Below are 72,089 nucleotides of genomic sequence, written 5' to 3'. Positions count from 1 at the left end.
GTCTGGGCTCACATGTAGGTCAGACCAAGTTGGGAATTAATAAAACAGATGGGTTTTCAAGACAAGTGACAATATTTAGATGGTTGCCATTAATAGACAAGTTTTTAAGTCAAGATTATATATTGAATGAAAATTTCATCACCTGCTGTCATGGGATTTGATCCCACATTCCCAGAACATTAACCTGAGCCTCTGGATTATTAATCTAGTGACATCACCACTATGCTATTGCTTCCTTAGCTCTCATTTGCAAAGTTCATTTTGGTCCAGTGACATGAAAGTTCAGTGATATATTTCTAAGTCAGGATGGTGAGTGGTTTGGAGGGGAACTTGCAGATGGTGGTGCTCCAATGTGTCTGCTGCCCTTGCCCTCCTAGATGGATGTGGTAATGAGTTTGAATGGTGCTGTCTAAGAACCCTTGGTGAATTTCTGCAGCGTATCTTGAAGATGATACACACTGCTGCCACTGGCCATCTTTAGTGGAGTTTGTGGATGTGTGCCAGTCAAGGAAGCTGTTTTTTCCAGGGTGTTGCCAAACATCTTGAGTGTTGCTGGAACTGTACTTATCCAGGCAAGTGAGGCGTGTTCTATCATGTGCCGTGCAGATAGAGGACATGTTTTGGGGAATCATCATGATATGCTCACTGCATGTTTCCGAGCATCTGACTTGGTCTTGTAGTCACAATATTTATGTGGCTGGTCCAGTTAGTTTCTGATCAAGTGTAACTGCCAGAATGTTGATATTGAGGGTTCTGTGATGATAATGCCATTGAATGATGAAGGGAGATGGTTAAATTCTCTTTTGTTGTGGATGGTCATTGCCTGGCACCTTGCCACTAGCCAGCATGTCTGGATATTGTTCAGAACTTACTGCATTTGGACATGGACTGCTTCAGTATCTGAGAAGTCATGAATAGTACAGAACATTGTGCGCTCATCGGCGAACATCCCCTTATGATGGAAAGAAGGTCATTGATGAAGCAGCTGAAGATGGTTGGGCTGAGCACACTACCCTGAGGAACTCCTGCAGGTGCCCTGGAGCTGAGATGACTGACCTCCAACAATCACACCCATCTTCTGCTGTACCAGGTATGGAGCCACCCAGCTGATAATTTTCCCTTTTTGCTGGTGCTCTTTGATGCCATTCTCAATCAAGTATGACCTTGATGCTAAGGACTGTCACTCACACTTCACCTCTGGAATTCAGCTCTTTTGTCCATATTTGAACCAAGGCTGTAATGAGGTCAGGAGCTGAGTGGCCCTGGCAGAACCCAAACTGAGTGTCACGAGCAGATTATTGCTGAGCAGGTGCTGTTTGATAGCACCGTTGATGACACCTTCCATCACTTTAATGATGACTTTGTTGTTATGTTTTGAGCTTGGAGATGATAAGTTTGGAAACCTATAGGTAGTTAATTTTGGATAGCTCCACAAATAATAGAAGGTGTGATTCCACAAATGGTGTTTTGTCTTGGTAGGTTCATTCAAAATATTGTCAATCAGTTAGAAACTTTCTGGACGCTTAAGGTAGTGTCTGCAGAATTTGGAAAAACCCACATTACACTTGACAGCCATCTTAGCCTTTTCTATGTCAATTTTTAAAAGAAGAGGCAGTTCCAGGAAATAGTGAATAGAGTCCATATTTAAAGTTATGAACATGCCATGAGTTTACGGGACATGACGTTGGGACTGCATAAATATCTTGCTTGTGAAATGAATTCTGAATCAAAACTGCGCAGCTGCTGATAGCTCAATGTAAAGATAGAGACATATGAAAGCTAATGCTTATGTGGTAACATAATGACTCAAACCAAATATGTGCTGGGCAGGCTTGGATCTATTTTTTCAATGTTCTAGACCACGGAGGTAAGAGGTCCTCTGCACATTGTGTGATATGGAATGAGTTTATGAAATGTTGCTATCTGCTATTTCCATCTAAAGTCTAAATGCCATTTTTTGTAAACGGTCAGCAATTTGCGTTAATAGTACACTTTGCACTTTAGCCTTCCCGAATGAATTGACTGAGGCTTGGAATTGAAATTTGGAAAACCTTAACAGACTAATGGGCTATAGAAATACCGATGGACAGCAGGAGAAGCATTAGTATTAGAAAATCTCTGAGTGACTTCACCAACGATGCATGTAAAAGGTGGGGTAAAAGGGCTTGTAACTTGTAGCCGAAAGAGCATAAAACACTAACCTTATATAGGGCCCCGAGAGATTACCTGGAGAATGGAAAAGGTCAGAATATTGAAACAGAAGGCACCTGAAAAGAAACGCAACATGTTCACATTCCAGAGATAGTAAGAACTGCTGATGCTGGAGTCAGAGATAACACAGTGTGGAGCTAGAGGAACACAGCAGGCCAGGCAGCATCAGAGGAGCAGGAAAATTGATGTTTCGGGTCCCGATCCGAAACGTCAGCTTTCCTGCTCCTCTGATGCTGCCTGGTCTGCTGTGTTCCTCTAGCTCCGCACTGTGTCATCTTCACATTCGAACTGGATATTCTGAAAGGCAACAAGGATATTGGCTGGAGCTGATGCTCAGGCCTGATAGGAAGATGACTGTTAACTATATAATGCCATGGAATCATAGTGGGGTTTTCAGAATTTTTAAAGATTGCATGAGAATGCCGGGGTTTCAGAGCCTCACTAGGTGTAAAGAGGCATTGAGTTAGCAGGAGATCAATGCTGTTTTGAGACATCAGCCATTGTGACAACCAGTGTGGCTTAGTCAGAAGGATAAAACAATATCAGCATTGTCATGGCAGTCAGGAATAGAAAAAGAATTGCCAGCACTAAAAGTGCATAAAATCAGAGCTCCATAAGGGAATGGGCATTTGTGTGGCAGGGAGGAATAATTGGTGGAACAAACGTTCCAGGGAACTGAGTGTAGCTACTTGTGAGGGACAACGCTCACTTGAGTTTCAGGCCTTCTAGTAAGGAGAAGCATAACAGACAGGGAAAGAGGAGCAGATAGAGGCAGCAAAGGACAGTAGCAGCATCAGGACCAACAAGAGTCTGACCACAGGAGTAAAGAGGCAGAAGGAGGGCACAGAGGAATGCAAAACTAGCCTCCTGTACACAGAGGAGGTTACCCATCAGAGAAGGTTCATCGCACTAGTGTTGAAGCACCAGTGGTAAGCATGGCTGTACCTCTCTAGGGTGTTGTTCACAGACCTCTATGCCATGATAGAGGAAGAGTTGAGTGCCATTGGAAGAGTTTGCCACCCCATCAGAAAACATAAAGTAGGAATAAATGGGTCATTTCCACGTTGATAGGCTATGACTAGTGGGATACTGTAAGGATCAATGTTTGGCTCCCAGCAGAGTATATCAATGATTTGGATATGGGATAAAGTTTAATACATCCAAGCTTGCTGATGACATAAGACTAGGTAGAAATATAAATTGTGAGGTGGATACAAAGAAGGTTCAAGAAGTTATAGACAGTCTAAGTGAGCAGGCATGTACATAGCAGATGGGGATATAATGTGGAAAAGTATGAAGTTATCCACTGGTACAAAAAATAGAAGTATTTCTTAAATGGTAAGAAATTGGAAAAAATTGGTGTCAAAAGGCCCTGTTCACGAGCCGCAGAAAGCTAATACGCAGCTGCAACAATCAATCAGGAAGGCAAATGGTATGTTGGCCTTCATTGCAAAACAAAGATTGATTGAGGATTCAAGATGTCTTGCTAAAATTGCATGGAGCCTTGGAGAGACCACACCTGAAATATCATGTACAATTTTGGTTTCCTTACCTAAGGAAGAATATACTTATGTTAGAGGGAGTTCAACAAAAGCTTCAGACTGATTCCTGGGAAGGCAGAGTTGGCCTGTGAGGAGAGATTGAGATGACTGAACCTATATTTTCTGGAGTTTAGAGAGACGAGTGGTGATCTCATTGAAACCTACAGTATTTTTAGAGGTGTGACAGGATAGACGCAGAAATGATGCTGCCCTTGGCTGTGTATCTGAAATCAGGGAATACAGCTTCAGAATAAGAGCTGAACCAGTTACAGCTGCAATGAGGAGGGATTTATTCACTCAAAGAATGGTGGATTTTTGAAATTCTGTCTTCCAGATGGCTGTAAAGCTTCAGTCATTAAGTATGTTCAATACAGTGTGCACTAGATTTCTAGAAATTATAGACATTTGGGAATGTGGGGATAATGTAGGAAAACGATATTTTAGGTGAAGATCAGCCCTGATCTAGTTGAGTGGTGGGGAAGGCTTCAGGGTCCCAGTGGCCTGCCTCTGCTCCTATTTCCTATATACCAATGCCAATGGTGCTGAAGGTCACTTAGCTCTGAATTTCTACAGTTCAGGATCTTTCCAAGTATCCAGTGGAGATGCAACTGTAATCTCCCAGTGATGTTTATTGCTGCATCAGGTTGGTAAACAGCATGTACAATGAGTTTTGATAACCTACAATTAAAATGTGCAACAATCTCTTCCACAATCCTTTATTTCAGAACAATCCATTTCCCATTTCAGTACACAATCAAAACCACAGAAAGAGACGCAGTCTTAACTGTGTTGTCACCTGTCAACTCAGTGCCTAAGTTTCCTACAAATCCTTGTTGGAATTCCTTTTATCCAACTTCCACCCAGATACAGCACCAACACAGTCCTAATTAAGGACAAAAACAAAGTTGCTGGAAAAGTTCAGCATGTCTGGCAGCATCTGTGAAGAAAAAAACAGAGTTAATGTTTTGGGTCCGGTGACTTCTGAGGAAGGGTCACCAGACCCAAAATGTTAACTCTGTTTTTTCCTTCGCAGATGCTGCCAGAACTGCTGAGCTTTTCCGGCAACTTTGTTTTTGTTCCTGATTTACAGCATCCGCAATTCTTTTGGTTATTGCAGTCTTAACTAAACCCTTTGTGACTGCAATGAAAACAGAAATTACTGGAAATATTTAAACAGCAGATCAGGCAGCATATATGGAAAAAAGCTGAGATGATGTAAAACAAAGAACTGCGGGTGCTGGAAATCAGGATCAAAATCAGAAATTGCTGGTGAAACTCAACAGGACTGGCAACATCCATGGGAAGAAAGTAAAGATAATGTTTCGGGTCCAGTGATGGTCTCATGAAGAGCTGAGTTAATGTTTCAGGTTGTTGACCTTTCAGCAGAAGTGCAAAACAATTAGAAAGGTTTTACACTTTTGAGCAAGGTTTCAGATTTCCAGAATCTGCAGTATTTTGCTTTCCTTTTGGACTGTGTTTTTGGTGCCTTATTCCTCTCTGGTACAACGCAAGTTAAAGCTGCCTTCAGAAGACAGTTACAGATTACCATTGCAATTTAATTGTGTTCACTCCAACATTAAGCTATCTTTTTCTAACATCCTGACTTAGAACTATATCACCATTCCTTCATTGCCACTGGGTCAAAACCCTGGAACTCCCTCTCTAACAGCACTGTGGATGACCCGACACAACAAGGACTTGCAGCCATTCGAGAAGGCAGCTTGCCACCACTTCCTGCAGGGCATTAGGAAAGAGCAAAAAATGTCCAGTGAAGCCCACATCCCATTAATGAATTCATAAAAGAATATGTTGACAGACCAATTGTAATGCAAATATACAAATACATACTTTCAATATTTCTGGATTTGTGAAAAGTTATAAGGATAGATATTAAAATCCATGTTATCACACTATTTATAACTTAATAGGTAAAAAAGAAATTCTTTTGCAGATTTGTTGAAACTGGTCATAAAAGAAAATTATGTCAACTATGTGAAGATATATACGAGCATAATTTTATCATTTCTTTCATTAAAGTACAAGTTATACAGAGGAAACCATGGAAAACATTTTCAGGTTTTACTTGTCATGCGTTTACTACAGTCAGCTGGCAAAAATAAATCTTCTTTTTGTTTTTGGTATTTACCTTCATTATCAAGGAGCTTTGAACTTTAGACACCAATATAAATTCACCATGAGAGTATGTCCATTGAGCTGAGTGTAGATCAGACAGCCAAGGTGAGAGGTTGTTGCTTATGTGTATTTTTTTGTTAGACCCTTGTGTCCCCCATTTCAAGTTTCAACTAATATAAAAGAATATTGATTGTAACAGAAACTATGGCTGCTTGACTCTGGTTTACACTTTTTATGTGCAAGATAACATTACTAAGATTTGATATTTTGCTTATGTACTGGGAAATAGTATTTGACATAAATGGTAGCAGGAACATTTAAGCTTAGAGAAATGGTAGCATTGTGGTAACTAAGTAATCAGGGGTCTAGCTGGAAATTTGAGTTCAAATTTCCCTATGGTAACATGGAATTTAAATTCAATTAATTAAATAAATCTAGAATAAAAGGTTAGTATCGGTAACAATAACTGGGTAACTTTTGTGAAAGTGAAACTGGTTCACCATAGTTTTCGGGAAATAAATCTGCTCTCCCAAACCAGTCTGGCTATGTATCACTCCACATTCACAGCAATGAGGTTCACTCTTGACTGACATCTGAAATGGCCTAATTGTACAAAAATGTCTAACAAGAATAAAGTTGGATGGACTAACCAATGTTGAGTAAGGTACCTGACTTAGTTAACCAGGCAAAGTTATATTCCCTAGCTTGGCTTGAGGCAAAATTGGGTAAACTCTCTCACAGAGTAGAATCATAGGGCCATAGAGGTATACAGCACGGAAACAGACCTTTTGGTCCAACCCATCCATGCCAGCCAGATACCCTAAATTAATCTAGTCCCATTTGTCAGCATTTGGCCTATATCCCTCTAAACCCTTCCTATTCACTTTCCCATCCAAATGCCTTTTATATGTTCTAATTGTACCAGCCACCACCGTGTCCTATGGCAGTTCATTCCACACAAGCACCACCCTCTGCTTGAAAACGTTGCCCCTTTGGTTCCGTTTGAATCTTTCCCCTCTCACCTTAAACCTATGCTCTGTGGTTTTGGACTCCCCCACCCTGAGGAAAAGAACTTGACTACTTATCACATCCATGCCCCTCATGATTTTATAAACTTCTTTAAGGTCACCCTTCAGCTTCTGACACTCCAAGGAAAATAGCCCCGACCTATTCAGCCTCTCCCTACAGCTCATACCCTCCAACACTGGCAACATCCTTTTAAATCTTTTCTGAACCCGTTAAAGTTGCATAACAACTTTTCTTTTGCAGAGAGACTAGAACTGAGCACAGTATTTCAAAAGTGGTTTAACCAATGTCCTGTACAGCTGCACCATGACCTCCCAACTCCTATACTCAATGCCCTGACCAATAAAGGCAAGCATACCCAACTGTGACCTAGTCATGCTCATCACATCATGTCTTACAGCTGATTTCCCAGATTAGTCCATCACCATCTGTGAATATGTCCTGTTCTATCAACAAGACTAGAGGTAGTGGCATCATTAGGAGGGACTTGTCCCAGGACTCCTCAACATTGACTCTTGATCTCATGAAGTCTGATATCATCAGATCAAACATGAAACTTGCTGATTATCACCTACATCCCAGCCTGACCTGATAAATCCATATTGAACACCACTTGAAACAATTACTGAAGGTAGATAGTAAGGTCAAAGAATGGACTCTGGATAGGAGACTACAATACCTATCTGACAGAGTAGCTCAGTAGTACCACTACTGGCCAAGTACTGCAGGATAGATCTGCCAGACTGGAAATGCAGCAGTTGCTAAGAAACCAATATGAAGGGAAAAAAAACTATGAGATCTCTTTCTCACCACACTATGTTTGTTAATGCCTCAACGAATATAGGAAAGCTGAAATGACTGCAGAACAGTCCTATCTTCACACTGAGATTAATTTATATCACAGCATATTATACTAATACTAAATGGTCTAGAATAGGAACTGATCTAGTAGCTCAAAATCCAGCATCCATAAAGTGCTGTGAGTCATCAACAGCACCAGAATTATATTCCATCACAAACTGTATTGTCACAATCTGGCCAATCCATTACCCTACCATTACTGTAAAACCAGGCTACAAATCCTGGTTGAATGAATTGTTAGATGACCACACTTAGTACAGCATGAGACATACCAAAAAATGAATTTTCAATTTGGTCAAGCAAACTCTGGTGGACCTCATGTAACCAGGGGCTAAGGTCTCAGAATAAAGGGCAAATGATTCAGGATTAAAATGAGCAGGAATTTCTTCACTCAGAGGTATTGAATCTTTGGAATTCTCTACATAAAGGACAATTGGAAGCTCAATCATCAAAATTTATTGCTAAGGGAATGGAATATAAAAAGAAGGGATGTTTTGCTACAGTTGTACAAGACTTGATGGCACCTATTCTGGAGTACTGTGTACAATCTTGGATCATCCTATTTACAAAAGGATTAATTGCATTAATTTCTGGAATGAAAGAGTTATTTTCTGAGAAAATAATTTTCAACACGCTGAGCCAGTGTCCATTGAAGTTTAGAAGAACAAGGGGTGATATACTGCCATATGTATGATACTGAGGCAACTCGACAGAATGAATTCTTAAAAGATGTTTCCCCATGTAGGAACATTCAGAACTAGAGGACACAGTTTAACAATAAGTGATCTCCAATTTAAGACGGCCTTGAGGAGAATTTCTATCTCTCAGAGGGTCATGAGTCCTTGAAACTCTCTTCACCAAAGAGACGGTGGAGGCAGAGTCAGTGAACACTTCTAAGGCAGAGGTAAATAGATGTTGACCAACAAGGGCATCAAAGGGTATCAGGAGTGGGCAGGAAAATTGAATTAAGGCCACACTTTGATCAGCCATGATCTTATTGAATGGCTTATTGAATGCAGACTCGAGGGACCAAGTAGCTTATTCCTCCCTATCTAACAATATTGTTAGTGTCCGTTTTGTAGATATGATGGCAGACCATCACTCTTAATCAGGGCAATTAGGAATGTGTAGTAAGAAGTGCCTTTGACAGTTATGCTATAAGGCCATAAGACCACGAGAAAGAGGAACAGGAGTAAGCTGTTGAACCCTTCGAGCCTACTACTCCATTCAATAGAATCATGTCTGATCCAACACTCCTCATGCCTACTTTCCTGCCCTATCCCCTTTCTCTACACATAGAACAGTGCCAGCTCAATCATCGAAGTTTATTGCTAAGGGAATGGAATTTAAAAATTGGGATGTTTTGATACAATTGTACAAAACATTGATGCCACCACCATACCTTTATTCCCTGAATGATCAAGAATACATCAATTTCAGCCTTAAAAATACACAGGGCTCTGGACCCACGGCTCTCTGTGAGAAGGTGTTTCAAAGCCTTACAGCTCACCTCATCAGTCTTAAATTGGTGTCCCTTAATTCTGAGATTATGCCTCCTGGTTCCAGGCTCTCCCGTGAAGGGAAACATCCTATCAACACTTACCCTGTTAAGCCCCTGAAGAATCCCCTCACCTTTCATTCTTCTAAACTCCAGTGAGTAGAGGCCCAAACTGTTTAACCTTTGCCCAAAAGACAATCCCTCCATACCAGGGATCATCCAAGTGAACCGTCTCTGAACCTATATCCCATAAAGCAATAATTTTAAAAAATGAATCTTAATTTATAATTCAGTGATTGATTTAAATACTTATGATTCTAATTTTGCAGTGTTGTTTTTCTTACTGAATGCTATCCAACTGCTGTTATGGTATAGCACCAGACCCAACGTTGAAGTAAAAATTGCTAGGGAACGTCTCACGCTGTATCTATTAAAGACAAGTTTAAAATCAGATGCGCTGGAAGATGAAAACATAACATTTATCAGACCTGTGGGATCCAGCATGTTGTCAGTGATTGGTCTGCACTGCAGCTTTGTTTGAAGGTTATGTGATGCCTTTGTCATAAAAAGTCAGAAATACTGACATACAATATCCTCCATGGGTTTTGACTGAATGGCAAAGATAAGCACAAAGGAAAGATATATGAGACATTGAGTTCAGCTCCCTAGCTTTTTGACTTTTATACGTTCAGACTTGTAATCCAATTCCTGAATTTCCTACACTTTCTGTTTGTTCCAAGTTATGTGTTAACGTTGCCATTGTCGGAACATATTCCTCTTACAGATTTTGGAAGAAAAGAATAAAAGTGCAATCTCTATTGTTTAACACATTGGAATTTACTGTAGCTAATGGGAGAGAAATGCGAAAGTTTTGCAATTTGTGATTATCCCAAATAAGAATGGCAAATTGTGCTTCTATTTTCTAAATGTCTGTCTTTGCCTGCAGCAGAGGTCATAACTACACATAGACTGGAATTTTGCAAGAACCCTCAGTGGTTGCAAATATCGAACCAGAATTGTGCATCGATGGCGCTCCCATTCCAACCTCCCATTTGCAGAGCAATCTTAACAAATGGAAAGAAGGAGGAGCCGCAGATAACTCTGCATCTAGAAACAGGACTTGAGGTCGCGATTGTGTTATCACCTGATGAGGAACTAAATCTTGGTAGAATGTTTAAAGGGCAGCCAGCACCTGAACTCTGAATAAATATAACCAGCAGGATCCCACAGTTAGATCAGCCTCTTTCAGCCTGATGTTAGCCTGCTGAGACTGAGGAAACCTTATCTTGCCTTCATCAGTTGGAGCATTGAGTACAAGAGTTGGAACGACATGTTAAGGCTATACAAGACGTTGGTAAGAGCACATTTGGAGTACTGCATATAAATCTGATCACCCTGCTATAGGAAGGATTTTTATTAAACTGGGAAGCGTGCAAAAAATGATTGACAAGGATGTTACTGAAACTGGGAGTTTTGAGTTATAAGGAGGAGCTGGATAGGCTGGGATCTTTTTCCCTAGAGCGTAGGAGGCTGAAGGTTGACCTTATAGAGGTTTATAAAATCATGAGGGGCATGGATAGGGTGAATAGCCAAGGTCTCTTCCCCAGGGAAGGGGAGTCCAAAACTAGAGGGCACAGGTTTAACATGAGAGAGGAAATATTTAAAAGGGACCTGAGGGGTAACTTTTTCACACAGATGGTGGTGTGTATATTGAATGAGCTGCCAGAGGAAGTGGTTGAGGCAGGTACCAATAAAACATTTAAAAGATATTTGGACAGGTATATGGATGGTATATGGATTTAGAAATGCAGGTAAATGGGACTAGTTCAGTTTAGGAAACCTAATTGGCATTGATGAGTTGGGCAGAAGGGCCCATTTCTGCATTGTACAACTGTATGAATCTATCTACCTCAGACCAGCAGTTGCCAATGATACAGCCAATCAGGGCACTCACTATTTGGTGGAACCCACTTAAATGCATGGGAGAAGCTAGAACTCAGGGAGATCCATGGTTCAATGCCACTCCAGCACATTTTCCTCAAGGATATTTTGGGAAGTTAGGGTGTCCCCTTCCTCAGGGTTACTCCATTCTGACGGTGAGGCTGACGTTCAGTTTGAGAAGGGTAAGGCCTCTTAAGAATGATCAGGGAGCATCAACCAAGCAACTGGGGTGGTTGTGCTTTATGTTTAGCAGACATCTGTCTGAGCTGCAGCCAATGTTGTGGGCTCCTGCCTGGAGGTTTGAGTGGTCCTGATCATTCTGTTTACACATTCAGATGAAAGAGAGAACCAGAGGCTGTCATCTCAGGAGGGGTAGGCGGTTGTAGCTTGTCCATTCTCAGGAGTGGGACCTCATCATGTGCAATGTCAGATCTTTGACCACATCCTACACTCGATTAGGTACAGTCTCTTCAATGGATACATGCTCTGATGTGGATTTAGGGTCCTAACCTGGTGAAAGCACCACACAGATGCCTGACCAGTTGTTGGAAGTTGTGACAACTGAGCCCAGGGACAGTTGGGGAACCATGGGAACCCAGGCCCCAGCTGAACAGAATCCTGGGTCTAACATGATGTCTGTGAAGTTGCAGATGCCTAAAGTTCATCCTGAGGTGTGTGAAGATTTAATAGAATCTCCTGAGGCAATCTGTGTCCTGGCTAGGACAGAGGAGGTTTCTACCTGGATCAGGAGTGCTGCCACCTCCCTCTGGTATGCGGATGTGACATCCTCCATTGAGAAATTCACAATACCCCTGAAAAGCCATATCCAGGAGGAGAGTAAATGGATGCTTGAGGTGGGAACAGACCCATATACATTGCCTTGTCCCTGAGCTCCAAACAGCAGTTGAAGTGTAAGAGTGGAAACCAGGCATATGGAATAACCACTGAATTTCCATCCTTCTCCAGTCACTGGGGAGGTGCAAGTATGTACGTAAGTTTGGGTAGTGAACTAGACTACTTTCAGACCAGTTTCCTTTTATATTTGCTGTCGCAGTCAAGGAAATTATTTTGAGACTAATGTTTCAAAGGCAAAGCTACTTCATAATTAACATTCTATAATCAATCAAAGATCTTGACTAGAGTTACACTAATCACCAGTCAGAAATTGATAATTAAATAAGTCAACAGCCTTAATTTGTTATATTTGAAGATTTAATAATTAGTAGATCTGTTAAAAATCTGGTTTATACTTAAAACTCTTCAAATCTGTTTTAATTCTGACACTGCAGTTTCTGTAAGAAAGTATACACTCTCTGATAAGGCAGTTAACAGCAAGTCCTTCATGGTCTTTATCAACCTTATTTGAAACTGACCAATGAATAGAAATATTGTGGTGGATCAAATAGGAAAGATGCAATGAACAGTCTCATTATATCCCAATCTGAGACAATTTGCGGAAATGGCTGAATTCCACCAAATTCGTAATAAAATTGACCAATCATTGAGTACAACCAGCTATTTCAATTGAGGTCATAGCTATTGAGGAGTTAAAAATCCCAGTCGCTGGAAGGCCTGTTGTTAACCATAAGTAGTAGAGACAAGATAGTGATTAGAATTGCTGTCAAGGAAGAAATACCAAGGGCTACATTTCTTCAGCCTGATCAGTTAACAGAAATCATAAAAGTCTGTTCTTTATGATAAGCAAATCTTTTTCTTTCTGTATTGATAAGAATATTCCTTTTAAATAAACTGCTTTTAATTTACTATCTTGAAAGTTCAATCTTACTTATGGCTGAAAAGTATCAACAAAAAAAATTAATTGTAGTTTTTTCAAACATTAGTGATTTCAGTTATTGCATTATTTACAATTTATCAAAATATTAGATGTGCATTCTGGATTTATGATTAATGGGGCTTACTACCATTATGAAACCCCTACATATTCAACTAAACTGTCTTTTAATAAACCTACAACATTTGTTTCAAGTGAGCCTTGCAAGAAAGGAAGAGATGCTGACATCTGCTTTTGGCGGCACCTCTCAGAGTGCTCTGAGTGTGGACAGGTTCCTCACCATCTGTGCCAGTGCCACAGCACGTCAAATAGCTGTAACAATAGAGGTTGTTCCTGACCCGGCTTAACAGCCCCTCAGCATACTGGGGCCCTCCAGCCCTGTGGTAAACAGAGGACGGCCATGCCATCATGCCAGGCCATTGTCAGCAACCAGTTGCTGTCACAGCTTGCCGCGAAGGGAGACCAACACGTAGGATCAGGTATAAGAGGACACATTGGGTGCACTTGGGCTTCACAAATGTTTACTTATTGACGTATGCTGTGATTATTGCAATAACCATCTCCATGAAATGTTATAGGTGAACCAGCAATGCCAATTATTGACCCAGGTGCTAACGGGGGTTGGTCATGGCTTCTGTGGTCTTAGTTTGCTTATTATGAAAACACCGAGTACTAGGGAATGAGAGAATCTGGGTGTCCAGCAGAAGTGAGTGACCTTTGTGCAGGTGAAGTCACAAGGGGAAGAATAAACTTAAAAGTGAAAGTGAGGCCTGAGCCTAGCTGGCATCTAGATCTTTGTTGCTTGTGAAATATTCTGTACAGACGCTTTAACTAGATTATTACTTGGAAAACACATTCACCCAGGTGCTCTCACTGTGTGAGACAAAAAAATGATTGTGGTTCAAACTTAGTTTTATTAAAACACTTGCAAGTTAAAGAAATAACTCTTACACAACAACTTAAGTTAATATCAATAAATGTGGAACTGGAAAAGCTCAGCTGGTCATACAGCATCCGAGGAGCAGCAAAGTCAATGTTTTGGGCTGACACAGTGCCTTTCATACTTACAATGCCCACCATTTAAAAGGGTAATTACAGCAGGTACATAAGAACAAAAATACCCTCAAGTTTCCAATAAGTTATGCACCACTGTGAGTTGGCCATGCATCAGCATGCTTTCATTATGACTGTGTCAAGATCCTAGAACTCCACATAATGGCTCTTTAGGAGTACCTTCACCACTGCAAGAGGAAGAAAGCTTGCCATCATCTCAAATTCACTTCAAAAGACATTGATGATCAGATTGGAAACTGCAGTGCTAGGACTGCAAGATGACTTTGATAGGTATTCTAAGGATGGATCTTGAATTATTGACAAGTGGACAATGAAAAAATCTTGTTGACACTCAATGGAATTACACCTCAGGAATGGCCACTTGGAGAAATCAGGCAACATCGTGATGACCCTGCACATAAGGAATAGTCTTAATCCCATGAATTTGTATATTTCCAGATTCCTTTATGCAACTTATTGTCATCTCTTTAGATAACCTACTCTTAATAGTTGATATGGGGCTGAATAATTCCTGGGAAAACACAACCTGTGTCATCTGTGGCTAACATACTGCACACCTGGCCCATATGTGACTTCTTTTCACATCAGGGTCAAGTCAAAATGCAGTGTGTGTGATGTGCTGGAGTACTTGAGGAGTGTCATGTGGAGGCAGAACAGGTGGAAGGTCCACTTTGATTCTCCAATATTGTACCTAGCTCACAGGCCCCCTAAATCTCACCACTCACATACCTCCTCCCACCCAACTCCATGCCTTTCCATTTCCCCCTTCAATCACCCGTATCACTTCATGATACCTCTATCCCCCATGTACATTTCATAGCCACTCACAGTGTAGGTATTATCATGGATAACAGCATATACGTTGACATAGCATATGTGTTTGGGTTCTTGGCCCGTGGGCTGCTTCAATCCCCAGACCTGCCGCATCCTTCTTTTATATATATTTTTCTACCATCATGTTCAGCTTACCTTATTTTGATGGATTTGGGTGACGAAGGAGGCTTTGAGAGGCTGCTGCAGCAGAAAATGCAGAGTGGATCCAGCTGTTCCTTGTGGCTGCATCCTGGTGGGTCCTTCAACTCGGTTGCTTCGGCAGCAGCTTTGAAGATGGCCCAGGCCCAGGATTCCAATGACTGGCCTGGAACTCCTTTTCAGTTGCTTCAGCAGTGGCCTGGAACTCCTTAGGTGGAAGCCTGGGACTCCTTTTGGCAACTTCAGTGGCAGTTTTTGTTGGCGTCGGTCTGGGTCTCCCTGTGGCGGTTTCAGTTAGTCTGTGGCTCCATGCAGCTTTTTCATTTGCATTGTGGTGGGTCTGGCATGGGATTCCAAACGTGAGGAGCGGGAGTGGGGGTGGAGGGGGTGGTCAGGTCCTTGAGCCCAGAGCCGTGAAATGGATTTTGTCTTAAATTCTCTTTTTCTAAAATTTCTTTCTTCTTTTATTGTACTATTGTGGAAGGACTATTATTCTGAATATTTTATTTCTTTATTTTTCTAACTTATTACTGTGATGTTGTACTTTTGAAGGTCTGTAAGGCTGCACTTTGTATTTCTTTATTTTTCTATTTTGCTCCTTAAGAATTTGTACTCAATAATCTGTACCTAGGTACCTTTGTACCTAAAATGGCGCTGTAAGTGGCAACTTGTAAACATTTCACTGCACTTGTGAATGCATGTGACAATAAAGCTAGTTCTAAATTTTAAATTCTAAGTTCTAATTCTAAGATGGGTCCAGCCTCAATTTTTCACCCAACAAATGGGCATTTTACTTACCAGTACCTATAACTGACTGCAAAGAAACAAGCAGAAGGTATGGATTGCATTGTAACAATGCAGAAGGGTTTAAGATAAGTTCACCAAGAATCAACCCTGCATGGTGAATGAAAATGATGTTGATCCTGCGTCTCCATGGCAATTGTTCACTGTTATAGTCAGTGAATAACTCGCCATCATTTTTGGTGGGACTTTTTCAGTATTCAAATATATCTTCATTACGATGACCCAAACAAAGTCAATGCACTATCAATGAGGGAAAATATACATCTCACAATCAAATAAAAAAAACCTTTATATCATTGATAATGACAAATGCATTCTGCCTTGTGAAAAATAATCTCATAATCCTATTGTCATTTGTCAAAAAATTAGTAATGGAGTGTTTTGCTATTACAATCCATTAAAATTGTCACTTAATCTCAGTTGAACAGAGAATGGAACACCTACTGTGTTAAAACCCATTAACAATTGAAATTCAGCCAAGCATTCAGAATGATTATACCTGTCCAAACAATATATTACTCTCCGGGAATGAAAGAATAGAATGTGTTCATTTCCGTATTAATACAGAGTGAATCAATCTAAGGGAGCAGTTGGTTAGCTTTTTTTAAAATCAAAGTGCCAAAACCTTTTTAACCAACCAGAATCACTCGACTTGCAGTAGAAAAAGTAACAACGCAGGCTGACAGGATACTTTCTAACATTTTTTCACTGCTTTATGATGATTTGTTTATTGTTCACCTGGTCAATGCAATGGCCAACTTACATTTAAATGACAGATGACTATGATAAGCTAGCACACAATACTGCAGATGCTGGAAATTTAAAACAAAAGAAAAGGAAGTGCTGGAAATATTTGGAACATTAAATCTCGTTCTTTCTCCAATGATGCTGCTAGACTTCTTGGGTATTTCTAACACTTTCTGTTTTTATCCTTATGATGAATCACAGAATTAAAAACACATCTATATTACAATACAACACCTAACAGTGATATTTTAAGGTGTGAAAACACATTACATTTGCTTTTCCTTAGTAGGTTTTCCATTTTTTTTGCAAACTATCCAGCAGGGCAAGCTTTTAATGAGCTTCCAAAACTGTGCAACACTAGGTGAAAATGGTTTGAGGGAGGAAATCAAATACTTGTCTCCCCATAACATGGTAATCTGACCTCACTGGTGTGCATGTGTATTTGGCACATTAGGCATTCACCACTCTCAAAGAGGACAGAGGAAATGGCACAGAGTCAGGAATGTGGAGGAAAATCAGATTTCCTGCAAAAAAGAGTGACCATTTGTTCAGAGCAATGTTCCTCCTCAACGAGACAAAGGTTTAATCCATGGTTTGTGCTTCAATCACCAAATGAACAATGAATTCATTCCATAATCTCACAATTTTATCTTTCTGTCTAAATCTTTAAAACATACCTTTCTAACTATGTCTTTTATACTGGACCCCCTCAAACACTGCAATCAATCTGTTTCTAACTAATTTTTGCCATTTATTCATAATTGGGCAACATAGTGGCTCAGTGGTTAGCACCACTGCTTCACAGTGCCAGATACCTGTGTTTGATTCTGCCCTCAGGCGACTGCCTGTGTGGAGTTTATATGTCCTCCTTGTGTCTATGTGGGTTTCTACTGGGTGCTCTGGTTTCCTCCAACAGTCCAAAGGTGTGCAAATTAGATCGATTGGCCATACTGAAATTGCCCCTAGTGTTCAGGGATGGTGTAGGCTGGGTGGGAATAGACATGGGAAATGTGGGGTTTTGGGATATGATGGGGAGTGGTGGTTTGGGGTCTGGATGGGATGCTCTTTGGAGGGTCGGTATGGGCCGAATGCCCTCCTTCTGCATTGTAGAGTTTCTATAATTTTAAACTCCTTTATCAGATCTCCCTTCGATTGTTTCTGTTGAATAAAAATGCAAACTTCCTCTTTAATTCTTTCTGTTTGAACTACCTTGTATCAATCATCAATCTAGTGAATATGTGCTGCACTCTTTCTATTGCATCAACATTTTTCACTCTAATAATTGCACTTAATATTCTACTGTAGTCTAATAAAAGTTTGTCTGGATTCACCATTTTACTTCAACTTTTACATTCTATGCTATTTATCATAAGACACAGTATTTTGTTAGCATTTTTTAAATGGACCAAGGGGCTGTAGGAACCGTGTTTTGAATGTCTTGTCAATGTGAATCAGCAAGTTGCTCTTCACTTCTATATAAACCATTTAAATATAACATCATACTTACTGATATTGAATTCCATCTGTCACACGTTTTTTGCTAACCCATGATCTTATCAATATTCCCTTGCACTTATTATCCCCTTCCCTTATTCTTTAATTCTCAGAATTACTCACTATTCGGAGACTTCATCCAAATTATTCATGTTGTGGTGAATGGCTATCAGCTCCAAACTGGCTATCATCTCAAAATGAAGCACACCATCACAAAATTCCAACAATTCTGATAAATACCCTTAACTTCTTCTTTATATTAACCAGTTCTTAATCCAAGTTGCTACCCTCCCCAATTGCATTAGCCTTAATCTTTTCCTGTAGTCTCCTTTGTTTAAAGTCTGCTGAAAATCCGTTGCACACTATATCCACTCCAAATGTCCATCCATTTTATCCACCACATGTTCAGTTCTGTCAATCATGCCTTTCTCTTTTAAAATCCTTGTTTCCTGCTTCTGATTGTTTTGTAAACATCAGATATTTAAGAAATTAGTGTTTAATCAAATATTTAATACATTCCCCATCGCAAATGTAAAAAATATAAGAAATAGTAGTAGGAGTAGGCCAATCAACCATTGCAGTCTATTGAGCCATTCAATCAGAGCATGGCTGGATTTTTAGGTATTCTAGCCCATGCTACTACAAATCCCATCATTCTTTTAGTATCTAGAAGAATAAGTATCTAGATTAGCAGATCTTTAATCTCTAAATTACATATCGGCTATTCATGTACATCCACTGCTCCCAACATTAGAGAATTCCAAAGTTTCACTGCTCTTTGAGTGAAGAAATGTTTCCTAATTTCAGTCTTGGATGACCAGTTCCTTATTTTGAGACTGCTCCCCTTAGCTCTAGAGTCCCCAGGCCAGGGGAAGCCTCCTCTCATCATACCTGTCGTAACCTTGAGATATTTTTTACGTTCTAATTAGACTGGCTCGCAATTTTCTAAACTGTCTGAAGTAAAGGCTGGTTCACCTCAATCGCTACTCATTTGTCTAATCAGTCTAATGAGTCTAATGAGTCTAATAATTTCTGAAGAAGGGTCCCGAACTGAAATGTCAACTTTCCTGCTCCTCTGATGCTGCCTGGCGTGATGTGTTCCTCCAGCTCCACACTGTATTATCTCTGACTCCAGCATCCGCAGTTGTTACTATCTCAGTTTAATGAGCCATTGATTTCATTCCTTCTAAAAGCAAAGGTATCATTCTTCGGTAGAGAGAGAAGATCTGTGCATGGTCATAAGGTCATAGAGACCTACAGCACAGAACAAAGCCCTTTGGTCCATCACAATCAATAGCAAAATCTTGGTAATCTAGATGTGATCTCACGAAGGCATTGTAACAGTCTTTAGTAGTCTTACATTTCAACTCCTATGGTAGAGCACGGCAAGCCATTTGCTTTTCCATTTTATTGCTGTACGTGCATGGACAACTGGGCACTTCTGAATTACCTAACTAAATCCTCTTGTGACATTTTTACATGTTTCTTCTAGCTTATTTGCTCAATTCACATGGTATTAACTGCAAACTTTGTAATCAAATATTTTATCTAACTCATTGCCATGAATAATTGAAACCCCAAACATTTATTCATGCAGTATTTATCGACTGCCAACTTGGAAATAGCCTATTCATGCCTACCCAATGTTTTCAGTCCATTGAGCAATATTTACTCCATACTAATAGATTACCCCAAATGCCAGGAGTCCTAAAGTCCCTAGTAATAGGCTTTAGCAATTTATCTGTTACTGAAGTCAAACGAACCAGCCAATAGTTCTGTTTTATCTCACCCTCCTTTCTTGACTACTGGCTGATGTTCACTAATGTTCAATACCCAGGGACTATTCTAGAGTCTAGGAAATTCTGGAAAATAGATCTCATGTTCCATTATCTCTGTACCCACCTTTTGGAAAATCCCAGGGTGCTGACCATCAGTTTTATGGAATTTGTTAGCTTTTAGACCCACTAATTTGTCCAAAACTATTGCTTTACTAATAAAAATATGCTTATGCTTGCTTTTTCAAGATTTCCCCATTACTTCTAAAATATTTTTGTTTCTTTCACAATAGAGATAATACAAACCATTCATTTATTGTCTCTGCAATTTCTTTATTTCCTGTTATATGTCCTCATGTCTTCGATCTAAGGTTTGCAAAGCTTACTTTTAACAATGCAAAAGTAAAATAATGTGGCTTCAGAAAGTCTGAAGTAAAGCATAAACACGTTGGAACCACTTAGCATGTCAAGCAGCTACTGCGGAGAGAGAAACAGAGTTAGAGTAGTATGATGGCTCAGTAGTTAGCACTGCAGCCTCACAGTGCTAGGGACCTAGGTTTGATTTCACCCTTGGGTGACTGCCTGTGTGGAGTTTGCACATTCTTCCTGTGCCTGTGTGGGTTTCCTCTGGGTGCTGTGGTTTCTACCCACAGTCCAAAGATGTGCAGCTTAGGTGGATTGGCCATGCTAAATTGCCCATAATGTTCAGGAATATGCAGACTAGGTGGATTAGCCATGGGAAATGTGGAGTTACAGGGATAGGATGGGGGCTGTAGGTCTGGGTGGGATGCTCTTTGGAGGATTGGTGTGGACTTGATGGGCTGAATGGCCTATTTTTGCGCTGTAGGAATTCTATAATTAAAGTCTTGGGCTGTTAGCCTTTCATTGGTTCTAGATTCTAGCAAGGCACTCTTAAACTCAATATAAAATCCCTCACATTAAGATCGCTGCTCCACAAGAACTCTTTTCATAGAATCTTAAAGTCGTTACGATACAAGCAGAAACCATTTTACCATGATTATGTGCAAGAATATTTCTGTAATCCTTTCCTTAGAAGTACTTCAAATTCACACCATTTTTAATTTAAAGTCTACTTATCATAAGCAATGAATGTTCTCACCTTTAAAAGGCAAACATTTTGTAGAAAATCTTGTAACAAAATATACAGCAATTGTGGGGAAACCCAGAGTTATTGGCTTCTTCTCCCCCTAATTGGTGATGTGATTCCTAATTCTAGACTACACAACCCAACTGATCATACTACAGGGAACAAAATCTTGCAATAAAGCCTTGATATTGCAAATCAACCCAGACTGGATAAGTTTGTCATAGTAATGGACCAAGCAACTTACGTGAAGCCCCAGGAGTATTGTAGGAGGAATGCCCTGTTTATGGAGAGACTTATTCTTTGCACAGGGAGATTTAACACAGCCCTGGCATTCATAGCTTGCATCAGCGAAAGATTTGCAGATGCTGGTTTTAAGGATACCATATTGAATTCAGACTTGTTATGTCAGATGCTGTTGATGGTGTTGTTAGCAAGGCTAACATTACAATGGAGTGTTTGAACTCACAAGTTCGTGACTCATTGCCAAATGACGTGCAAGACCTGAGTTGCAATTAAAGCAGTTGACCTTCAGACTTCCTTTCCGAATGATTATATCAGTGATATCTTCAAGTCTGAGCAATGCTGGACACTCAAGCTTGCCACAAAAACTTGGTTCCTAATGGTATAAGCAGTATGACTTCTCAATTTTTCAGCAGTTACATCAATATGGAAGGAGCATTGCTGTTTCTTTTCATCAGAGTACCCAGAGTAGTATCAGCTAGGATTTTCATCTTTTCAAATGTTTCTATGGTTATTAGCATTGGATTATGTCAACAACGTCAGGAACCTTGCAGCATGTTGGCTTGAGATGTGCGAATTCAAATAAAATCACCCTGACATCATTGTGAGAGTTACAAACAGGAGAGCTTGCTGCTCAGTGACAACAAGACTATAGCTTCTTTCAGACTGTTGGTGACAACATTATTGAACAGAAGGCCAACCGTGATTCCAAGATAAAGGAAGTTTTGACGGGATTTGAACTCAATAGGAAGTTTTACAAAGAAGGACATTGTCACATCATGAAAGGGCTACTGTAAGCAGAAATTGTCAAGGGATGTCTGGTCACAGCCCAGCAACAATATCATGCATTGACTCAGACAAAGTACAAAAGAAGGATGGTGAAAAGAATGTGAAGAATGCCATGGACACCATTCAAGATATGGTCATTCCTTTAGATCCTCCAGAGACAGATCAGTTGTGTTTTATTACAACAGGCCCAGTTGCACCAGCAACTGTAGTCAGAGACCTTACAGAGACCAAGGAAGAGGGGGAGGAAGCACATATGACTCTTTGTCAGAGACAATTAACATTCCAGGATGTCAGCTGTTATGATTCTGTCAAGAAGATGAAGATGAAAAGTTTCAAGTACACAAATAAGTGAATGGTAATCAAAGTAAATGGTAGGGAGATAGCTCTGAAAACTGATTGAAATTTAGTGCCAGGCTATTATTGTTGCAACAGGGAGACAAGTAATTAGGATGGCAAATGGAATTTTGTTCTTCATTGCTAAAGGGATTGAGATTAAAAGCAGAGAGGTTATGTTGCAGCTGTACAAGGTGCTGGTGAGGCCACACCTGGAGTACTGTGTGCAGTTTTGGTCTCCTTACTTGAGAAAGGATGTATTGGCACTGGAGGGGGTGCAAAGGAGGTTCACTAGGTTGATTCCGGAGTTGAGGGGGTTGGCTTATGAGGAGAGACTGAGTAGATTGGGATTATATTCATTGGAATTCAGAAGATTGAGGGGGGATCTTATAGAAACATATAAAATTATGAAGGGAATAGATAAGATAGAAGTAGAGAGGATGTTTCCACTGGCAGGTGAAGCTAGGACAAGAGGGCATAGCCTCAAGATTAGAGGGAGCAGATTTAGGACTGAATTGAGAAGGAATTTCTTCACCCAGAGGGTTTTAATCTATGGAATTCCTTGCCCAGTGAAGTAGTTGACGCTACTTCAGTAAACGTTTTTAAAAAAAAGGTAGATTTTTTTTGAACAATAAAGGAATTAAGGGATATGGTGAGAACGCGGGTAAGTGGATCTGAGTCCACGAAAAGATCAGCCATGATCTTATTGAATGGCAGAGCAGGCTAGAAGGGCCGGACGGCCTACTCCTGCTCCTAGTTCTTATGTTCTTATGGTCTTATGACTCATACATTAAGGATATTACTTTTCCCCTGAGTTAATCATGATGGATCCCCCATCCACACAAAGAAAAACTTTTACACATTCTTGAGGGGATCAGTCAACCCACCTCTTTCCACTGATGTGATTGCAAGAGGTATAACATGGTTATGGGATGCTGTAGAATTGATTCATGTTGTGAAATCTCAATCAGCATGTGGACAGTTTACTGATGTCCTTCTGAGACAAGGGACGGTTGGTAAGTTAAGTGTGCGCTACTGTTTTCCAATAGAAGACTTGCAGAAATAAACTGTGGAAGTGGATGGAATGCGAATCAGCTAAACTTTCTCTCCTGACTAGAAAATTCCAAAACAGTGTGCAAACTTTCCACCTTGTGTGACGTTAAGGGAAAATCCACTCTGAAAAATGGTTCGGATCTTCAAGAAAGCTGATTGATGAAATAGCACACAAGCAAGTGAATGTGAAATAAAAACAGAAAGAGCTGGACAAAATCTGTGGAGAGGGAAAAACTGAGTCAATGTTTTGAGTCAAGCATGGCCCTTTTTTGGAACTGAAAGAAGCTAGAAAATAAGGGTTTTTATGTTGTAGATAGAGGGGGAGTGAGTGGGACAATTTTACGTGTACTTCCTTCAATCTGGGCTACTCTATTCACTGATCACAATGCCATCCAGTTTATATTTGCAAGACCAAATGTTTTGCATAGTCACTCTGACATCCCACAGACAGCGACTGGTGTGCCGACATGGATTGTAGTACTGAATTCTGGCTCTAGTTCCACAACATCAGAGGTCTATGCAGAAGAAACAAAATTAGAAAAAACACTGCTCCCATATTAATGTTTTTAGCTACAGGGTTTCATGGAGGCTCAATGTATGTAGAAAGAACAGCATCTCAATTTTTGCTTAGGCATTTTGCCGCCTGTACAATTCAGAACTGATTTCCACAACTTCAGAGTATGCAGTCCCTTTTACTTATATTCCCCATCCTCCCTGGCTGTCTTGCTTGTCTTGCGTTGGCTTTGTGCTAAGCAGACCGGACCCATTTTCTCCTTTTTAGAGCTAACATTTACACCTATTTTATATATCTATCACTCTTTACCACCATAATTACTGCCTTTGACTTTTGCTCTGAGCACCCTCACAATCTGTCCCATTGCCAACGAACCAAGTGTACATTCATCAGCATTTTCCTATATGTCACCCCATTAAAATCCTCATTTGTATCTTCTATAGCAAATATAGCTTTGAACTCACTCACTGGTATGCTGCTTGTACATGAGTTATCCTTTCCCCGACCTGCTGCAGGCCACTCATCCCTGGTGACTCACCATGTGCTGATTCTCACTCTTTGCTAAATAAAAATTGAAAGAACAGCGGATACTATAAATCAGAAACAAAACAGAAGTTACTGGAAAAGCTCAGCAGGTCTTGCAGCATCTGTGAAGAGAAATCAGAGTTAATGTTTTCAGTCTGATGACCCTTCTGAGAACTCATGAGGAAGGAACTCATGAGTTCCGAGGAAAGGTCACCAGACCTGAAACATTAACTCTGATGACTCTTCAGAGATGCTGCCAGACCTGCTGTGCTTTTCCAGCAACTTCTGGTTTTGTTTCTCACTCTTTACTAGCCTTTAACATAAGTGCGGTGATGGGAACTGAGCTGGTGGTGTGACAGAATTGCCAGATCACGTGATGATAGTTCTTCATCAGCACAGTAGTGTTGCCCTCTCTGCTCTCCCTCAGGCTGTTGTGACTTGACGTGTCTTCTGTATCCTGAAACTTTTCAGTGACATCAGATTCTGTAAACTCTGTTGAGGTCATCATTTCACCCATATGTATCTGGAGAAGATGGTGTGCCTCTCTACTGTCCCCACTGGGTCAAATTTACTCCTTTTAATGTGCTCCTCAAGAGAGACATGGCACAATTTCAACACTTGCATTGTAATATGTTTGGTTAATGTGTCCTCAGTAGCTGGATGGCTTAAAGAATATTGTTATGAAGGCTTCATATTTAATTTTTTGAGGACCTGAGTTTGGACACACTGTGAAGAAATGGTTTTATTTCATGTTCTGTGGATCAACTTAAGGATACATTGCTGCATTCTTTTAAAAATACACTTTTGTGAAATCACATGACTCCAGATAATTGCCATTTGCATTCAGATGTGGAGGCACAGGAGGTCACTCTTTTGGTTGAAATTTGTGTCTGGTGCTGCTGGTCAATTTATGTTGTTCAGATGTTGGATGTGGAAAGTGACAGCAATCCCCCATAATTTTACTTCATCCTGCATGATCTACTAGATAAGTAGCTGAAGAAAGAAAGCCTCAGGTATGCAAAGAATGTACAGAGGAGCAGGGTAGTTGAGCTAAGTTCTTGTGGATAGTCTACATGGACAGGTTGGGCTGAATACATTTCTAGAAATATAATATACTTGCTTCACACATCAGTTCTTAGTATATTTCTTATTCATTTGTGTGCACTGCCATCAAAAAACTTACTTTACATTGCAATGATAGTCCATCTGTACCAAACTGAAGTATGATGCAACAAGGCAAAGCCAGTTAAGAACATACATTTTTCTTGAGTCCTGCAGCTTCCAGAAGTGGAAGTCACGCAGTGGTATGAGATTGGCATGAGGTTGGCATGCAGTGGTAAGGGACTATGAGTGGACAGTGAGATCAACTGTTAGAGAAGTGCATGGCAAGGGATTGCGGGTGGGTGGTAAGGCTGACTGTCAGTAACTCTGTGATCAATTACTTGATCATGATCTACATGTTGGAGACCATAATTATGGATGGGCTACACAGTGCTGTCACTGTGGGTTGGAGTGATGAAGGGAGTGAATATTGAACGTGGTGAATAGGTGGCAATCAAGGCTTTGCCCTGAATGGTGTCAAGCTTCTTGAATGTGACTGTAGCTGTGACTTTTCCAGGTAAGTGGAGAGTAATTCATTACACCTCTGACTTGTGACTTGTGCATGTTCGTCAGGCATTGGAGAGATAGAAGGTGAGTTACACTCCACAGAATTCCTAACCTCTGATCTGCTGCAACATATGGCTAGTAAAGTTTGGTTTCTGGCGTATATGACAGCTCTCCCGATCAAGCCGCCAGATATTGGCAAGGTGTTTTCAGGATTAAAAGGGTTGTGAGTGCCTTTGTCATTTCCGGTTTCTGGGACGTCAGGTGGTCCGTCTGGTTTGGTTCCTTTCTTAATACTTTGCAGAAGTTTGATACCACTGAGTGGTTTACTTCGTCATTTCAGAGAGCAGTTAATTGTCAACCATATTGCTTTGGATCACATGTAGGCCAGATCAGCTTATGGTGGCAGATTTTCTTTCTGGAAGGGTATTTGTGAACCAGATGTTTTTTTTTATTTATGACAAACGTTGCTTGGCTGTATTAGATTGGTTGTAATTCCAGATTTTAATTGAATTCAAGTTTTACCACCCCTCTGGTAAGAATTCAAATCCATGTCCCTGGGAATAATAGTTACCAGTTCACTGATGTTACTATTATATTACCACCTCCCCTTAATTGCAGCAACCAATAGCTGCAGCCTTGCTGGATTGCTTGTTGAAATCATTCAAATGAAGAGGCAGCTGGAGGTTTCTCTGCCTCCTGCCTCAGTGGGAATTGTGAACTGTGCCTATAAATGGGTATGAACAATTTTCTAGCTGCTTGCTGTTAGTCAGTTCAGGATTTAACTTCTCCACCATTCTTCTTTTATATTGTGAATTGAAATACTTATTAAGAATCTTTGCCAATTTTTGTTTATCCAGGCTTAATTCACTAACTTGTTTTCTCAGAGAACTCATCTCATATTTCACAATTCTTTTTGTTAAAGATGAGTCTGTGGAGTCTTTAAAATATTTTCTGAGATTTTCTTCTCATGGTCTCTCCTCACCACTAAATCTCTTTCCAATTTTTTCATAATCTCTCCTTATTTTAAGCCATTTTCATCAGATCCATAAGCTCGATATGATCTCCAACTTTAGCCTTTTTATCCCAAATATCATGTTTTAACTACAACTTCAAGTAGTTGTTTTAATGCTATGCATTTATTTTGGAAGTTTGCAATCTCCTTTTTAAAATTATTCCATTTTTGATCTATGCACCAGTTTCTCTTTTCACATCTTTCTAAAACCTTCCATACAGCAATCTGGAATAATGTACGAAGGAAGATATAAGAGATGAGATTTACCGAGTTTCATTACCTCTGTGGCAGGGTGAAGGAGGGTAAGATTTTGCAGAACAATGGGAGATTAACTGGGTAGAGACTGAATAGTGTGTGTTATGCATATTTTATGTACAGGTTGGGGTAGACGGACTTTTCTTATTCCGCATAACTGGAGTGAGTGTTATTGTAGCTGCAACGTTGTTTGCTAAAATACTGTCTGAATTGTTTGAAGTTATGTGCTAGCTGAACAGAAATGAGTCAACAATGCTGATCAGATTACTTTTTTTCCTAAAACGTTCTCCCTTGTTGTAGTACATCTCCCGTCCTCACTCACTGTCCACGCAATACAATTTCAGCAGGAGCTGTTGTGGGAGAAATGCCCAATCTTTCCCTTCTCTAATCCAGGTTTCTGAGGACAATTATAACATTGTTATTATAGTTCTGGCTGACACCAGCTAACTTAATGATCAAATATGGCTGAAGTGCTTATCGCGTTAAGCCATCTACTGAAAACAGAAAGTCATACATACTTAAAGTGATGAAGGATTTTTTTCCCATAGTATGGAAGCAAAAGTACTCATTTATTGCATAAATAAGGTTCAGTGCAACAATACTTTGCAAGATTTTCTTGTTGCTTTTGATTTTCAGCAAATATTTGCTAGCAGCTAAATGAATAACAGTGATTATAGTTTATTTGTTTTATTTGTATTTGTATTCTGGATACTAAGAACAATAATCATTGTGCATTGATTAACAGTTATTGTGAATTTTTTTGGGGTTTGAAATCTCAAACTAGTCATATTTTTATTTTAGAAGGTATGGGAAAATGTCATTAGAAATGATGCTTGAAGAAATTGCTATAAGACATAAAATCAAAATAATGTTTGTAATTGCTCGTCACTCAAACTAGTAATCTAAATTTTACATTGTACCTCCAATCAGTTGTTTATATATACAAATTACTGACTTACAAGAAATTCTTGCCAATATACTTTTATGATCTGGTTAGTATTAACTGAAGATAATCAAACAGGAAAAGGAAAACTAATTAACAGTTTGATAACAGAATAACCACAATGCAGGTAGCAAGCACAGGAAGTTTTACGACAAAGGTGTGAGGCCAAAAGCTATACAAAAAAAGTAGAACTTGTCAGAAATATGGAGTGACAAAGGATTTGAGTTCAGAGCATCATCAGTAGAAGTACTGAAAATAAAGTAGAATTAATCAGTATTCTATTTAAATACTAAGGCCTAAAGTTTTGCCACAAAAGTGAGCCTCTCTATAGATAATAAAAATGCACCTGGATATTGCAGGTCTTGTCCATAAACATTTTAATGAGGATAGGAATGGTGTTGGGTCATGTTTTGCACATTCCCCTTTATGAAGGCAGCTGGTCACTTAAAACACCGATGCTCCCATTCAAGTCAGATTTTTGTAGCACAAGCGCTAAACCCAAAATGTGTGGAATAAACCTGATAAGAGCAGATCTGAAATTCATGCATTTCTTTAGATAAGTAGGGTACGTCTTCGTAAGTTAAGGTACCACTTTGGAAATGGTCCCAGGATATCTTTGTGGGTAGCAGAAATATTCCTTATGTGGGAAGTAAGGTGCCATTTAGAAATGTTAAAATAAGTCATGCATTAACGTAAAAGGCAAGTTCATTGATGGCCAAGCTCATTGGAGCTGTTAATAGACATGTTAAAATTAGTGTCAACGTTATCAAAAGCAATTTTCAAGAAGATCTATCCAAACTGTCAAGTCAACTTGCCAAGGTGATCGGACAAAATTGTCAAGAGGGCCTTTGGGGAAGATCTGTCATGAAGTCATATCAAGAGGACCTTTCTAATGCAACCATCAAAGGGAGCTGTCAAGCATTCGGGCATTTAAAAATCCTGCTTTTTAAAACCTTTTAGAATAATATCTGAAGTTCTTGAAAAAATTGCTATTTCACTGTTGACATAAAGATGAGTGAGCTGTGAAAGGCTTATTAACAGGAATTATTGCTTATTATCACTCTCATTATTAACTAACATCACCTCATTATCATCCAGTGCTGGTTAATAGTTGAAGAAATGCCTCGAGTGATTTGCCGATGGACTCAAAAAAAATGTCCAGTTGTGTGTAAGAGTACTTCTGGGTATAAAAAAAAACATACAGGCTCCCATTCTCCCACCTGCATGATAGAAATTGACACTGAGAATTCCTCACATGACAGTCTGAGCGGTTATCTGGCAACTAGATCTTCTGGGCCTCCAACTTGGACACTAGGCACCAACATCTTAGGCACACTTAATGGGCAGTGACTGTAAACACCTCACATCCATGACGGCAGCATCTGACACTTGCCAACCTCTCCACATCATTTGTAGTGCAGCTCTGATCTTCATCTAGTATACTTGACTCTCCTACACGGTAATGTTGCTCGTGGGAGCACATGGACACCTTTTGTTTTAAAGCTGCTGCAAGGGCACAGACACTAGCTCACAGACTGGACCAGGGTGAATTTCAGAGATTCTTGCTTACTCTCTAAGCACTTACTCACTTTATGTCTTCTTCTGTGCTTGCAGCATCACCACCTTCCCAGAGGGAAAGAAAGACAATAATGATTCAATACTTAAAGTTTTGGCAAAGATCTGTAGCTCGGATTGTGGGTGAGGTTGTTGACATGCTTGCCGAGCTGGCTTGTTCTCGTTCAGATGTTTCGTCATCATGCTAGATGACATCATCAGTGGAGCGTCCGATGAAGTGATGTTATTCTACTCTGCTTGGGATTTATATTGTCCGGTCCATTATGGTGAGTATTGTCATTTCCAGTTTTGATCTGTATGGTTTTGTATATGGGATCCAATTCTATATGTTTGTTCATTGCATTATGGGTGGAGAACCATGCCTCTAGGAATTCCCATGCATGCCTATGTTTGGCTTGGGCTACTATGGTTACATTGTCCCAGTTAAATTGATGGCCTTCATTGTCTGAATGTACCGATATTAAGGAGAGTTCGCTGTGCCATTTTGCTGCCAGCTGATGTTCATGTATTGTGATGGCTAGTTTTCTTCCTGTCTGTCTGATGTAATGTTTGTGGCAGTCATTGCATGGTATTTTGTAAACCACATTGGTTCTGCATGTTGTGGGAATGGCGTCTTTAATCCTTGTAAGTGTTTGTCGCAGAGTGGCTGTGGGCTGGTGGGCCACCATGATTCCTAGTGGTCTTAGGACTCTTGTCAGTTCCAATATGTTCTTGATGTAGGGCAGTGTGCCAGTGTGTTAGGTCGTACTGTGTCTTCCTGTTGTTGTCTGTTTTGTAGGCATCGCGGATGAAGTTGCGGAGATATCCGTTTAAAACGACGATCTTGTATAAGTGTTCTTCCTCTTTCCTGCGTAGTTCTGGAGTGTTGCAGTGTGTTCTGATCCATTTAAATAGTGTTCTAATGCAGCTTTGTAATAAAGCAGGAAAGAGGAAGAACACTTAGACAAGAGGAGGACATCTCTTGACTGTGGCCACTGTGGACATCCCGATGGTATCTGCCGAAGATAGAAGAGAGCAAGTGTCATGATTAACCATTAGAAATTGTGTATATTTTTAACAATAAATTCACAATGTGGTTAATAGGAGAGTAGGAAAACATTGAACACTGATTCGCGTGTGGCTGCCAAGCCATGGAAGAACAGTTCCAGTCTTCACTTTCCAGGGCCAAGATCCCCTCCTCACAGTGAGTGTGACCTTAACTCAATGACTTATGTATTTTTAATATTATTTATTGTAAGTTTGGGTTTCTGGTTTTTGAATTATTAAATACTGGGTTTCTGTGTATCTAAATTTAATAACTAACTTGGACATTTCTGTAGCCATGGTGATTTTTTTAAAAAAAAAACAGTTTTTGAGGCTTACTTTTAGAATTAATGGCTTTTTGTGCACATTGGCAGGGTTTTATGACCAAATAAGATAAACAAGATCTGGTTTAGAAAATAACAGAGTTTAACAGAAACGGGCATTATTTTTTGTTTTACTTTGAACAAGACAGTGTTATGCAGTCCTTGGAATAGGATGGCTGTATACACCTGTGCTTCAGAGAAGGAAAGGATATATAATGAACTCGGTTATCTTCTGATGAGAACTTACTATAAGTCCCAGACCAGAAGTGTTAGAATAAAACCCTGAAGAGGTTTCTTAAAGATGAGCACATTAAAGCTCAGGTATATGGTGGCTTCAGAAAGAAGCCATCTGCAGTTTTGGTCCACAAGTTGAAGTCATAAATTACTTAAATCATTCTGAAATGTTATCTCCAGGGAATCTGGTGTGTGTATTCCACAAGTGGTGTTTTGGATGCTATATAAAAGCAATTGTTTTTTTTCAATTTATAAAGGAATGGTTTGGGATTAATGGGTTTATGCATTTAAAAATCTTTGAATTTGTGTTATAAAGAGATAGGTTTTTGTTGTTCTATTTTATGTTTATTTATTTATTTTGTTCATAAAGTCCTGATTTATCATTAAATCAAAATCTGCAGCTTTTCATGTCTATGTTTGAGGGACAAGCCACTTTTTTTAAAACAAAAATCAAAATATGATCTATCAAGCCAAGTTCCTGCATGGGATCTGCACTGTCTGGTAATTATATCAGCTGAGATCATAACAGGGGTGAAGAGGTGATTAAAAACCAAAAGAACTGTGGATGCCGTAAATCAGAAACATGAGGCTGCTGGTGTTGGGCTGGGTTGGACAAGGTCAGAAGTCAAACGACACCAGGTTGTAGTCCAACCGGTTTATTTGAAATCACAATCTTTTAGACTATTGCCCCTTTGTCAGGTGTTGTTTTTGAGTAGATGAACATTTGGCATCCTACCACCTGTCCTGGATCTTTTAGCTCCAATATGGGCTGTTTTCTCCTGTAATGAGAGAAAAGGAGTTACTGAGTGAGGTGAAAAGGGGTGGCACAGCTGTTAATGTTGGTGCAGGCGGTGGGGGATGGTTAGGTGTCCCAGGTGATTACACAGGGCAGAGGGCATGCAGGATGAGTGTTGAAGGCTAGAGTTTGTGAGAGTGAGTCAAGAAAGATATGGCAGGAACAGTGAGAGTGGTAAAGTATGAGCCCTGATGGGAGATAGGTGCAATGAGAGAGATAGAGTGAGTGTGAGGTTGCGGAGTGTGGATGGTGGCATCATGGTAGAGTGGAGAAAGTCAATGATATTCTTCCTGCATTGCTGGGCTTTTTAATGACCGCACTACCTTATGTTAAACATTCTGGTCACCTACTTCGGCTTCCAACTATTCTGAAGAAGGGTCATTGGACCTGAAGCATTAACTGTGTGTCTGTTTCTACAGATGTTGCCAGACCTGCTGAATTTCTCCATCAACTTCTGTTGTTGTTTCGGATTTCCAGCATCCACAGTTTTTGTATTTTTTTCTTGTGGTTTATGTATGCTCTTTCCTAGAAACTTGGATATGGTGCCAGAGGCTGGAGGTAGACCTTTCACTCTGACTCCCTCCGTACTTGGTATCCTCTTCACTACTTCCGAGTTACCCACCTTGACTTGCAATGTCGCCTGTTCCTCCCAGATTGAAAAACCTGGGCAGCCATTTTTTAATGTCGGATTTCCAGAGCCGGGAGGAGATCTGCTCTCAGTGGACTTGATCCATTGATGAAAATCCAGGCCTAAATGTTGCCGTCAACTTTTTGTTGTTGAACCCATGCTCAGGAGATTTTCAGGGACCTGCAAATTGAGGCCCACTCTGAAATATATTGAAGTAAGTCTTGAAAGATGTTTGCAAATTAATGGGATTTTCTGACAAATGACTTGGGCAGAATAACAATCTCCTCTATAAGAGAAAGTGTTTCGGTTTCAGTATGAAGAAATTTTAACAGGAATTAATCAAAATATTCAATAACACGATGAATCTTTGTTAAATAAAATCAGGCATCTTCCTTTCTGAAAGGATGTGTTTGATAGATTGTGTAAAACCAGACTGATGGGTTTATTTTACATAAAAACTAATAGATATGAAGTAAAGTTATGCAATTCACTCAAGTAATTCTGATGACATAGCAAGCCTTTATAATGCAATTCAAGCAGTTTATAAAGCCCAAGACCTTGAGATTAAACTAAAGCCTTTACATCTTACCTTGGCATCTATTATAGGTCTTAAACTCTCTGATAAAAGAAAAGACACTTTGATGCAAAACAGATTGATTATGGATTTCTTGGTATCCAAAAACTCACATTTAAACCATACTGATATTTTTCTCTTTTGCATGAAATACAAAGTTAATATTAAAAAGAAGATTTTGCTTAATGTACTGATTATTTTAATGTAGATATTAAGAGGACTTGGGCTACCCAGGCAAAGGCATATAGATACTAAATGACACGCCAAAGGAAAACAGAATGGAGGAAATGCCTTTAAAGTTCATTGCCATAAATAAAAATGAACCCTAGCTCAACGGAGGGTCTGACTAGCTCTCTACTCCTGTACATCCAGCACTGACATCCACTTTTCCAATGCAAAAGCAAACAAGCAGAGGGAATAACTAACAAAATCCATGGAACCCATTAAAGGAACATACCACCTGCTCCACAGGCATGTCAGAGCAAGTCCAAACACATTGATTAAAGTAACTGCACAACTAACCTGTGCTTGGTGCTTCTGCTGGAGTTAGCATGCAAACCTCATATTGATTGTTCACTATGAAAATCGGTATTACATTGAACCAGAAATAAGTGCACGCTAAGTGGCTACACTCCTGAGCAGAGGCCGTAAACCCATGCCAATCTACAAAGCTGACGTGAACCACTGAAAATTGAGGTAGAGGGGCTGTACTCTGGCTGCAGAAAGCACAAGGAGTGTCTCTGGCAGGAGAAACACTGAATTATGATGCAACAGGGCACAGAATCTTCTCCAAACCTCACTGGTATGGTGCTGAGATCTTATTGCAGGAGGTGAACAGAAAGAGAGAGAGCCTCCATCCAGAGAAGACCTTCAGAAAGAGGTTGTGAAGACTATGGGAGCAGATAGCTATCATGGCCAATGTGCATCAACCCTGGATGCAGATCTGCTAGAAGTTCAATGACCTCACTTGAATGGTCAATATGCAAATGTCATACCTTTCCTTATGAACTACTCCATTCATTACATCACCTTCACCAACCTCCCAACAATACCTATCTGTCTCAAACCCACACCTCACAGCTTGCACACACCGCCAGCATTTCAACCATGACAGCCACAACAACCAACCAGATTGCAGCACCTTCTTTAATACGCCTCCCTCTCTCTTGCAGGATTAGGTAGCACAAGACCAAAAGAAGCAACACCTAATTGGTGGCTGATAGGCCTGGCATGGCTGCGTACCCATAGCCTATTAGAGGAGATGTGCTCCATATCGCTGGAGGAGGCATGTCTAAGGCTGTGACCAGTGATAGGCTGAAAGAATCTAAGATGACTCTACGCTCATAACTAATCTGCTTCTCACGTCCCACTTCTCCCTTATCGCATAAACTCTTCTGATCGGTAAGTTACAGCTGGTGCCAGTGTGCATTCCTTGCTTCTCTCCCCTCTCTCCTGTTCCTCTTCTCCCATCACCACACTCATACTTTTCTCCTTTCAGATACCTAAGAAACTACAACCTGGCCAGGAATGGTGGATGTGTAAGAGTAAGGATAGGAAGGAGGGATTGAAGATGAAGAAATGCTCACAGTCAATTTCTCACTCGCAGCCACCAGCTCAGCTGGCCTCATGAACTCATTGAATGGCAGACCAGACCTGATGGGCTGAATGGTCTACTTCTCCTTCTGTGTGTTATGACCCATATGGGCTTATAGATGATGACACCATGAATACTTTCGTGAGTATATTTGAGGCAAGTTCTGTACGTGGTAGTAAAGGTGCCAGCTGAAAAAAGGGTAAATTTACATACAGATTGTGCTGCAGATGATTTAAAAAAGAACTTCGATGGGATAATTGGTAGGCATTCAAGCCTAAATAGTTAGTGTAATGGCTGTCCTGGCAGAAAGTCTGTAGTCTCTGTCAAAATAACATAGAGGAACCCACCTCCACCCTGGTACAGGGTTTTGCAGCGATTGGAAACCATTTTCTCCAGTGTGCAACAAGTGGCCAATTCCATTGAACCTGACCACAGCACAGCATGTTACGGCTCTCGTTTCACCTTCTCGTGCAGCACAAAGAGAGGTCAGCCAATATCTGGGCACTGCAACAAAAGCTCAGACTAAAGTTATGCAAAAACAGCCTGCAGCTAGTGAGGTCAAATTGCAGACTTCATGACTGTAAATGCTGGTGTATGAATGGGCTTTCAGAATCTTACAATGGTTCAGTATTTTGCAATTATGCTTACTCTGCACATTTATTGTATACATTTCCTGCATCTGCGCTAACATTCTTTCCGAATCCCTGACAACATGCCAGCAAAAGTACTGAAGACTTGTGCTCCAGAACTTGCCGCTCCCCTAACCAAGCTGTTCCAGTCCAGTTACAACACTGGTATCTACCCAGCAATGTCAAAAATTGCCCAAGTTTGTGCTGTACACAAAAAGCAGGACAAATCCAACCTGGTCAATTACTGCCCCATCAGTCTCCTCCCGATCATCAGTAAAGTGATGGAAGGTGTCATCAACAGTGCTATCAAGCAGCACCCACATAGCAATAAACTGCTCAGTGGCGCCCAGTTTGGGTTCCGCCAGGGCCACGCAGCTCCTGATCTCATTACAGCCTTGGTTCAAACATGGACAAAAGAACTGGATTCCAGAGGTGAGGTGACAGTGACAGCCCTTGACATCTTGGCTGCATTCGACTGAGTGTGGCATCAATAGGTATTAGGGGGCAAACTCTCTGGTGGTTAGAGTCATACCTGACATATAGGAAGATTGTCGTGGTTGTTGGAGGTCAATCATCTCAGCTCCAGGGCATCTCTGCAGGAGTTCCTCAAGGTAGTGTCCTAGGCTCAACCATTTTCAGCTGCTTCATCAATGACCTTCCCTCCATCATAAGGTCAGAGGTGGGGATGTTCGCCAATGATTGCACAATGTTCAGCACCATTCGTGACTCCTCAGATACTGAAGCACTCTGTGTGCAAATGCACCAAGATCTGGACAATATGCAGGCTTGGGCTGACAAGTGGCAAGTGTTACACAAATGCCAGGCAATGTTCATCACCAAAAAGAGACAATCTAACCACCACCCCTCACATTCAATGGTGTTACCATCACTGAATTCCCCACTATCAACATCCTGGGTGTTATCATTGACCAGAAACTCAACTGGATTCACCCCATAAACACAGTGGCCACAAGAGCAGGTCAGGAGCTAGGAATACTGCGACAAATAACTCACCTCCTGTCTCCTCAAAGCCTGTTCACCATCTACAAGGCACAAGTCAGGAGTGTGATGGAATACTCCCCACTTGCCTGGATGAGTGCAGCCCCAACAACACTGAAGAAGCTTGACACCAGCCAGGACAAAGCAGCCCGTTTGATTGGCACCACATCCACAGGCATCCACTCCCTCCGCCACCAACACTCAGTAGCAGCAGTGTGTACTATCTACAAGATGCACTGCAGAAATTCACCCAAGGTCCTCAGACAGCACCTTCCAAACCCACAACCACTTCCATCTAGAAGGACAAGGGCAGCAGACATATTGGAACACCACCACCTTCAAGTTCCCCTCCAAGCCACTCACCATCCTGACTTGGAAATACATCGCTGTTCCTTCACTATCGCTGGGTCAAAACCCTGGAATTCCCTCCCTAATGGCATTGTGGGTCAACCCACTGCAGGTGGACTGCAGCAGTTCAAGAAGGCAGCTCACCACCACCTTCCCCAGGGTAACGAGGGATGGGCAAGAAATGCTGGCCAGCCAGGGATGCCCACATCCCACAAATAAATAGAAAAAAAATTTACACGTGTGACCAAAACCAGAAGAAGGCATGAGGACCATTGTGGACTCAGAATGACGCAACACACTGAAATAAATGAAGACATTGCAAACATTTCTTTCCAGCCTTTGTTTTTGTGTCCTTAAAATCATTTGGATTGTTTTAGTTAACGATAGAAGAAATTAGCTAGTTTATTATTAAAATGTTTCAGTTTGTACAGATTATACTTTTAGTACTGTAATAGTGTAGAATTGCTTCAACCAATCAGATTTCCAAAACAGAAAGAAATTTTGCAGGACAAAGACATTGTGGAGATGGATTGCTATCAGGTTGCGTGTTTGTCTGAGCACTATCAGGTTGTACATCCACCTTCTGTCGCCATAATACTGGCCTGGAGTCACCGCTTCTCCCTTTGGTGCTCTAGTTTCCCATCCTTAGGCAAAACGTGAGTGCAATAGTTCATCTGCATGGTTCTGTACTGCTTCCCTTGGGGCATGTAAGATGTGAAGGGCCAAACTATCATGTGACCAAAGGATTTAATATTTGTTGGAAGCCAAAACTACAGTCTAGACCAATCTGTCGTTCAATGAACTTCAAGATGATTAAGGCTGATGGCAGCAGACTGGTGTTCTATTAAAGCTTTTCTCACAATTATCTGGATTAAACAACTGGCGATTAGTAAGCCTAATAAAAGGTATTCATGATGTCAAGACCATAAAAGAGGCTTGTACATTTTAAACTGTCCTGACTAGGCCGTCCCCCATACTATAGACGGCTGTTACTACTCAGCTTTAACTGATTTTGCTCCATAATGATGCACAGGCATTGAGAATTCCACAACAATAATATATATTGGATTATAAATGCGTATAATTGGGAGGTGAAGAATGGAATTAGTGGGAATGTACAACATAGAGACAATCACTAATGAGGTTCATGCATGAAGTAAGTTAATTTAGGTTAGATATCAAACTGTTGTCAGCAGAAGTGGACCAGTATCTTTTTATGTATCACTGCATTTAGGAAAAGATGGTGGGAGTTTTAAAAAATTAAACACCTAAGCCACGCATGAGTAAGTGCTCAGTTCTCCCCTGTTTGAAAGCATATAACAAACATTAAGTCCAACCTTAGGAGAGGATTCTCCTCATCCCTCAAATGAATATAGCTTGGTAGGTATCAAAATCCAAGAGTGGTTTACACTGACCGCCCCTCATTATTGTAAGAAAGCAAAATGACACCTGAAGTGGAACTCTCCAATCAGAAAAGGAGTTTGCTGTGGGAATGTGCACTCAACCATCAGCACCGTGGGAGGAGAAGGAAAATTGTTTGATGATAAAAAGGGAAGAAGAATGATTTTAATAAAATCTCTGGCCCAGGCCTCAAACGCTTTAGAGTTCTGAGATAATAGTGCTCTCTTGAGATGAACTGTCAGGACAGTTAATAACGCTGCACCTTATTCTACCTGATCCTTTCAGCTGGGCCTTCAGTAATTATCGTACTCACATAGCAGAATGAAGAAAGACTTTAAACAAGTCTCTCTTCATTTGTTGTAAAAACAAAGGATTTATACAATCACATGGCACAAAGTTCTTTTTTGTTAATTGGTTTTATAGCACAGACAGAATTTTGTTTTGTGTATCATTGGTGCTCTCTGCTCCAGTGTAAAGAAAGCTATTTTCTGACATTACACCATTATGAAAGTCAGTTTTATGTCAGTTTTATATCATACATGCAACTTAAAATACATGAAGTTAGAAGGGAAAATTGCAATATTGCTCTTCTGGTGTGACAGCAAATTAAATATGTGTTTTAGCTGTTATCTTACAATTACAGTTCACGTATGTTTAAGTATGAGATACATCTATAATCACCCGCAATGACTGATGTTTTGAATTAAATAAAAATGCAAAAATTGTTTTGGCTGCACTGTAATGGAAACCATTAGATGTTGGCCCTTCAACAAGCTTTCTTACTGGCACTGGCTTTGTGAACAATCTAAAGACTAAATATGAGGGATTAAGAAAAAATATTTTTGAAAATCCACCACTCTAAACATGGAATAGCAAAAAATAAAGTATACTTGGATGAAGAGCAGTGTCTATAGCTACAGTCTTTTTCTTACTCAGCCAGAGGGTGCTTTGATGAAAAAAAAACATCTTCTCTGTGGAACTATTAGCAGCTCTAGTCATGAATCACTGAGTTTGTTCAGCAGGAGACTGACAACCAAGGAGAGAATCAATGGAATTTACTCCTCACAAGTCAAGAAGGATATTCGAGAAAATAATTCACTAAAGGCAGAATTCCAGTGTTGTTGGTTAAGCTTGATGGCTCTGGGGTTTAAACAGCAAACCTGTTTTTAGAGAGGAGAATAATTTGACAGGTTTTCCACCTCAGTTGTATTGTCTCTGTCAAGTCCAGTCAAATATTCATTCTGGGAAGATTGTACAGTAAACTCTATTAAACAACGAAGAATAGTGAGAATATGGGAACTGGGGAAGAGTTAATTTAGTTTGGTGACAACAGTGCAATGTGAATACAGCAAAGTAATTAGAAGAGATCCTTCTTTTAACATTGTTCATAAAGTGTCATAGTGAGGACATTTTGTACAGAAGCTGTTTTACATTCTTTCACTATTAGTCATGTGATGTACCACAGTTCAAAACATGTCTGACAGTTGATAGTAGAGGTCATTTAGATTCAAAGGTAGGTAGACGAGAAAATGGTTGATAGATCAAAACTCCTGTGTGCCTTTCTAAGCTTTTGTATCTACTTCCAATCTTGCTTAAACTTTGAAGTTATCAAATTTATTTTAATACTGGAAATGAAAGAACACAACCAAAATTGTATGTACTCACGGCTGAGGCATTATGTTAATTTACCATGATATATAATACAATCATAAGCAATCACCCTGAATTCAAGTGTGTTGCTGGTATAGATGCACACAATATGGGCCTCACACCATTCTCCAAATACCTTGTAGATATGAGGAAATGCTGCATTTTACAGCGTTAGGTGGCATGCCAGGGTGGCGATGACTCTGGGCGTGCCATTTTACATAGGGAGTACAGGAGAAGATACCCTGCACTGAGATGCAAGTCAGGATCAATCTGATTGAACAGTAGAATAAGTTCAAGGCATTGAATGACGCACTGTTGGTCCTATATTCCTTGACTTATACATGAGCAAGAGAATATATGGTGACTTTAAAACACTTTTATGGAGGAATAAGGGAGAAATTTATTTATGTAGTATAACTTTTGCTTATGTAGAAGGCAGCACATAGGCTACTATCTGTACAGCTCATACAACGCTCACCAATGATATCAATAACAAACACAGTACCCTTTATCCCAGAAAGTAAAAATGAGTCTGCATAACGTTAGTGGAGGTGGTACCGCACAAAGAAGAATCTCCACACTACGTTCTTGAACAGCAAGCAGACAGAATATGGTAGAATTTTTACTTTATTCACTGATGGGATGTGGACACCATTGGCTAGATGAACATTGATTTCTCATCTTTAATTGCAATTGAGAAAGTAGTACAATGAGCTACTTACTTGAACTGTTGCAATCCATGTGGGATAGGTACACCCACAATGCTTTTAAAATGGAGTTCTAAGATATTGATCCAGTGACAGTGAAGGAACAGTGATATGCTCCCAAATCAGGATGGTGAGTGGCTTGAAGGGGAAATTGTAATGGTGGTGTTCCCATATATCTTGGGTTCAAATCTCCCTATAGCAGCAGGTGGAATTTAAATTCAATTAACAAAATCTAAAATTCAGAGTTAGTCTGAGTAATGGCAACCATCAAACTATCATCAACTGCTGTAAAATCCCATTTGATTCCCTAATACCTTGAAGGAATGAATTTTGCCATCTTTGCCTTGTCTTGTCTTCATGTGACTCCAGATTCACAGTAATGTAGCTGACTCTAAACTGCTAAGCAAGCCATTTGGTTCAAGGACAGTTCATGGATGAGCAATAAATGCTGACCTTGCTAGTGATGCCCACATCCTATTGAATAATAAGGAGAAATACTCATGTTCCAGGCTCCATCATCATAGAGGATGCAGTATTTATGGAGCCTCCTCCTGTTAATAGTTTAATTGTCCACCACCATTCATGAAGAGGCAGAACTCCAGAGTCTTGATGTGATCCATTTACTGCGGAATCTGCCGATCACATCCTGCTTATGCTATTTGGCACACAAATATCACAACTGCATCAATTTGACACCTAATTTTTACATATATTTGATGCTGCTCCTGACATGCCCTCTTTCACTTTTCATTGAATCAGGCTTGCTCCCCTGTTTTGATGGTAATGGTAGATTGGGATATACGTTGGGCCAGGAGATTGAGATTATTTTTGTGTACAGTTCTGCTGTTGATAGCCCACAGTATCTCATAGATGTTCAGTTATGAGCTCTGAGGACTGTTCAAAGTATATCCCATTTAGCACAGTGGTAGTGCCACACAATACAATGTAGTGAATCCTCAGTGTAAAGATGGGAGATGCTTCCACAATGACTGTGTGGTAATCGCTCTTATCAATACTGTCATGGGCAGGTAGATTGGTGAGGAGGAGGTCAAGATCAAGGTGAGGAGGATGTTCCTTCTTGTTAGTTCCCTCACCACCAAACTTAGACCCAGTCTTGCAGCTATGTCCTTTAGAAATTCTCCAACTCAGTCAGTTGTAGAACTTCCAAGGTATACTTGATAATTGATATGGAAATACCCCAGTCAGAGTGAATTCTGCACCATTGCCATCTTCAGTACTTCTTCCAATTGGAGTTCAATATGCCTGAGTACTGATTTGCCATCCGAGGACGGGTTGGGTGTGGGTGTTGGGAGTGGGAAGTGGTACATTAGAATTACAAACAGATTTTATTGTTGCATGTACTTAAGTACAGAAGTACATGAGTACGGTGAAAAGTGTATAATGTCGCCATTCCCAGCACCATCTTAGGTACAACTTTGAAAAATAAAGAAATAAAGTTAAAAGTTTTAAAGTACTCAGCCATGCTGGGCTTGCACTCCTAACAAGGACTCGATTTGTTTTGATTTGGCCCACTCTCTGGAAGACTGCTGCAGATGCCGGGGGACCTCCCTCACCACCTCGCTCTTTCCACACTGGGCTCGATCTCCAACAGCCAAAGTCCCGATCCAGACTTTCAGCCACTGCCACACATCAGATCGCAGTGAGCTGCGATGCTGCCAGCCACCAAAGTCCACTCTCTGGCCTGCTAACTGCTGCCACGTTCTGAACCCCGAAGAAGCTGCGATGCCATCGCTGCCGCTGCCTCCACGACCAAAGCTGTCTCCAAAAGGTAAGTTCAATCTCCCCTGTGCCCGCAGCCACCGCAGATGCCAGGAGACCTGGGTCTGCCCGGTCGTGACTCTGCCGCAGATGCTGGGGAGCTCTCTCACTGCAATGGCTCGACCTCCTCCACACTGATCTCTTCCACACTCCACAAACTTACTCTCCACAGAAGATAAGAAGATTAAAGTAAGAAAAGAAAACAATGAAAGAAGAGAAAATGTAAAAACAAATGGAGCAGAGGAACTCCGGTTGGCGTCTTTTTTTCCCAGGGTGGAAAAGCAAATTACTAGGGAACATAGGTTTAAGGTAAAAGGGGGAAAGTCTAGAGGTGATGTGAGAGGCAGGTTTTTTACACAAAGGGTAGTGAGTGCTCGGAATGCGCTGCCAGAGGAAGTGGTGGAGGCGGATACAGTAACAACGTTTAAGAGGCATCTTGACAGATATGTGAATAGTTAGGGAATAGAGGGAGACGGACTGTGTACAGGCAAAAGGATTTTAGTTCATAAAGGTATTATGTATCAGCACAGGCTGGTGAGCTGAAGGGCCTATTCCTGTGTCATACTGCTGTCTGTTTCTTTTCTATTGGATAGTGCAAAGTTATAGGTCTTGATGACGTTCCCTTAATTGAAGACTTGTGCTCTAGAACTTGCAGCATTCCCTAGCCAAGCTGTTACACTGGCATCTATATGACAGTGAGGAAAATTGTCCAGGTATGTCCTGTACACAAAAAGCAGGGCAAATTCAACTGGGACAACAAAGTGCAGAGCTGGATAAACACAGCAGGCCAAGCAGCATCATAGGAGCAGGAAGGCATTTTTTTAAAAAGGACGTTTCGGGCCTAGACCCTTCTCTCAAATTCAACTGGGACAATTACTACCCCATCAGTTTACTTTCAAACATTAGTAAAGTGATGGAAGGGCACATCAAGGGTACTATCAAGCAGCACTTCCTTAGCAGTAACCTACTCAGTGATAACAAGGTGCAGGGCTGGATGAACACAGCAGGCCAAGCAGCATCATAGGAGCAGAGAGGCTGACGTTTCGGGCCTAGACCCTTCATCAGAAAAGGTCATGGAGCCGCAGGGAAAGCAACACTAAAGGGACAGAAAGGATGAGGGGTCTTATATGTGGCTCATATATGCGTTCCAAACTTAAAACCTTGCTATGTCAGATTGAAAGTGAATTGTACAGCAACTGCACAGACTAGCTGACAGAAACTGCAAAGTTGGTGGAGAAAGTTGTTTTTTTCCTGTTGGGTTGGTGTAAAAAATTTGAAATTTGAGGCTTTGCCAGGGCAATTTATAGAGTCGAAGCGTCAAATAGCATGGAAACAGAACTTTCAGTCCAACACTTTCGCACTGGCCAGACATCCCAATCTGCCCTACTCCCATTTGCCAGCATTTGGCCCATATCCCTTTAAACCCTTCTTATTCATATACCCATCCAGATGCCTTTTAAATGTTGTAATTATACCCACCTCCATCACATCCTCTCAGTAATGCTATCCATCTACCTTGAATTTGCACTTCGTTGTTAGATCATTCATTGTCCAAGAATGCACATTGATGATTATGGCCTCAAGCAATCATGTGTGCACCAGTTATTTCTTGTCATGTCAGCTAAGCATTGTAATTGACAAAAGAGGCACCTAAGTTTTCCATTTCACAAGTGCATCCCGTAGCAAATACTAGAAGACAACACTTCACAGTTGCAACATTCACACATTGAATTGTAAGTCTATGATATAGAAGGAAGCCTTTTCTTTTGGGAGTTCAGGGAACAGGATTGTGTGCTATTAATGTGGCTGACTGGCAGAATTGTGCTCCTAATGTAGCATGAAAATGTTAGTTATACCGTGTGCATTTGGACAAGGTTACGTAATTCAGAATCACTTACCACACATGACACCAATTTCCTCGAGAAGCTTCCATGTTACATTGTGTGAGGACATAACATGAGTCTTCTCTGTGATGGATGTGAGGGCTCAGTAAATAAAATTGCTCTATCTTACTGACATCCCCCCCCAAGATTACCAGCTCATGTATCTCGCGTAGAGATTGCTTTGGCTGGAGTTCTGTGGCTTTGGTTCAACTACGAAAATGATGTAAAAGGAGACAAAGGTTAATACTTCACCAAGCCCAGAAAAAAAAGCCCAACAAAAATATAGTATGGCACCAGCAAAGTAAATGCTGAAAGGCCCCGGCAATGGTGGGCATTTCCAATCTTCTGTTGTGTGATTTTCCAACAGAAGTGAATGAGAGACCATTGCTTCATCAATGAGGCAGAGAGCGGAGGATTGTGTGAGACAAGACATTGTGAGCCATGGTGATCTGGGTGTCATAAATCTCACTCACTAAAATATTTTAATGGCAAATAGAAAAAAATCCACCCAATGAGTCAGTTGTTTTTCTTGGTTTTAGTCTTAGTTAATAATTTAATAGTAAGGTGACTTATGCCTGACTCTGACTGTAACAGAGTTGATTCAATGTTGAAATTTGAACAAAATAAATTTAATGAGCTGAAACAAAAACTGATGCCAGCAAACTAGTGAAACCATTTCAAGACTGGGAGAGGTTCAAAACATGGATTTATCTGAAGAAAAAAAACAGCATATACCCTAAAAGACAAGAGTTCCACTTCCCAAATAAATTATCTGTAGTCAATAAAAGAACTGTATGGTACAAAACTGACAGAAAGAATATTTACTCAAAACTGAAACCTCAAGAAGTGTTATAATCTTTGTTAAAAGTGTTGCTACAAAAGCTTTGACTTTTCAGAATGCCACATTTTTTAGTGAATAGTGTCTTCTGTCATATCCCTTTCTCTCCTTTCTGAACATGTTTTCATTTAAGCAGCTTTTTATTCAATGTAATTTCATGATGCAGAAAAGCATAGAGCAACAATCCTTAAGTCTCCCCTGTGTGAGTTCACAATACTATCACCACAAACTGATCAAAGGAAGTCTTTGCAGTACAGAGCAAAAAATAGAAAACAGCAGTGGTTATGGGCTAAAGCATTTTTGCTATCTCTAGCTACCTTCTGACTCCACTGATAGTGATAGGAAATTGGTTTGGAAGTAAATGCTATGATCCAGCCCCAAGACTCAAGAGTCTATCAGACAGTGCAGTAATCAGTTCAATGGAGCCATTTGGTTTCCTTTCTTTAATAAAAAAAGAAGCCCTTTTGCCTACAATCCATCCCTTGTCACCTTGCTGAAAGTCACAGATCAGGAAAAGTTCTTTTAAAATGCTGAGAGTCATTGATAATGCTGATACAAGTACAGGGAGCACTTGACTGATAGTCACAAATTTAGAATCAAAAATGCTTCAAGCAAAAGGTTGGGAAAAAAAATTATACACAGATAGCATGGCAGATATTTGGAACAGATTCCTAGCTAAAACGGGCTATGCCAGCTAATTTCTTCAAAACATAATACATTTTTTTGATATTTGTAATTGTTTGATATTGTGACTAAAATGGAGATTATTCAGCTGGCTATTTATTACAGCAATAAAATCTTCTAAAGGACATGATAGCTTCTGTGCTGCTGGAATGGGAAAGGTGCGCGGGGAGGATGGTAAGGCAGAGAAAGGAGATGCAGCCTAAGGGATTAGGATTGAGATGTGGAAATGCATTAACAAGTAAATATACTGTGCTTGCAGGCATAATTATACTATTAATCTAATAATAGCTACTGAGCCAGTCTGCAATGAGCTGGTCATAGTAATATGGTATCGCTTGGAACTAATACCCCAGTCTGTCGTGTTCCAGAGATAAACTCTATTACAGTCCCTTGTATGTAGTCATATTCAATAAAGCCTGTAAATGTTTGCTCAGCTGATTGTACAACTGACCTTACTACACGCTGGCAAGTAGTGACCAAGCCTACAAACTAGAGACAAGTGGTAACAAGAGCCTGGAGTCCATTTCAGTGGCAGCACAGTTTTATGGGTGAAGAACAAAGCCAGCCCCAGCAATCTAACTGCAGATGAATGGTGAAAACCTGAAAAGAAGCCCATTATGTGTATAATGCAACATATAAAGGACTTTGGGGTCAGTCTAATCACTGAACCATTCTGCCAACCAACACAGGCAGCACCAAAAGAGCAATGATTTCTGCCCTAACCTACCCGAAAGTTCCACACCTACTCAAAGAACCTTTGGAACAAGATAAGCTGTGGTGTTTGAAAGAGAATCAACAACACTCCTTTGACTGAATTAAAGATATGCTCATTTCATCCAAGGTCCTTGCTTGGCTACATTAGAACACAAACACAAGAGTAGACCATTCAGCCTGTTAAGCTTATTCCTCCATTCAACACAAACATGGCTGATTAAACACTTCAATATTTTTTACCCACACTATAGCCATAACTCTTTACGCCATTGGTAGTCAAACATTTATCAACCTCTGCTTTAAATAGACTCAAAACCTGAGCTTTCGCAGACCCGTGGAATCGAGAATTCCAGAGATTCCCAAACCTCTGTATTAAAATCTCAGTCGTAAATGGAATTCCCCCTTATTTTGAAATTGTTTTCCCCGAGTTCTAGACTCCCCACCTAGGGGAAACATCTTGCCTGCATCTACACAATGTATCCTTTTAGGTATTTTGTAGATTTCAATCAGATTGTCTCTCATTGTTCAGTACCCCTGAGAATACAGACACAATTTGTTTGTTTTCATGGGACAATAACACTAAACCGGGAACAGGCCTGGTTGACGTCTATTACACTCCCTAGCAATAATACCTTTCCTGAGATAAGTAGACCAAAAGTGCACACAGTACTTCAGGTGTGGTCCAACCAAGTTCTTGTAAAATTGAAGCAAGACTTTACTACTCCTATCTGCAACTACCTTCCTAAGAACATGCTGCATCTTCATATTAGCCTTCAGTTACTGATTGATAAGGGCACCTCAGTCACCTTGTACATCTACATTTTGGAACCTCTTGCCATTTAAGAAGTACTCTGTACACCTGTTCTTCCTACCACATGGTAACCTCACATTTTTCCACATTAAATTCCATGATTTTGCCCAATCCCTAAGCCTGTTCAATACCTCCTCAAAACGTTTTACATCTTCCTCATAACACACGTTCCTCACAACACACTTTCCTGCTTAACTTTGCATCATCTGCAATAAAAAAAATTATGCTATGTCTCCATTGAACAGCTGAGACCAAGTACTAATCCTTGTAGAACTCCACAAGTCACAGTCTACCAACACAAGAACAACATATATATTTCTACTCTCTACTTTTTGTCTATTAGCCAATCCTTAACACATGCCAATATATTGCCTTCTATATTATGTAGTTTAATTTTGCTGACTATCTTTATGTTCCTGGTATTCCAATTATAATACTGGAAGATGTATCACCCGCAGGTCTGGGAGCAGAGTTATTTCAGATTCAATATGATGGGATCAGAAGCCAGGTATAATATAATTCTAGAACTTATAATGACACAATATAATGGAATTCGCTTATTGAGAAAAAAAGCCCTTGCAGTAACTTGGTGTGTGAGAAATTCTCTGACTACTTTTTTGGCCTATTAGTCAAAATTGAAACTGACCACAAGCTACTTTTAATGTTATTGAACACAAAGGAGCTCAGAAAGATCTCTCCCAGAATCCAGAGATTTTGATTTTAGTTGATGCAGTATGACATTTGATTTGATTTGATTTATTATTGTCAAATGCACCGAGATACAGTGAAAATATTGTTTTGCGTGTTAACCAGACATAAGTACATCAGGGTGATAGAACAGAATGTAGAATATAGTGTTACAGCTACAGAGAAGGTGCAAGAGAAAGATCAATTCTAATATAGTAGAAGTCCATTCATAAGTTTGATAACAGCGGGGAAGAAGCTGTTCTTCAACCTGTTGGTACACATTTTCAAACTTGTGTAACTTCTGCTGGATGGAAGAGGGTGAGAGAGAGTAAATCCGGGGTGGGAGGGGTCTTTGATTATGTTAGCTGCTTTCCTGAGGCAGCGGGAAGTATAGACAGAGTCAATGGAAGGAAGACTGGTTTTCGTGATGGACTGGGCTGCGTTCACAACTCTCTGTAATTTCCTGCGGTGTTGGACAATTGCCATACCAAGCTGTGATGCATCTGCATAGAATGCTTTCCATGGTGCATCTATAAAAATGTGTAGGCAAGATATGCAAGGGAAACACTGGAAGACTGCTGATAATCTATTGAGGATGTGGTTCAACAGCCGAGAGCAGGACGGCAAAAGCATAGTTTGAGAATTTTAGGCCTTAACCACTTGCTATAATGAAAATGTTGTAGAAATTTTATGATGCTTAGTTGTGCAATGGAAAAATTGTACAGATCTGCATGTCTGCCTCAATGGCTGGACAGAGTATGTCTCTAGCACCCTTTCCTGCTGCCGCATTACTTTGAACAACGCTGTCATATCAATATTATTGATGATTTTTTGGTCTATAGTGAGTTCCATTAGCTCTCTATCTGGAGATCCCTCAACAGTATCCAGGTATTTCCAAGTTTCAAACAAGGTACAATAATCTGTACGTTGGTTGGGTATTTCACATTCATAAAAGGACATCATCTCCAACCAGGCCACTTATGCCACTCATAGACCTGTCTACACTCTTTCTTTCCAGTTAAGCTATGGGGACATCTTGGATTTAATCATTTGATGTTAAGAGAATGATCTCTCTCTCCCATGTTGGCCTATTATTATCGCTGATGGAAATCCAGAAGTTCAAAGGACTCAATTACAGAGGCTGTTATAACTTTTTTGAAGGCCCTATTTTCTATGCATCGATTTCTGGATGTTGTCGTCTCTGACAATGGGTTCACAATTTGCAAATGAGTGATTCTAATCCCTTGCGGCTTCACGTGGATCTGTCCGTGTTATAAGTTTATTGGTGTTGCCTCAAGCTGATGGTGGAACTGAAAGAGAAGTAAGTTCCATCAAAAACCCTCCTGAGAAAGAATGGATATTTTTGTTTATCCTTACTCACCTAGCACTCTGTGCCATTCTAGAATGGCTTCACCTCATGCCACTTTCACTGGGGTGAAAGTTACAAACGAAACTTCCCTCTATTACCTGTGCTTTTATGTTAAGTGCACCAGCACGGAACCATGAAAATGATAATAGAAGGAAGAACAGTTCTGGACAGGCCAAGCTTGCATCTTCAACCAAAGAGACAGGGCTCATATGACCTGCCCATATTGGAGAAGGGAGCCTCGGTGTGGATCAGGATCCAGAAGCATGAGGGAACTTTGTTTGCTCACCCCCAACAACTGAGATCTTATGTTGTCCAGCACTAAATGGCATCATTCAAAGAAGCATGAATACCTTGAGTTTGCAAAAAAAAGAATTGGCTAATATGCATTGATTCTCAGAGGAAAACTGACAGTACAGCCACAAATGTCAGAAATAATGGCAAAAGCTGTTAGGTGTGCATCTAACCTTCACAAACTTCAAAGGAAATCCTTATATGTTCAGTGGAGAAACCATCCACAGACTTTCCTGTAAATCACAGAAACTTTAAGGCAGTATTACTGAGGTAGGAGAGGCATAGAAGACATTATTAAAAATTAAATAGGGTGAATAATTAATCAGAACAAATACATTGGAAAAATGCGGAGGAAATGTTTACTATATCTTTATTGTATCTTAACTCTACAAACAGCAACTGAGCATGTGTGCAACAACGCACGACGTGTTGTCAGGTCACATGGAACTTGCACTTTTGGGTTCTAGAGATGTCCTTTCTTAAGAACCCTTGTATATAATAGTTCAAAAAATCCTGTTAATTTAAACTTAACTACACTTAACTGAATCCACACTTAACTGAGTGTAGATTTGATCTTGTTAAAAAGATTGTAAATACTTGTGTAAAACATCTCCTCAGGATATTAAATGAGTATCACAGCATCAATAATAGGATGGAGGAATTTCTCAATTGGCCATAGCCAGGAAAATTCTGACAAACATTCTCCTGAATTGCATGCTTTGTGTGGTTGAGGAAATTCTCCCACACAAATTTGATGACTTTAGGCCATTGAGAGAAAGTTTGTATATGATCTTTGTTGCCAGAAAAATCCCCGTAAAAATGTCAAAACAACTCTTCATTGCATTCATCAACCTGACCAAAGTATGTGACTCAGTAAGTTACAAGACTGTGGATTGTGCTTCAAAGATTTGGATGTCCAAGAAACTTCATCACAACCCTACAGTTGCTTCATGATGATATGACTACAACTGCCTCAAGTGGGAGATCTGGAAGAGCCACTTGCAAAATCCCACTGAGGCCAAGCAAGGTTGTGTGAACAAAAAGAACAGAAGAGAAGTATGGCACAGAACAGGCCCTTCGGCCCTCCAAGCCTGTGCTGATCATCATACCCTGACTAAACTAAGAAACAAACCTCCTGCTCTTATTTGGTCTGTATCCCTCTATTCCCTCCCTATTCATGTAACCATCCAAATGCCTCTTAAATGTCGCCAATGTGCCTGCTTCCACCACTTCTTCTGGCAGTGCATTCTAGGCTCTTACCACTCTCTATGTGAAAAACTTTCCTCGCACATCTCCCTTAAACTTTCCCCCTCTCATCTTGAACCTGTGCCCATTGTAATTGAAACTTCAACCCTCAGAAAAAGCGTCTGATTATCCACCCTGTCTGTGCCTTTCATAATTTTGTACACCTCTATCAGGTCTCCTCACAGCTGCCACCTTTCCAGTGAAAACAATCTTAGTCTTTTTAACCTTTCCTCATAGCCAATGCTCTCAAGACCAGGAAACATCCTGGTGAACCTTCTCTGCACTATCTCCAAAGCTTCCATGTCCTTCCGGTGGTGTGGTGACCAAAACTACACACAATACTCCAAATGTGGCCTAACAAGGGTTTTATAATCGCTGCGACATGTTTTGCAACTCTATGCCCCAGCTGATGAAGGCAAGCATGCCATATGCCTTCTTAATCACTTTGGCCACCTGTGTTGCCACTTGTAGGGAACTGTGGACCTGTGCTCCCATATCTGTCTGTATGTTAACATTCCTAAGGGTTCTGCCATTAACGGTATAATTCACACCAAAATTTGATCCTTCAAAGTGCATCACCTTGCATTTGTCTGGATTAGACTCCACTTGCCATTTCTGTGCCCAAGTCACCAATCTATCTATATCCTGCTGTATCCATTCACAATCATTGGTGCTATCAGCAACTCCACCAATCTTTGTGTCATCTGCAAACTTACTCATCAGACCACCCACATTTTCTTCCAGATCATTTATATATTCTACAAACAACAGAGGACCTAGGACTGATCCTTGTGGAACACCACTAATTACCAGTCTACATTCTAAAAAGTACCCTTCCACCTTCCATCTCTGTCTTCTATGATCAATCCATCCAGCCAGTCTACCACGAATCCCATATGATTTTAGTTTTTGTACCAATCTGCCATGTGGGACTTCATCAAATGCCTTACTAAAGCCCATATAAACTACATCCACAGCTCTTCTGTCATCAATTATCTTTGTCACCTCTTCAAAAATTTCGATCAGGTTGGTGAGACATGACCTTCCCCATGCAAAACCATGCTGTCTGTCACTAACTAGTCCATTTTTTTTCCAAATGTTTATATACGTCCTGTCCCTCAGTATCTTCTCCAAGAGCTTCCCCACCACAGATGTCAGACTCACTGGCCTATAATTTCCTGGATTATCCTTGCTTTGTTTCTTAAACAAGGAATAGAGTATAGTGACAGAGATAGTAGGAACTGCAGATGCTGGAGAATCTGAGATAACAAGGTGTAGAGCTGCATGAACACAGCAGGCCAAGCAGCATCAGAGGAGCAGGAAGGCTGGTGTTTCGGGCTTAGACTTCTGAAGAAGGGTCAAGGCCCGAAACGTCAGCCTTCCTGCTCCTCTGATGCTGCCTGGCCTGCTGTGTTCATCCAGCTCTACACCTTGTTATCTCAGAGTACATTGACTGTTGACCTCATCAAATAACAACTGCACTGTGGTGTCAATATTAATTAACTTCTAGATAGATTTTTGTTTAAAACTTAGGTTGACTCTGTGCCAGAACTAAACTCCAACATAGATATGCATGATTAACAGTTTGCAGATGACTGCACTAGATTTACAAGTTCTTTTTAATCTCTTCAATTTTGCATACAGAAACCTGATTGATCTTGAATGCTGCCAAAACAAAAACTGATGTCAACAATGCCTGATAAGTCAAATATTATATCTTCTACATATGTCCTGAAGGTCTATATTGAGCCCTTCCCATACCTCAGTGGTCATCTCCCTTGAAAGATCATCCAGATATTAATGGACAAATAGTGCCAATTCAAACCTATACAAACTAAGTCAGGAATTGTTTGACAACAAAGAATTTTGAAAATTAACAAAAAGCTTCATACACAGAGCACTATGACCACCATACTCCTACACAGTAGCAAGATCTGGACTGTGTATCAGCAAGGCAGAAGAGCATGAGATAAATTCAACTATCAATGCCTCCATTGTGTCCTCCAGATTCAATAGGAGGGCTATAGAAGAACATGTCTGTCCTTTTTGAAGCCAGGCCCACAAGCACTCTGACAAAACATCTTCAAAATCCACATGGATGTATCTGCAGAGCTGAAAATCATCTTCCCTCTACGGCCTACTTCTCTTACCTTTCAAGCAGCCAATGTTTCAGGGAAGAAGAAAGAAAGCACTTTAAAACCACTCTGGAGCTCAACTTGAAGAGTGGAAACATTGATCTAACAACTGGAAGCAGTTTATTACAAAGCCCTAAGAATGGTGACAATTTGCACATCATTCCTCAATGCTAATTGAAAATGCTTTTCTGATGATGCATTTTGGATCCCATTACCTCATGCATCATTGTGCACCAAGAGTCTAAATATCTGTGAGCCGGTCACATGAAGACCACTGCAGAAACCTGTGACCTATGACCTATGAGTTGTCAAATGGGGACAGAAAATGATGCTAGTAGATAAACTGTACATGGTCAATGGAAGATGTTTGTCTTTCTTTGTATTTTTTGTATTTCATTCTCTTCTGCTGCCAATTCATTTCAGATTATCTTCAAGCCATCAAGTCAATTCTAGTAATTTTTATTTTTTAAGGCAGGGATAAACAAAGATACAACTAAAGCATTAATGGCTGAGGATTGGAATGTTTACTTTGTCCATTGAACATCTGCGGGTGTGGTAATACTTTCAGCTATTATCGTTTATGATATGTAAATAAACTAAATAGCATAATATATTATGTTCCTTTTAGCACTAATGATCCTTCAAGCATGTTAGCACTAACCCTAATGATTTTGAATATATTGATGGAAAGGACTAGTTAAACTGTTAAATAGTGTGAAGAACGATGAGGGGCTGAAAAAACTTTCCTTGTCATGGATTGTGTGTATGGAAAATGCAATACCATCAGAACTTCAGGCTGCCATTTTTTTTCCCAAAATTTGCACAAAATAAATGGGAATTCAGGATACCAAACCATGATAGAAATTCAAAGGACAGATGACCATCGTATAAAAACTGTTGAAACAAAATTTATTGATGAATACTTCAATATTAGGGCAAATGAGCATAAACAGAACTGAAGAAAAAAATGCATGGTTTGACAATTCCCATTTAAAAAGTGTTACCTCAATATTTGCAAATAGTAAGAAGAATATCATTTTCAGCTTGTAAAATTCTAACTACTTAATTTGTGATTTTGTGATTGTCAGTAGAAGCCAATAAGAGAGAGGATTCATAATCCAATATTTGAAGAAGAGAAAAGTGAGTTTCACTTAAGGCTGTCCAAATAATTGTGTCAATCTGGTCATCAGAATCTCTAAAGTCGATTGAATTTTCAACATTAGTAACTTGTGCAATGCAAGGTGGTTTGCTGTAGGTCCATACAATTGCAATGGAGCCAATACCTGTGCAACTACCTTTTATAGTGAAGTCTCTCTTATTGAGTTCTCTGCCCGGTACAACCCACACAGAACCACAATCTCCACTATGAGTTGGGCAAAGAGGCAGGTCAACAATCCACTCCAGCTGGAACAGGGATCAAATCCCATGGTGTTGGCACCAAACTGGTGCGTGCCAGCCATTCAGCCAATGAGGTGTTGGAGTTGCTGCGCCAACAAGCATCATTTAGATGCTGTAGGATTTGTAGCCTAAAATTTATGGATAGTGATGGTAAGGATTCCAATATCATTCTATCACGTGTTTGACCGAGAATCTGTCTCGCATATTTTAGAAGGATTTATAAGGTGATACTCAATCTGTTTGGCCATGTCAAGAACTCACCTTCCTTGGCTTTCAGGTTCTGGAATGGAAGATGAGCCTGGGCTCTGGTTCAGATACAGGGAGACAACAAGACCTCCTAGAGTGAAGATACCATAGTCTATTCTGCACATCATTTAACACATGATGGTATTATCAGTTAAATGGCCTGAAATGTTAATGGACTTTCAAATGCCACCGGTTTCTCTCTCCATTACAAGACTTGTGACAGGTGAGGGCCACTGACTGATGACTGTTTCCAACCCTATTAGAAATTTTGCTGTCAACTCTTGTTTATTGCTGGATAGATGCAAATTAAAGATAATTACAATAAAGAATTAAAGGGAATTTTAGAAAAAGACTTGTTTTACGTAGAAAACAATTGAATGTGGAGTGGAGGTGCAAAGCCTTCTGGCTATACTGTTCACACCCACAAGCTGCTCAGAAATAGGAGCCAATCAAATAGTTGTTGGCAAGCAGAAGACTGTTATCATCAACAACTGGTCACCACAGTATAGATCAATCAGCTACTTGTTATCCGTTGAATTTTAATTTGTACACACCTCTAGTGCCAGCTCATTGGCAAATAAATGTCCTCCATTGCTAGAACAAACTGCACAGTAAACAGCACTTACCTTAAGTGCTGGTAGCTTGCAAAATCCTTGGCTTTTAAAACAGTCCTTTTCCCATTTCAGCCTGCAGTCAAAAATTCAGGAAAATAAAATGATGTGGTCTTTACAGCAGCATTCCTATCTTGCCTTACCCCTTGGTGCTTTGTCTCCTTAGCCGGAGTTTAAAGTCTACAGTACTGTTGCATTACAGACACAAACGAGGGTGCTTGTTCTGGTTGTCAGGAGTCATCAGTGAAGTGGGTAGATGTCTTACTTATGTGGTCAACAGACTGCATGTGTTGCGTGGAAGCAGCCAGTCTCGAAATTTCAGGGGAGTAGTCCTCAGTCAAGTTTCAGGGAGACTGCCTTCAATCGCAAGGTCCCAGTGCAGAATGTCAATGATAGCCACTGAATTCAGTCCAAGGCTTTAGTCACGATCAGATGTTTGGTTGGTTTGATCATTGACAGGCAGTCTGCGCCTCTTCGGTCTGTGCAGTGGGTCACAGTCAGGCCTATGAGTGCTTTGGGAGTGCTGATGTTGACAGCAGCACACAGGTTTCCATGTAGGTAATGGTGCATTACTAGATCTGGGATGTTTATCAGATGTGCCTGGGGCTGTGGGGTAGGGTGATGGATGGGGGGAGTTCAGGGGGTGTTGGTGAGGGGTGGTGCAGTTGACAGAGGCAGAATCAGATAAGCTGATTGGGTAGGGATCTGGGAAAGTGCAGAGTTGACATGGAGGGCTGACAGGATGAGAATGTTTGTATTTTGGGGCCACTACCATGGAGAGGTAGACATGAAACTCACTCTCCGAGGAACAGTCACTGTTGCCTAGCGTTGTCCTGTGGGTAAGAAGTATACAATGAAAGCAAAATGTGACCACACTGGGGGTGGACAGGAGAAGTGCTTCATTCTGAGAAAAAATGGGTTTCAGGTTTGAAGGAAGTGATGCTCTTCAAAGGGCAACACCATGGCACACAGACCTATACACTGAAGGTGCAACACTGAAGGCTACATTCCTTGTGAGCCTCAGGCATTATCCTCCTGCGTGCAGTGTAATCCTTGCTCCAAGTATTCTCAGTCATATCATATAAGTTAAAAAATAGAACTCCATTAATGCCTGTGATGCAATAACAATGACTACCTACCTGTAAAGATGGAGCATCTTGCTCGGTAGGAAAGATCGCTACTAAAGTAACAGTAACCTCCCCTTACCTGAAAATGGTGAAAGAGTTGCTCACTTCATACCTTTGGCCATAGAAAATCTTGTACTGCAAATGGTGTGTGAATTCTGCACCTTTAGTGATGTAGTTGCGGCTAGACGCTCACATGTACAGATGATGAAAGGAGAGAATATTTTAACAAACATGAAAACATTTGTAAAATGACATGTCATCCACGCCAACTATATGCCCTCAGAAGGTCTTCCTCATTCTTTCTGTCCTACTGTGCCTTGTGAAAGTCCCATCAAGTCTCATTGTGGAGATGGGACATCTGGAGTGAAGTCAAGGTCCCCCGGCCCACAGTCACCTTCCTATTTATGCTGAGACTTGAAATTTGCAGAATTTTTTGGATAGTTAGGACATCTCCTTGGAGAGTTTAGGAACTCTGTTAGATCTGTTCCTGGGGCGACTTTAGGCAAATCAGATGCCCTTTAGAGGAAATCATGTTCACGTTTGAAGAGATAATGTGCCCTTGTTAATATTAGGCATGAAATACATTGGATTGGTGAATGCTTGCATTAGCAATTTACAACAATAGCCAAAATCCTTTACAATTAATCCATTAGCCCTGCTGTGCCCATGTAATTGCCAGGAGGAACAATTAAAAGAGTCAAATGTGACTATCACAAGCACCAAAAAGAGCTATCAAAGGTTCAAAGAGAGCTGTCAAGCTAATTAAAACTAAATATTTGAACAGAAAATTGGTTGGAAAAATATTGCTTACTATTTCACTCTGTTAATGTAGGAGGACTATTATTAGTTGATTAGTATTGCATGACTGATTTCACAGCTTTCTATTACCACAGTGAGGTGTCTGCCATTTCACAGTTTGATTGACATCTCCAGATGGTTACAGACTCTTGAAGTGGGATTATAAATTTTAATGTTCGTTCTTATAACACTAGCATAGACTTTCACTTGCATTCTACTTTGTACACTCCTCCCCTGTATTTGCTTAATATCAATTACATCTCTGTTCCCAGCTCATTGATCTCAAATGTTAACTCTATTTCTTTTTCCAGAGAAGTTGCCTGAACTGCGAGTATTTCAGATCTCCAGGAATTGCCGGGAGGTTTTGTATCAAAACAAATGAATTGAACTGGAAAAGATCCCATTCGGCATTTAAGGTGTCAATGGTCTCCTAGGAATGAGGGCTAAGGGAAGGAAACAAATTAGACAAAAAAAAATAGTAGGAACTGCAGATGCTGGAGAATCTGAGATCCTGCTCCTCTGATGCTGCTTGGCCTGCTGTGTTCATCCAGCTCTACACCTTGTTATCTTGGACAAAAGAAAAGTGGCCAAGACTTGAAAGACTTGATTGTGTACTGTCCTTCCTAAAGTTGAATATATGATTGTATTGTTTTCCTTTCTCAACCAATGGCACTTCACTGTAGTCCTTTTTTTTTAACTAATTGGTATTATGATGCATCTTTAAATTTCTCAAAGCATTTTTAATTGTTTTAGAAAATATGTTTATTAATTGCTTTATCTGAGGTCAGCTATTTTGAATGAATGCAAATGGCAGATGTACAAACAAATTTTGAGACTTCACAATATTTGATATAAAGTTCAGTCTACCCATTTCATTCTTTATATTTCATTGTTCTTTATCTTATTAGCATTGACTTAAATATGGGCATTGTCCTTCATTACAGGCACTTCACAAAGTCACACATGTAAGCTACAGTTCAAATCAAAGTGATGAAATACATTGGATTGGTGAATGCTTGCGTTAGCAATTTACGACAATAGCCAAAATCCTTTACAATTAATTCATTAGCCCTGCTGTGCCTGAGAAAGCAAATTCACTAACAGCTTCAAATCTTAGATAGAATTTAACAGCAAAGATAGATAAGCAAGTCCAATGTTCTGCAATCAACACTGTAGAAACTATTCATCTAATCAATCCAGGGAATTGAAAATGCCAATGAGGAGTTGATGCTCTTTTTCTACACAAAATACTTGTCTTGCCAACTGAACTTAATAGCTGAGAATATGATGATGAATGCCCAAGTGGAAGATATTAGAGCATACCTATGGGTGTGCACTCAATCAGAACTATGGCCATTTTCCATAACAAATTCAATTTATTGCACGGACACACAATTAATGGTTGATCGAACGTAGGTACTACAACACAATACTAGTTTGTGGAAGAGTAGATATTGCCAACATTAATTAGCTTAAAAGTCAGAATCAAATTTATGGCAAATATGAACTCATGAAATATCGACTAAAAACATCAATGTAACCACTTAGTCATAGAGTAATACAGGATAGAAACAGGCCCTTCAGCCCAACTGGTCCATGTTGACCATGGTATCTCTTAGCTAGTTTGCCCACTCAACTAGTTTAGACCATTCTGATTGTATGCTATGTTGGTCTCAAATCAGCATGACATGTTGACCTACACTATGATCTGTCTACTCTACATTCTTCCAGTCCACATTCCTAATGCTCAGTAGAACACTTTCACTGAGATATTATCATGCCTGGGGCCTCACTGGAAGTGTGTTCTTATGACACAGATACCATTTTCGGATCATAACAGCTCCACTTTTACCAAAATGTGTTCACTCTGGAGGCAGAACATATAAAGGGGGGAAATTATTCGATGAAAAGACCATAATAAATCCTTTAAAACTCAGCAATCCACAGATGAATGAAACTGTCCAATGAAACTACTAGTACTTCAACACCAACAATGAGTGAACAATATAGTAGGATTTCACTCAAACAAAGAAAGAAGAATGACACCTTACACTTCTATAGTGTCTTTATCATTGAAACACACAACAAGGCAATTCACAAAGGCTTAATCAATCAAAAACAAATGGATGGGAAGCAAAAGGAGGAAATATTAGTAGTGGTTGTCAAAAGTTTGGATTTAGCGATGTTTCTCAAAGAGCTTTTAAAGGAAGAATGGGAGATAGGTGACTTAGGGAGAGAACTGCAGAGTGCGGGCTTGGATGTTGAATGTATACTACCAATTCCGGCTGGAAGGGAGGGACGACGTACAAAACCCCAGAGCCAGAGGGACTGATATTGAGAATGAATTGTAGGGATGGATGAAATTACAAAGACAGGGAGAGGAACGACCATGAAATAATTGAAACACAAAAGTAACAATTCTAATACAAAAGCAAAGTATTGTGAATGCTTCAAATATGAGCAGAAAATGCTAGAAGGTTCTAGAATACACTGTAGGTCTGGCAACTCATGTGGGAGGCAGAAGCAGAGTTTAGAGAATCATAGAATCTCTCCAGTGCAGACACAGGCCATTCAGCCCATCGAGTTGCACTGACTCTCCGAAGAGTATCCCATCCAGACCACTCCCTCTACTTTATCCCTGTAACCCTGCATTTACCATGGCTAATCCACCTAGTCTGCACATCTTTGGACTGTGGAAGGAAACTGGCAGAAACCCATGCAGACAGAGGGAGCATCTGATTCAGGCTGCAGTGTAATTTGCACTCTTAGCATGACTGATCACGAGCAGAAGACACCCACATTGAGGGGTATCTTCCATTTATTTACTTAGCTTATTTTAATGGAGCTTTCAATCTCAGCATTGCACAATCTCCTCTCACTGAGAGAGCTAAGCCCCTTTAAAAATCAGCAAAGAATCACTAAACAGGTAATAAAGTTGAAAACACAGAGAATGAGATCTTAGTTATGAATATAAAAATGGACAGTAAGAGTTTCTACAAGAATTTAAATCGGAAACCAGTAACTAAAGCTAGTTTTCATCCTCTAGTATGAATCTGGAGAACTGATAATGGAAAACAAAGAAATGGCAGAGACTTTGAACGGGTATTTTGAGTTTGTCTTCACGGTAGAAGACTTCGAAAATTACCCGAAGATAATTGAAAATCTGAAGGTGATATAGAGGGATGAACTTAAAATAATCACCATCATCAGACTGACATGTCTAGAGATGTACAGCGTGGAAACAGACCCTTCAGTCCAACTTGTCAATGCCGACCAGATATCCTAAATTAATCTAGTCCCATTTGCCAGCATTTGGTTCACATCCCTCTAACCCTTCCTATTTATATACCCATCCAGATGCCTTTTAAATGTTGTAATTGTACGAGCATCCACCATTTCCTCTGGCAGTTCATTCCATGCACACACCACCCTCTGCATGAAAAAGTTGCCCCCTTAGGCCCTTTTAAATCTTTCCCCTCTCACCTTAAACCTATGCCCTCTAGATTTGCACTTTCCTACTCTGGGGAATAGACCTTGACTGTTCACCCTATCCATGCCCCTCATGATTTTATAAACCTCTATAAGGTTACCCCTCAGCCTCCAGGGAAAATTGTCCAGTCTATTCAGCCTCACCCTATAGCTCAAACCCTTCAATGCTGGAAACATCCTTGTGAATCTTTTCTGAACCCTTTCAAGTTTCACAACATCTTTCCCAAAGCAGGGAGACCAGAACTGAATGCAGTATTCCAAAAATGGCCTAACCAATGTCCTGTACAGCTGCAATATGATCTCCCAACTCCTATACTCAATGCACTGAACAATAAAGGCAAGCACACCAAACACCTTCTTCACTGCCCTATCTACCTGCGACTCCACATCCAAGGAACTATGAACCTGCACTCCAACGTCTCTTTGTTCGGCGACACTCTCCAGGACCTTACCGTTAAGTGCATAAGTCCCGCCCTGATTTGATCTACCAAAACATAACAACTCACAATTATCTAAATTAAATTCCATCTGTTGCTCCTCAGCCCATCGGCCCATCTGATCAAGGTTCCATTGTACTCTGAGGTAACCTTCTTCACTGTCCACAAGAGTACCCATTTTGCTGTCATCTGCAAACTTACTACCATACCTCCTATGTTCACATCTAAATCATCTACATAAATGATGAAAAGCAGTGGGCCCAGCACCGATCTTGCAGCACACTGCTGGTCACAGGCCTCCAGTCGTCTTAGAAGAAGTGACAGCACATGTAGTGATGCATTAGTATAATCTTCAAAAATTCCTTAGACTTTGGGAAGGTTGCAGCGGATTGGAAGATTATCAAAGTAACCCCATTATTCAAGAAAGGAGAGAGGCAGAAAGGAAAAAAAATTATCAGACAGCTAACTCATCATCTGTCATAAAGAAGGTGTGAGAAGAATCCTTGAAGGAGATTTTAGCAGGCTACTTAGAAAGTCACAATGTGATCAAACTTCACTCTGTAAAAGGATACTTATAATCAAATAACCTGTTAGAGACTTTTGAGCGTTTACAATTCACAGTAGATAAGGAGAACTGGTTAAAAAAGACAGGATGAGTACAGGCCAAACAGGCGAACTCTACATGGTTCTGGCAAATCATCAAACAATTCAAGCAGTGAAAATCCTGCAATTAGTACCCGGGATATGATAATGTGGGGACTGCCTCAGTGTTTTGGCAGAAGCCTCTTCCCATATCAGAGCTCTGGGCCAATGTTTTGTTCAGAAAGTTACTTTTACTTAATAGATGGCCAGTTGGCAGAAAATCTATAATATAAATGTGGAAAAGTCTTTAGCTGAGTTAAGAATTATTCAGTTAATGGATTAAAAAGGTTGAGTTCATTTCAAACAATTGAAGGAAAGCCTAGTATGATGACAATGTACAAATTCTTAATCTTTTCCCACTGTTTTTATATATTCAGTCTAGGCATCTGCTGAAATAGCAGTTCTGAAACCTAATTGTTTACTTATGTATTCTGTGGGCTTTAGCAGCAATCCAAAGTAATGAAGCTAGCCTAGCAACCACTTTATAAATGTTTGAATTTGTTTGTACAGTTGTCATATATGGTCTGTTGTTTACTTGAAGGCTTTTATGGGCTCAATCACTGTGGAGGAGATGGAACTATTGGTGAAAGAATGGAGTTTGTGGTAAAGTTTGTGAATTTGGTCATCCCAAAGTTAACTGGAAGAATTTATAGGCGTGAAGCTTCTAAATTATTGCTGGAGCTGCACTCATTCAGGTAAATGCGAAATATTCCATCAAACATCTGCCTTGTAGATGGTAGACAGGTTTTTTCCAAGAAGAGCCATTTTCAGTTCAAATAATTCATTCTGTTTCTCTCTCCACAGCTCCTGCTAGACTTGCTGGGTTTTTCCAGGACTAATTGATTTTATTTCGGATTTCTAACATCTGTGATATTTTGCTTTTATTTTACTGCTCCTTGCATTCCCTCCTACAATTATCATATCCCTTTTCATCCAGTAAGCCAGCCAGTAACTTTGCAGCCTGGTCAGAATAAAGGTAAGGATGAACGAGATGTGACTGTTGTCAGGATACAACGCACAAACTTGTAAAATGGAACTGGTTAAAAAAAAACACATTCATTCCTATGAATACATGAATTTCAAAATGGAAACAGTATTTCAAAACTGTCCACAGTTAGATCCACACGGAATAGTGTATAAAATAACTAAAATATTAAAAAATGCACTTTTTCTTTTTGATCCATAATTTTGTGTGTCTATAATTATTTCTAAAGGGTACATTGGAGTGTATCAGCCGTTTTATCTTCAAGATCCACAACCAGATCAGCTGTAACATCCAGCTTTACAAACTATAGTCAGCAGGTTTAATTAATGGCCAGGGAGTCTTTAACTCACTTTGTCTTTAGCAGGAAAGCAAAATCTAATTGTGGTTCAAATTAGGGTGGTTAATGAACAGAGTCCAGAAACAATTCATCAAAACTAATAGAGCCAAAGCCATATACTTCATTCACCTAGCAAAGTTTCAATATTGAACATGACTTTAGGGATTCAAACCTTGTTTACTTGATGTTTAACCAATTGGAAGCAATCAATTTAATATCAATTAAATGAAAAGAATGTCTTCTCCCATAAAATAGAATTTTTCTAATTAATATAATGTTTTCTAAGCAAGAAGGAAGGTGTAATATGAACTTTCTTGTTAAAGAAATGGGTTGTTTTGGTGATTGAAAGGACTAAAATCTGTAATTTTGTAATTAAAATTGCAATAAAAAAATCAAGGCGACAGTACCATCGCTGTGAGCTTCACCTCAAATCCGTTCAGTAAGTTAATTGCCAAATCTGCTGATCCCATGTCTAGATTTAGTGATTTATTCATTCTTCGTTGGCTACGTAATGGGATACCCCATACAGAAATTAAAACTAAGTTCAATCTGTGACTCAATTTTCTTTGAACCTTTGATTAATTATATGATTATATATAAATTATGTTAGCCACTGCTGTTTATGACCTTTACCATATGAATGACATACCTAACAAATCATCCAATCATTTTGTACGATTCCTCAGTCATAAATTCCTATTCTAGTTAACAGCCTAGATTAATGTTACCAGACCTCCACTGGCAGGCCAAGTCATTAAGCAATAAAGAATACCCTTGTGTCTCAGGATAGTGTGTCTGGCTAAATAAATTGAAGAATGAGAACGTCAGATCACTTGCTTCAATCGAACAATCCCAGCTCATTTGCCTGGTTAACTGCACAGGAACGTTTATCTTTTACATGTGGAGTTCTGAGTGAATGCCTATGCTCCAAGAACCACTTTTTTTAACCATATGGTAATAATACGGCAGTTCATAGTGTGGTGAAATGAATTTAAAAAGATGCCGTCAAACACATCCTGATCGTCATGATGTGGTAAGTGAAATGAATCACTTGTACTGGAGGTGTATCCAAAACAGGAATGAAAAATCGTTCAAACAATTTCCTCCATTTACGAATGTACTTTTCAATGTTATAAAATTTACAACAGGAAAGAAAATGTCATTTTTCATTGGAGTTCTGTTACTCTTCTAAAAGATTTGGAGTACTTGAAAGAAGGTTCTGCTAAAAGATTTTGAACAGTTAGGAGCTGAATTAAAAAGCAGAATCTCCAAGGTAATAGTCTCTGAATTACAACCTGACCTATAGGCAAACTGGCATAGGGTCAAAGGGTAAAAAGACAAAATTAATGTCTCTCTACTTGAATGCTTATAAAATTCAGGACAGTTAACAGCACAAAAAGAAATTAATGGGTATGATATTTTAGCCATTATGGAGACACAGGGAGATCAAAGTTGGAAACTAAATATACAGGAATATAGGAGCAAATTACTGCAGATACTGGAACCTGTACTGAAGCTCTGATGAAGAGTCATCTAGACTCAAAATGTTAGCTTTCTCTCTGTCCATGGATGCTGCCTAACCCGCTGTGATTCCAGCATTTTTTGTTCTCGATTCAGGAATTTATTTTTGAGGAAGGAAAGGGCAGCAGGTAACATTGCTGGTATGCTTTGGAGTAAGTATGTATCCAACTATTTCCTAAGCAATCTTGAGATCAATCACCATGTGTGGAAAGATTCCCATTTTCCATCTGTTTGAAAACACTTTTTCCAATTTCATCCTCATAGTTGGAACCCTGATTTGCTAACATTGCTTATTGTCAGTGTACTTCCCCTATGGGATGTAATAGTTTGCTAGTTCCCCAGCAGGCCCTGCCTGCACACTGTCTATACATGATAGCCAACTGACTTCCCTCTTGATTTGGCTGAGCACTTGTGTTACACTTCGAGTCCTTGAAACAAGGTGTTTTGGGCCTCTTGTTTGCTGCAGTGTACGGATATAATGGATGCACTGCTGATGTCATGCCTCTTCAGTACTGAACTGGAACACTATGAGAGGGTCAAAAAGAGGCAACTCAGGAGTCAGCAGTAAAAGAGATTGGTGGGTGGGTGGAGGTAAGGTCCAATACCTTTGACGAGGATCCAGCCAATGTCCTGTATGGGTGGCAAGTGGTCCATTTTGGTGCCAATGAGTCGTGTTTTCATGTGCCTTGGTTCCTTTCTTGAACTTCATCCTACTAGCACAGACTGTAACCCTACTGCTGTTAAATAAATGGAAGATATTATGTGAATGAATTGAATTTATGTAATGAAAAATAATGCTGAAGTTAAGACTTAAACTGAATCAAGTGGCTCAGGAACTGCTAATTTAACCCTTTTGTCGTCAAAAGACATAGGCTGGGTAAATCCTTGGACATGCTCCTGAAGTAACTCCACTGAGGTCAATATCCTGTCACCAAGTCACCCTTTATTTATGCGTGGAAAGCCCTAGACACTGATCTAGCTCCCTCAGAGACAGCTCTCAGAGTGAACACTCCTAATCTTATCTGTCAGTCAGGGCTCCCTGATTGGACCAGATTAATAGCCCCAATCAGGGAACTCATATTCTAAAAGGTCCACCTATTTGACCTCATTACAATCACTACACCTCCCTTTCTGCTAGTGTCTAGTGAGGCTGCGCTGGCAGAGTGGAGCAGTTCACCCCATACATTTACAGAGTTCAAATCAGGACCAAGGACTCTGTGTTTATACCATTACAAATAACCTTATTAAATAGCATATATTTTACCCACTGGATGTGCAGTTCCACAATAAAGTTGACAACATTCTGAACCTCTGCTTATTTATAATTAATTGGAATATGAATGTCATTACATTTTGCTTTATAGGCTTACAACAAATTATTAGTGTTTCTGCTTATTTTCACAATGAGCAGATAAAGGTTAATTATAGAAAGAAATGCATTTCACTTAGTTAGAGATTGGGACTATGATTTCTACAAATATGCATCTGAGAACAAGGAGCAGCTTTTGACATTGCTCGCCTTGCTAAATGAAACATTCAGTGTCATATTTTACAAAGCATGCTTCACAAATGTAATACAATGGAAAGTAATTTTCCAGAGGTAACATTGAAGGATGGTGTAGAGTTCAATGGAGCTCAAACTGATATAAGAACATGATTGACAGGAATAGTGTTCACTCACTGATTGGGAATCCAAGCCCTTCTGCAGAGTCTCAGCCAGGTTAACAAACACAGTCCAAAATAAGACATTGCTTTTATAAGTTTCCGTTGGAAGAATTAACTGAAAGATAAATTGGAAGATTCTTTAACAGGATGTAGATTGTAACAGTTTCTCTACATATTAGTAGAAAACTACTTAATAAATAAAGTACATTATTAACCACAGCACAAATACGCTTTTTGCTTTGAGATTGTCAGCAAGGTATCATTGTTGCATTTGTTTTGATGTAGTTCTTAGAATCATATTATAAACAGATACTGTCAAATAAAGGCCATTCATCCCAATGTGCCTGTGTCATTCTAATACTTCATATTTTTGGCAAGGCCAGCAACTGCGTGTTGTTTTTTGGAATACTGTGTTCAATTCTGGTCTTCTTGCTATAGGAAAAATGTTGTACAACTTGAAAGCATTCAGAAAAGATTTACAAGGATGTTGTGGTTGGAGGGTTTGAGGTGTAGGGAGAGACTAATTAGGCTGAGGCTATTTTGCCTGGAGTGACGAAGGCTTAGAGGTGACCTTATAGAGGCTTATTAATCATGAGGGGCATGGATAGCATGAATAGTCAAGGTCTTTTTCCGAGGGTAGGGGAGTCCAAAAATAGAGGGCAGAGGTTTAAGGTGAGAGGGGAGAGATTTAAAAGGCGCTTAAGGGGCAACGTTTTCACACAGAAGGTGGTGTGTGTATAGAATGAGCTGTCAGAGGAGCTGCCAAAGGCATCTGGATGGGTACATGAACAGAAAAGGTTCAGAGCTATATGGGCCAAATGCTGGTAACTGGAACTAGATTGATGTAAGATATCTGTTCTGCATGGATGTGTAGGACCGAAGGGTCTGTTTCTGTGCTGTACAACTCCATGACTTTATCTGGTTCTCTAATGTCCCTTAGAGAAAGAAATTTGTCATTCTTACCTGGTCTGGCTTCATGTGAGTTCAGCAATTATTGACTCTTAACTGCCCTCTGAAATGGTTGAGGAAGCCATTCTGTTATATTAAAACTTCTATGAAACCTATTATCAAGCAGTGACCTAAGCACTGGAAATGACAATAGCAAACCCAGCTGTGACGACCCTGCAAAGTCTTCCTCACTAACATTTGGGGCATTGTGGCAAAGTTGAAAGATCTTTCCCACAGATTAGTCATATTAATAGAATCATAATTACAGACAATGTTCCAGACAGCAGTATCATATGTCTGCATATGTCTCTTCCACCAACGCTGGTGGTGATACAATGAGGAGGCAATTGTTCTGGTTGTCCTCAACATTGATTCTGGGCTCCATGAAGTCTCATGGCATCAGGTTGTATAAGGGCAGGGAAAGCACCTAACACACTCCTTTGGCAAATGAATTGGTGCTCTTCCATATTGAACACCACTTGATGCAAGCACTGAGTGTGGCAAGGGTATCACCAAAAGTGGTCTGGCAGCATCACTACTGATAGAGCTGGCCAAGACATAAAGGACATAGCTGCAATACTGTGTCTGCGGCGGGTATTGAGAGAAATGAGAAGAAGGAAATGTTTATTTGACCTCCTCCTCATCAGTCTACATTTCACAAATGCAAATGACCAGGACAGTATTGATAGGAGTGACAACAGCGCAGACATCGTGGAGACAAAGTTCTGTTTTCACATTTTGGATACCCTCCATCATGTTGTGTGGCACCACCATCATGCTAGGTGGGACAGATCTAGCAACTGAAGATTAAGCATCCATAAAACATCATAGACCATCAACAGCAGAATAGCATTCTGTATTCTAGGGCCTGCCATATTCTCCACTCTATCATTACCATCAAGCTGAGAGATTGTTTCTGGTTCAATGAAGTGTGCTAACAGCAACAATAATTATATATAAAGCTCATGTCAAGGTGGTGCAACTACAACACAGGATTATAAACATACCAACAGCATGCAATAGACAAGATTAAGCAATCTGTGATGAGAGGGGTGTGATTTATATGTATTAATTTCATTTCTTTCAGAGTGATATGTGGGTATTGGTTCATCTTTATGAAGTTGTTTAAAATTAATGAGGTCAATCTTTCTGGATTTCCACGACTTTAAAGCCAGTATGTGTCAGAAAGCAGGTGACTGCAAGCCTCCTGGAGTTTTCATGGAAGCTTGTTGATACCATGGGGGTTTACAATGGGAGAGAGTGAATATAAAGCCAATTGCTTTGGCAAAGTCTAGGACGAGCAAGTTTGTTTTTACAATTTCAGCTCAAAAGCTTTAGTTCAGTAGGAAGGTGACCTGGCTGAAGTCAGTTGCAAAAAGCAAATTGGAGCATTTAATATAATACATTACGTCAGTCATAGTGTGTTGTTTATGGAACTTACCGGCCGAGGGTGTATGGCTAGAAATCTTCAGATTCATAGAAACATAGAATAGCTAGAGTGTGGAAGCAGGCCATTTGGCCCATCGAGTCCACATCAAGCCTCCAAAGAGCATCCTACCCAGATCCAAGCCCCTATCCTGTAACCCTGCATTTTTCATGGCCAATCCACCTAGCCTGCACGTCTTTGGACTGTGAGAGGAAACCGGAGCACCCGGAGGAAAGCCAAGCAGACATGGGGAGAATGTGCAAACTCCACACAGTCACTCAATGCTGAATCAAACCCATGTCCCTGGCACTGTGAGGAAGCAGTGCTAACCATTGAGCCACTGTGCTGCTCATTTTTGTTAAGAGACTGAGAAAGTCTAAGCTCTCAGTTATGTGAGTATTCCAGGGGGAAGAAGACATAACAGCTTACTGGACATGAATTGAAAGGTAACAGTTGAGTCAACTGTACAGATTTGATAGAGAAGGGGCAGTTCTCTGGATTTTGAATAACTACAAAGTGATCGTAATGGAGAATAGATTGGAAATAGTTTGTTTGTGCTCTCTGAAATTGTTCAAACTACTACATTTTGCTTGGTTTAATTTTATTTTTATTTCTTTTGTGCAATAGACATCTATTATTTTGTTAAAACCAAATCTGTAAGCCTTGTGTACTTATGTTTAGGTGATTGACTGCCACATTAAATTAGAAAAAACAAAATTAATCTGTCAAGTGAGACTTCATTCTGCAATCTGACTTTTCCAATATTAACATTAGATCTTAACAATCTTAATAAGTGGGGTCTCTTGCGAGGATGTGAGTTCATTGAATTTAAGAGAGGTATGTGTCTCTTTAAAATAAACAGGTACATGAAGGTGTTAGAGATAAAACAGCTGTTTTGTGGTGATGTTTATTGCAAGGATTATGAATATAGCTTTGAACATGGTTAAGAGATTTTTTGGGGATATAAGGTATAATTGGGCATTATCTGAAATCTTTGACCAAGGCTAAGCTGATAGTTAGCAGATGCATTGGAGGTAGAAGTAAAAGCAAGATTAAATAAGAAGGTAATGCTGAGAGTAATTATCCAACATTTAGAAATAGAAGATTGGAAATCTGATATTGAGTTGTCACAACTAGAATTGATGTGGAGGTGCCAGTTTTGGAGTGGGGTGGACGAGGTCAGAAATCACACAACACCAGCTATAGTCCAAAATGCTTATTTAAAAACACAAGCTTTCGGAGCCTCAGTCCTTCTTCAGGTCTTAGAATTGGCTACGACACAGTGAGAAATGAAAAGACTTGAAGTAGAATTGAAAAAGAGAGGAAAAGAGGATAAAGATAACAGAAAAATAGAAAGTAAGGAGAGAAAAAATAATTGAAAGGAGATTGAATTTAAAAAGCTTCAACTCTGAAGAGATAAGGAAATTAGATGCATTATTTGCCCATGGGAAATATTAGAGTAAAGAAGGAAAGAAGAGGTAGTAGCTTGAAGGCTTATTCTAATTCCAATACAAGGATGGAGTCTTTGGTTTAACTAATAATACATGCTTAGTTAATTTACTGAGGATGGAATCAAAAGATATCTTACATCACTTGGCAAGGTAGCTGGATAGATGAAGTAGCCAAAATATATTTGGTCTTAATGTTGCAAAGTGTTTTGATAGGTACAGGTATGACTGTTTTTGCAAGTTTGTCAGAAGAACAATCTGTAGTTTACAAAACTGTTAAAAGGTAATACTCAATGCTTATGAGCTTATCTCTAAAGCTTGGCAATTAAAATATAGGGCTACAAGAAAGAAATCTAACCAGATATTTGTAGAACCCACAAGAAGAAGAGAAATGTTGTGAGATTAATTATTTTGATCCTTAAAGTTGAGAAAAGTTTTGAAAATTTAAGAGAATATGAAATTATGAATATAGAAGAATTCAAAAGTTAATTCATGCAAGCCTAATAACTAACTTAGAGGAATGTCAAGTACTAAAGATCAGAGAAGCAGCAATTCTGGCAGACATCCCCTGATATCTCACACATTTAGAGGAGGAGAGATGATTATATGAAAATTCACATGAAAATTAGAGGGATAGATAATCTGTGGGTGAAGAGATACTGGTCTTAGAGAATAAACAGAGGACACCAAAGTACTTAAGGAGAAAGGAAAATGCTAGAGCCAAGAGTGTGAATAAGAAAATAACAGGCTTTCAATGTTATAAAATTGGACACACCTAAGCCAATTCCTAGAAGTTATATGGCAAGCTGATTGTATTAGTAGGGATGTCTAGGGAATCCTCAGAAAAAGGAGCAACAGGAAAGGAATTGGATGCTAAAGCTGTAGCAGTAGTACATGTTTCCTTAAAAGGTACTAAGAGGGAAGAGACCTTCTTAAAATTTTAACGAAGAGTATCAGACCATGGGAGTAATGACTTGGAATTCTAGTTATTGGTTACATTTTTTTGAAAATTTAATTAAAAAGGATAAGGATAAAAAAAAGAGAATGAGACTGACATGTTAAATATATTTTTGTTAATAGAAATGCAACAATTTTATTTCTTTTGCATAATAAACTTCTGTTTTATTTGTTAAAAATAAATCTGTAGTATGGAGGGCTTATGTTTCATTGAAAGAACACCATGTTAAATTAAGAAAAAACAAAACAATCTGCCAGGTGAGATTTCTTTCTGGAATCTGACTTGTCTAGTGGAAGCAATAAGCTGCAATCTTACAATCAATGGACACGATCAAAGCTCTGCACATCCAGTCTTGCAATCTGCTGGACAATTAACAACTTACTGGAGGAGGAGGCACCGCAAATATCTCATCCTCAGTTATGATGAAACCAGCACATCAGTGAAAAAGGCAAGGTTGAACAATTAGCTTCCATCTTCAGCCAGAAGTCCTGAGTGGATGATCCTTCTTGGCCTGCTTGGCTTGTTTTTCACTCCAAGTAATATCAAAAAAATAGCTGAAGACATTGGTCTGAGGCCCTGACAACCATAAGTTGAAAAGTCGTGAAATATATCTCAAAATAAGAAATTATCCAAACAAGTTTCTTTTCATTCTACAATAAAATATGAGAAAATGTGGGAATGAGTACATGTCGATCTCTTTGAAATGGAAGGGCAAGAGGACCTTGTTTTGATTCAAATCTAGATCAAGTGGAGAAGCATTGAAGTCTCAATACCACAAATGCCAAAACAATGACAGTTTTGAGAAGTTGGTTTGCCTTTCATGGATTTTCAGAAGAATTAACATCAAGTGATGGTCTACCATTTCCATCTAAATATCCCCAAACAGG

This window comes from Rhincodon typus, chromosome 2, assembly GCF_021869965.1.
Source record: "Rhincodon typus isolate 14 chromosome 2, sRhiTyp1.1, whole genome shotgun sequence".
Classification (NCBI taxonomy): domain Eukaryota; kingdom Metazoa; phylum Chordata; class Chondrichthyes; order Orectolobiformes; family Rhincodontidae; genus Rhincodon; species Rhincodon typus.
Note: the sequence above shows the minus strand (reverse complement) of the source record.